Below are 59,672 nucleotides of genomic sequence, written 5' to 3' on the forward strand. Positions count from 1 at the left end.
TCAATTTGCACTTTTTCCAACAAGAGAAGTTTGGATAATTTAGCAGCTGTTATTGCTACATGATTATCTATTCCCAGGAACATTAATGTCAAGGAACAGAGGTTCATATCGCAACAACTAGAGTTGTCCGTGCCTTCTGAGGGTGGGACAGCCTCAGTGGAGACTGCGGCGTGGCGCGGGGCACTCTCCGCTGCCCGATGAGGTTTTAGCAGTTGTAAGGCAGCTAGGGTGGAGAGAGCGGGGATTAAGCTTTTTCCTACCCCAAATCACAGAAATCTGAGACAGTTCTAGTTGACACCAAAGGGTCTGCGTCTGCCGAGCTCAGTGTTTCGGGCCATCTTATGCCCACTTCTCAACCACACACCTGGAAGGGAGCCCAGCTTATACCAGGACCCCTGCGTGGGCTGCCTCCTCCCCTCAGAATATTCTCCCGCATTCTACGCGTACTGCTGTTTCTCATCCCAGCTAAGTGTTTTAATTTAAACGCATTCTCCCCACGACGCTGTACTGTCACCGTGTCTCACTTCGTTCCCTGTGTTTATTACACTCTGAGATTATATATTTTTAATTGGACTCATCCTATCACAAGCCAATCCATCCTTGGTACATCATTCGCTGACGAACAATGAAATGTCTCCTCCTTCTGGAGACGTCGCACCCAAAGTCCAACTGTGTCACACAGCTGAGCCATCGGAACTGTCATCTTGAGCGGTTCCACGTTCCCCACTTCCCATCTCTTAGTGGGTTCAGCGACTTAAGCCCCTGCCTTACCCAGTGCTGCCTGCAGGGGGCGGTGTGGCTGGAGGCCGCCCTCGGCGCACGCCGGCGCGTGGAGGGAAGCGAGACCCTGCGCTGGAAGAAGGGGTGGGAAGAGGCGGAACCGACCGGAAGGGGCGGGCTCGCGCGTGGCTCCGCCCCCTGGCCGGCTCTCCTCCCTCGCCCCGCCCCGCCCCCCGCCCGGGCGGCCATGGCCATTCCCGGCATCCCCTATGAGCGACGGCTTCTCATCATGGCGGACCCTAGAGATAAGGCGCTTCAGGACTACCGCAAGAAGCTGCTGGAGCACAAGGAGATCGACGGCCGTCTGAAGGAGTGTGAGTGCTCCTTTATTTCCGCGTCCTCTCGTGCAGGGACTCTGGCTTCTGTGGCGGACGGAGCGGGTGGCTTGGCGCGAGCTGGGCGAGCCGAGCCCCGGGGATGTGGGAGGAAGGCCTTGGTCCGGGGACAAGGCGCTTTGTCATCCCGCCCTGAGCCCGGGGGGCAGCACCCGGTCGGGCGTGGACGCGGTGGCCGGGGCCCGACCTGCTGGAGCGAAGGACGACCGCGGTTGGGCGATGGAGTGGGGAACGGCCGGAGCACGAGTCTGGAGGCGGTGGGCCGAGGCCGGTTCCCGGGACACGGGTTGCTGTCCCGGGACCGGGGGAGTGGACGGCCGCCGGCGCCCTAGGGGACTCGGAGATGACCGCCGGGTCCGCAGCTGCAGGGAGCAGGGGCCCGCTGGCCCCGAGAGCCCCTCTAGGCTTTGCTCGCGCCAGGCATCCAAGTTTCCCTTACTTCTGAGCAGTTCAGAGTTCTTCACGGTGCGCTCGCTTGGAACAAGCCCAAGGGACTGCATTCAGCGCTGGAGGTCCCTGGCCCTGTGGGTGTGTGTGGCGTGCGCGTGTGGGGGACCTGCACTTGTTGACTTGTCGGAGTCAGCCTCAGTGGTCCAGGGGGCTAGGTGAAGGAAGAGCGGGGTCTCTAACTCACTCCTTGGGATTTGGAGCATCCCGGAAGCATGTTACCCGAAAGGGGCAGCAGCCAACAAAGACTCCCCATCAAGAAGAAAAACAAATACGATGTTTTCTCTTCCAACTTGCAGTCTGTCACCTCCTGCATTCCAGTTGGCGTTACCCCTTTGGTGGTTTGATATGAAGCTTGTTAAAGTAAAATAGAGGTGAAGGAAGCTTCCATAGAGTCAGACTGGGTGACATGTTAAGTTTATTATTTCATCTTAAAATGTCCAAATTATGTGATTTCAGTAAGGGAACAATTAAAAGAACTTACCAAGCAATATGAGAAGTCTGAAAATGATCTGAAGGCCTTACAGAGTGTTGGGCAGGTAGGTGATGGAGTTGGGAGTGATGGTAATTTACTTAGTTTTTAGCTGCAAGCAAAAAAAAAAAATAATAATTTTTCTTTTTTTTAGATTGTGGGTGAAGTGCTTAAGCAATTAACCGAAGAAAAATGTGAGTGGATTAACTTATTAGTAAAGAAAACCGCTCTTCCCCAGCTTCTAAATGCCTGCTATTTTAACGTCAGCAGTGCAAGTGGAGTTGGATATTTTTACTGCTGTCTTCCTTGAAGGACAGAAATAAAAGTTGATGTTGATGTGGCTCTATTTCTGTTTTTATTCTCTGTTCTTCATTTTGTCCTTGTGTTTTCTTTTTTTGCAGTCATTGTTAAAGCTACAAATGGACCGAGATACGTTGTGGGTTGTCGTAGGCAGGTAATGCTTTACCCTTCAGCAGTGCTGTGTAAGTGACAAACGTGCATTCCTGTAGGTTACTGTGTTTAATTTATGAGGTAAGCAGGTCAGGCCTTATGCCCACAATGCCAAGGCTCATTTGTTTGGATGTAGCGAATTATTATGAAAGCCGGGATTCAAACCATGAACTGTGACTTCTGCTTTCCCTGCGTTCTGATGTGTCGTGTCACCTTGGTCAGATCCACACACTTAGAAATCCAAGTATGTTGGACCTGGAAAGATCTTCCATCTGCCGGTTTCCTGCCCAAGGGGCTGCAACAGCTGGAGCTGAACGGATGCCAAGCCAGAAGCCAGGAGCTTCTTGCTGGTCTCCCACATGGGTGCAGGGTCATCCTCTGCTGCTTTCCCAGCCCAATCAGGGAGCTGGATCAGAAGTGGAGCAGCTGGGACAAGAACCAGTACCCTTATGGGATTCTGGCACTTGGAAGTGGAGGATTAGCCGGTTGAGCCAAAGTGCCAGCTCCTTATTTCTTGTTTAGACATTTATAAATGTTATGTAAAGTCTGTATGATAGCCTTAATTAATTTTTAATTTTATTTAATTTATTATTTTTTTAAAGATTTATTCATTTTTATTACAGCCAGATATACACAGAGGAGGAGAGACAGAGAGGAAGATCTTCTGTCCGATGATTCACTCCCCAAGTGAGCCGCAACGGCCGGTGCGTGCTAATCCGATGCTGGGAACCTGGAACCTCTTCCAGGTCTCCCACACGGGTGCAGTGTCCCAATGCATTGGGCCGTCCTCGACTGCTTTCCCAGGCCACAAGCAGGGAGCTGGATGGGAAGTGGAGCTTCTGGGATTAGAACCGGCGCCCATATGGGATCCCGGGGCTTTCAAGGCGAAGACTTTAGCCACTAGGCCATGATGCCGGGCCCCTTAGTTAATTTTTTATAAAGTAACTTAGGTTAGGCTAATTGAAATAACTCTAAATTTCTTTTTACAGCCATCAAAAAACAAGTGGGAGAAAGTCATTTAGTATCACCTGAAACCAATTTATATACTATTCTATTGTCTAGAGAGTATTCTTAGGTAAAACATTCTTAACTTTTTCTGAATATTTGTTAGGTTCAGGATTTTTTTTAAAACATGTATTTATTTATTTAAAAGGCAGAATTACACACAGAGAGAGAGAAAGGCAGGCAGAGATCTTCCACCTGCTGGTTTATTCCTTAAATACCTGCCTTGGCCAGGGCTGTGCCAGGCTGCAGCCAGGAGAGCGGAATTGCATTCTGGTCGTCCTTGCGGGTGTAGGGACTAAGCATCTGGACTCCCCAGCACCATCACAGGGAGCCAGTCAGAAAACGGAGCAGCTGGGATTTGAATCTGCACTGGTAAGATTCTGGCATTGCAGGTGGTGACCTAAACCCGCTGCACCACGGGGCTGGCCCCAAGAGAATATTCGAAAATTAGAAAATAATAGAAATGCCTGGATATTTCCTATAGATATAAACAATATACTTTATTGACACCAGTAACTCACTTATTGGCAGTTTTTAAAGACTTACTCTATTATAGTAGGGCTAGTTTGTCTTTATTTCATGTTAGTTGATATTGAATCCTAAATGTATAGCTTTTTCTCAAGCTCTGTGGTCAGTAATTTATGATTCTGAAACGATGTTGGTGTGCAGTTTTTTAAACTGTAGAAACTATTTTGAAAAGTAGCATTCTTCATTTTCTAGGTGCATCTGCTGAGTAGTGTCTTTCCAGTGCTCCCCAAATAGGACACTGTGCTTGAACATGTTTCAGTCTGATATGTAATGTGCTTAGCATAGTGTCTGCTGGGGAACAGGTGTAAGTGATGGCTCCTAGTTTGGGAATTTGGGGATTTTTGTTTCGTTTTACATCTTCCTGAGGCAAAACAGTTTCCCCTCAGTTCCTCTAGATCATAGGTTCTTCCCAAAAACTATTTTCTGGAAAGTAAGCCTACTGAATAAATGTTTAAAGTTTTCCCTACACTTTCCCTAAATTGTTTGCAAAGGGATTTTCTATAATGCTTCTATTTCTGTCTCTGTGCTAAATCAAAATAATGAACGTAGTTGCATAAAAGGGTAAATATTTGAAAGTAAAATTCCAAAGTCTGCTGCCTCTTCAAGATTGTTGCACCACAAACTTTTTTTTTTTAATCATTTGTTGAGTGCAGAAATGCACAAACAATCATTCTGTTAAGGGGTAGATAGAAAAAAAAAAGTTTGTGTGAAATTGATACTTTGGTATTTATGTCCTTTCTGAAGGATAAAAATGAGTATTTGGCTTCTCAACCTTAAGCTTTTGTGAGTTACATTTTTGTTCTAGTATTTAGATAATAATACTTTTGTTTTGCAAAACCAGCTCGACAAAAGTAAGCTGAAGCCAGGAACAAGAGTTGCTTTGGATATGACCACACTAACTATCATGAGGTGGGTTTCTTCTTCTTATTTAAGATGTATTTTTTAAAAAGATTTATTTATTTTTATTGCAAAGTCAGATATACAAGAGAAGAGGAGAGACAGAGAGGAAGATCTTCCGTCCCATGATTCACTCCCCAAGTGACCACAACGGTCGGTACTGCATGCCGATCCGATGCCAGGAACCTGGAACTTCTTCCATGTCTCCCATATGGGTGCAGGGTCCCAAGGCTTTGGGCCGTCCTTGACTGCTTTCCCAGGCCACAAGCAGGGAGCTGGATGGGAAGTGGAGCTGCCGGGATTAGAACCGGCGCCCATATGGGATCCTGGGTGTGTTCAAGGCAAGGACTTTAATCACTAGGGCACGGCGCCGGGCCCTTAAGATGTATTTTTAAGATTTATTTGAAAGGCAGAGTGCAGAAAGAGAGAAATCTCTCATTCACTGATTCATTGCCCAATTGGTGGCAACATAAAGCGTTAGAGCAGGTTGAATCCAGGAACCGGAAGCTGCGTGCTGGTCTCACATGAGTCTGACAAGGACCCAGGAGCTTGCTCTATCTTCCTCTGCCTTCCAGGAAGTGGACTTGGAGTCGAGCAGCAGCCGGGTGCAGAAGGCTGGTGTCCCGAGCAGCCACTGCACCCGCTGAACCACAGCATCAATCTCCGTGATTCCATCTTCTTCACCTTTTGATTTCCCAGAGAGATTTCATTCCAAATACGTGCTTCTGGAAATTGTGGAATATGTTGACATTTCATCCTTGACACATCTTTGCTTAATTTAATTGGGTGCTTGAGTGAACAAGTCATTTGTACTATGTATGCTGAGGAAAAAAATGCACCGCTTGAAAGAAAAACACATACCTTTTCGTTGTAGGTATTTGCCCAGAGAGGTGGACCCGCTGGTTTACAACATGTCTCATGAGGACCCTGGGAATGTGTCTTACTCCGAGATTGGAGGCCTGTCAGAACAGATCCGGGAATTAAGGGAGGTGGGTGCCCTGTGCTTTGTTCTCTGAAGTTGGTGACGAACAGTGTGGATTATTAATATATTTAGTACCCTTGCTGAGGGAAGAATAATACTGAATTTCTAACTGAAAGTTATTGGAGATAATTTGATTTTTAAAACGTCTTGTTTTTTAGCATCAATGCAAGGGGATAAAAAGCTAAGAATATTTGGTGTAATCTGCTACCATCTGTGGTTTGATGATCATAAAAGGTTAGTTAGGTTGTAGCACATTTGTGTCAAGTGAGATAAGATTATTACTTTTAACTACTCTTTTTTTTTTCTGAAAGACTTATACATTTATTTGTAAGAGTTATAGAGAGAGGGAGAGGTGGTAGTCAACTAGTTCACTCCTCATGTGATGTCAAGAGCCAGGGCTGGGCCAGGCTGAGGCCAGGAGCCAGGAGCTTCCTCTGCGTCTGTCGCATGCGTGGTGGGGTCCCAGTGTTTGAGGCCATCTTGGGCTGCTTTTTCTAGGCCATCAGCAGGGAGCTGGGTTGGAAATGAGATGCTGGCGTTGGAGACAGTGGCTTTTCCAGCTATGCCACAATGCTGGCCTTTAACTACTTACTCTCAAAGTAAAGTTACCTGTGCCTTAAGTATTTTATTTTCTTAAAGTTGTTGGCTGCCATTGAGAAGTACTGGCTATGGAAGTGTCCTAAAGTTGTTAGATAAGGTTTGCTTTGTATTGTAGTACATACACATGACTTAATAGTTACCTGTAAGACAGTTCACAGTGTCGTGTTCATTTTATACTAAGGTAAGCTGGAAATATTTGGGAATAAGTGAGTGGTTGGAACATTGTATATCATGTGATTTGAGCCCTAAGTCAATGTTTTTTATTTTTTTAGTCAGTAATTCTTTTTTTTTTTTTTTTTTTTTTTTTTTTTTTTTTTTATTTTTTTTTTAAAGATTTATTTTATTTTTATTACAAAGTCAGATATACTGAGAGGAGGAGAGACAGAGAGGAAGTGGAGCTGCCGGGACTAGAACCAGCAGCCATATGGGATCAAGGCGAGGACCTTAGCCACTAGGCCACACTGCCGAGCCCTAGTCAGTAATTCTTAAACTTCAGCACATTGATTTTTCTCTGACACTAAAAATGCTGAATCCTAGGCTCTTTCATGGTTTGGCTAAAATCGCTCGGGGGAGGGGCGCAGGAATGAGCATTCTGGTGGTTACGCAATGAAGTTGGATTTGGCCTGACTCGGAGGAGTGCTGCCCTAGGTGTAGACGAAAGTCTGACCTGTGTTTATTGATGGGCAGCAGAGTGGAGAGCGAGCGTTCTGTGGAGCTATGGAAACTTCTTTTCTGTGATGGTCTGTAGAGGACCATCCTGTGCACGGCCTGCCAGGGTCACAGCTGCCCTGATACTGCTCGCACGTCACTGTTGACATCCGTGCTGATGGTGCCAAGCACAGCCCCACCACACACACGTGCACGTACCTGCACACACGCACACAGGCATGCACATATACGTGTGTACACATTCACACATACACATGCACACACAGTACACTCTGGGTCTGCAAACACTTTCGAATATGAATTTCTCATATTCTTGCCTCCTGCTCGTCACACTTCATGGACACAGCTATTCAGCAGTGGTTTCCAGGTTACCGGTAGTGTGTATTTGTCTGTTCTTTTTTATTCCTTGAACCAGTCTTGTTTCTATTCTGCTGTGACTGTTATGGCAAAATGTAAACAGATGAAGATAAACAGACTATAACTTATTTCTTGGTTTTATAATTATTTTGTTTTGTATTCCGAACTGCAAACTAGTACAGATCTTTGGAACTTTTTTTCCTTAAATGTGTAACTCTTCACTGAGGTGTAAAACACATCCAACTCATGCACAGATTTGCGGTGTATATTTCAAGTATGTTTTAAGAAGTTACATGCCTGTGTTTTACCCCAGTCATATGTGTGGTTTGTTAAGATAATCATTATTTAATTTTCTTAAAAATTGAGCAATTTTAAATCTACCTAAAGAAAAACTTCTAATATAAGTGGTTTTATATAGCATGGAAGCTTAACTTGGTTGTTGATTGTGATGTACACGCTTGGCTGTTGACACTGTGAAGTTTTTGAAAATGCGTTAAAATCTGCTAGCCTGAGAAACACATGCCTTCTTTTTCAGGTCATAGAATTACCTCTTACAAATCCAGAATTATTCCAGCGTGTAGGAATCATACCTCCCAAAGGTTGTTTGTTGTATGGACCACCAGGTTGGTATTATTTTTATTTCTCCAATACATGAATGAGGTGAGGAATTCAAAGGCGAGATGAAAACGTCAGGCAGTCAGTTCAGGGTCAGCGCGGGACAAGAGGTGTGTGCCTCGGAGCCTCACGGCGCAGGTGTCTTCTCAGGCCGTGTGACGAGGGCAGCTGTCCTGTGACCTTCAGGCATCTCAGACACGCTCTCATGGAATCCGCGAGGTCAAAGCCGCCTTGATGCTGCTCAGATGTCACTGTGTTGACATCGGTGCTGGTGGCGCCAAAGCGTAGCTTGAGTCAGTTCTTGGGGGCATCAAAGAGGACATGTAGTCACTATGTTCTTGACTGTCATGCTGGCATGTTTTGGCAAAGAAATGAGGCATGGACATTTGACACCGCCATGAAGAGCCCTGCTGTTGCAGTGTAAGGCTCAAGCCCTGGCTCCACTCCGTGAGTTTCCTACTGCTGACTCGGGGGACTGTGTCTCTGCCAATTAGAAAGGAGGCCCATGTTAAGTTCCTGGCTCCTGGCATCAGGCTGGTCCAGCCCTGGCTATTGTTGGTGTTTGGGGAACAAAACAATCTTTGTGCTTTACAAAGAAATAATAACAATGAATATTTATTTAGACTTAAACAATGGATTTCATTTTAAAATGTGATTAGTGGAGCAGTAAAAATGATAATCTTGTTAAATCTGAGTAATCGTTTATGTCCTGTGTAATGCAATTGAAACTATGTACTGAGTACTTCTCATTGGAAGGATGGTGGTCTTTAAGTAGAAGCATTGTGAAGTCAGTTGTATTGCCACTGGGTTAGGCTGCCTTGGAGAGCATATCAGTGTTAGTTAACAGGACAGTTTGCAGTCTGGTTTTGGTTATTCAGATTGGTGATTGGCATACATTTTTCTAGATGCACAAAGTGAGCGTGTCCTATTGAAACAGCTGACAGCTGTGCCACCATGTGCAATGTTGGCATCACATTTAGGCATTGTTCAAGTCCCGGCTGCTCTATTCCTATCCAGCTGGCTGCTAGTGCAGCTCAGAAAGCAGCAAAGGGTGGCCTGAACGCTTGGGGCCCTGCACCCACCTGGCGGACTCGGAAGAAGCTCCAGGCTCCTGGCTTCAGCCTGGCTCAGCACTGGTGCTTGTGGCCATTTGGGTAGTGACCCAGCAGATGGAAGATCTCTCCTGTGACTCTGTAAACTCTTCTTTCAACATAAATAAATGTAAAAAAACAGAACTGACAATTTCTTTCATAAGAGGCAAAATTTGAGCTTTAAGCAAAAATTAGAATTTTTGAAAGCTTGTATTTGGAATTGTCAGCTTGACAGCTTTCTAATATATTAATAGCTAAAGACTTTTCTAGAGATTTAATTATTTGGAAAGAGTTAGAGAGGTCGAGAATGAGATCTTATCTGCTAGTTCGTGCCCCAGATGGCCAGTGCTGTCCCTGGCTGAAGCCAGAAATCAGGAGCTTCATCTGTGTCTCCCAACAGGTGACAAGGACCGAGATGCCTGGTCCATCCTCTGCTGTTTAACCAGGCCATTAGCAGGGAGCTGGATCAGTGGGGATGCGAGCTGGTGTCCCTAGGGGATACAGGCGAGGCTTTACCTGGTGCATCGCAGTGCTGTTCCCAGCGAGGTTTTTTTTTTTTTTTTTTTTCCCAAATGTTTGAGTGTAATGAAAGATGTCAATGTTTGGAAGGTGTATATAATTCACTAAAATATTAGTTACCAAATAACTAACTCTTGATGCTAAAGTATGTATAGGTAAACACCCATTGAGTGTTCAGGATAGATCATTAGGGTTTTTTGTTTGTTTTTAAGATGTATTTGAAATCACAGTTACAGAGGGAAGGGGCGATGCCGATCTTCAGCCTGCTGGTTGGCTGTAGCAGGCAGCGCTGTGCCAGAAGCTTCATCTTGGTCTCCCATGCGGGTGACAAGAGCCTTAGCCCTTTTCCCAAACTGATACCAAGGAGCTGCATTGGAACTGGGATAGCTGGGACACAAACTGGTGCCCATATGAGATGCTGGCATTGCAGCTGGCAGCTTTACCCACTGTGCCATAACACCAGCTCCTGCCCCCCGCCCATGCTTGCCTTCTCCTCCTCTGTCCCCCACACAGGACACCTAGATGGAGTTCCTGACTGCTGGTTTCTGCATGACCCAGCCCTAGTTGTTACAGATGTTATGGAAGTGAACTAATGGAGGAAGATGTCTCTTTCTTTCTGTGTGTGTGTTTGTGTGTGAGACCCCTTGTCTCTGTGTGTCATTCTGAACAAATAGATCTTTTTTAAAAAGTAAAATCAGTGTGTTGAAGAGGTATCTGTACTCCCATGTTCATTACAGCATCATTCACAATAGCCAGAATTTATGAAAGCAACCCAGGTGCTCATTAACAGATGAAGGGATAAAGAAAGTGTGTGTGTGTGTGTGTGTGTGTGTGAGATGTATATATATGGAACAGTAGTCTGACTTAGAGATTGCCTCCTGGGATAGCATGGGTGAATGTTATGCTGAGTAAACAGGCTAGCCATGAAAAGACAGACAGTCACGAGATGTTCATGAGGAATGTGAAAATGTTGAATGAGCAGAGGTGAGGCTAGTGAGCGGAAGATGGGAGATAGGACGGTTGAGTTAGGTTGCAGGATTAATTGAAGGGAATTGTTGCAGAGCATGTTGATTATGATTATTAATGTAATAAGTATTTTTTAATTGGGAAAAGTGGATTTGAGATGTTTCACTACAAAATAATGGTAAGGACAGGTATTAAGGTCATTCATGTTAATAACCAGGTGTAGTAATTTCATAATAAATGTTACTATAACACCACATTTGCCTTTAGATATACATGTATCTAATACCAAGTACTTAAATATGTGAATAGCAATTATTTGTTCATTAAAAATAACAATTACAAGGGATGTCTCGAGTGCAATTCAAAATTTTAATATCGAGAATAAATGCTTTGGATTTTATGTGGAAATTACGTTTAGCATTTAGCTTTAATTTGGGAATTTTTTTTCTCCAAAGGATTGCATTCTTTTTTTTTTTTTTTAAGATTTATTCATTTTATTACAGTCAGATATACAGAGAGGAGAGACAGAGAGGAAGATCTTCCGTCCGATGATTCACTCCCCAAGTGAGCCGCAACGGGCCGATGCGCGCCGATCCGATGCCGGGAACCAGGAACCTCTTCCAGGTCTCCCACGCGGGTGCAGTGTCCCAATGCATTGGGCCGTCCTCGACTGCTTTCCCAGGCCACAAGCAGGGAGCTGGATGGGAAGTGGAGCTGCCGGGATTAGAACCGGCGCCCATATGGGATCCCGGGGCTTTTAAGGCGAGGACTTAAGCCGCTAGGCCACGCTGCCGGGCCCAAAGGATTGCATTCTTATAAGACTTTTGAAAGCTTGTTTTACTTTGCATCTAAGGAGGACTTCTTTTGTCACTCCAGGCACAGGAAAGACACTCCTGGCAAGAGCTGTTGCCAGTCAGCTGGATTGTAACTTCTTAAAGGTAAAGGGAAGATTCTTTGTAGTTAGATTAACTTTTTCTTGAATTGCCTTATATTTACCTTAATGTCTTTCCTTTAAACAGGTTGTATCTAGTTCTATTGTAGACAAGTACATTGGTGAAAGTGCTCGTTTGATCAGAGAAATGTTTAATTATGCCAGAGACCATCAGCCGTGTATAATTTTTATGGATGAAATTGATGCTATTGGTAAGAATAACATGTTTCAAAATTTAAACTTTTTTGGGAAACTATTAGCAAAGTTTTTCATCTTGTTTCTTTTAATATTTATGTATTTATTTATTTGAAAGACAAAGTAATAGAGCGAAAGAGGGACAGACTAGAAGAGAGATCGTCCATGTCCTGGGTCACTCTCTAAATACCTGTCCCAGCCAGCCTGGACCGGGCTGACCAGGGAGCCTGGAGCTTGGTCTGGGCCTCCATGTGGTTGCAGGGCCATCTTCTACTGCTTCCCAGGCACGTCAGCAGGGAACTGTGTAGTAAGTGGAGTGGCTGGACTCAAATGGGCGCCCACAGTGGATGTTAGCATTGCAGGTGGGAGCCTGAGCGGCTGTGCTGCACCACCAGCATCCATCTGAATGTTTTTGAATTGACACTATTCCATTTGATTTTCTTAAATGATGTTTATTGTGGAAAAAACATAATGCAAATATGTGTCCAAATCTATTTTAGGTGGTCGTCGGTTTTCTGAGGGTACTTCAGCCGATAGAGAGATTCAGAGAACTTTAATGGAGGTAATGTGTGACTTATAAAGGGCCTTATTAATGCTTATTAAATGACCTGAACATTGCATATTGGAATGGAAAAATATGGACAGTAGTATCTACAGACTTGGCATACATTTGAACCATTTTATCTTGTTTTTTTGTTTGTTTGTTTTGTTTGTTTCTTGGTAAGGCAGGGTAGCTCTTTAGATATTTAGATTGTATATTATGACTGTGATCTTGTGCTGGCTCTGATAAGACATTTGATGTTGGCAGACGCATTAACAGATATCACTGACTGGCAGTGAGTTAGGATTATGTTTCTGCTCTGAGCGTCCTCCTCCTTGTCTTGCTTCATTACTGGGACCGTAAGGCAGCTAGCATGGTTTGGCTGCAGCCATTGAGGACTGTGTGGGGCCTGTCCCCGGTTCTGCATTTCCCGGGTCCACGTTCTTGGAAAGTGACGGCAAGATCCCACATGTTTTCCCACTTGTGCAGATACAAAGTAGTGGAGGTGATGCAGCTCCTTGCTATTGAGTGTATTTGAAAATCACTTCTCATAAATTATGCTGGTCTGCTCAAGAGAGGTACAATATCTTTAAATTAGTTTAAAGACTCCAAGAAACTTAAAATTGAGATATTTCAAAACAAGACAAATACTGGTTTTATGTTCTGTCACTGGTAATATCAACTAACATATTGTCAGGCTACCTAGATTTTTTTTTCAAGTTTGATTTATTTCTATATGAAAGAATAGAGTGATCTTTTATTCTGCTGGTTCATTCCTCAAATGCTTGAGGCAGCTAGAGTTGAGCCAGACTGAATCAAGGAGCTAGAACTCCACCTGGGCCCCCATGTGGGGTCATAGAAACCACATAGTTGGGCTGTCATCTGCTGCCTCCCAGGTGTAAGAGCAGAGGCAGGACTCGATCCCAGGGACTCCAGCAAGGACTGTTGGTGTCCTAAGCTGCTGCTTAAATCCCTGTACCACAGTGCCCACCTTGACTAGCTAGATTTTAAAGAATATGTTAACTGCAGTATGATTTTTCAGGATTCATTCAAGAAAATTTGGGGGGTCAAAGGAAATAATGTTGGGTATCTTTGTATTTCTACGTGAAAAAATGTGTTGCAAGTTTATTATCAGATCTGTGGAAAAATCTTTGTGCCTAATCAGCCTAACTTGGATATTACATTTGACATAAGCACCAATACATTTTTATCAGCAATAGTACTTGTTTTTTTAGTTCTTATTCTATAAAGTAATTTTATTAAAAATTATCATGAGTGATGGCTTCTAGGCCTTTGGCTAAGATCAAGTGTAAAAGCATCATGAGTGTTACAAATCTGATCCTCCTAGTTTTATTTCATTAGGTGGATATTTAAGATTTACTACAACTACCTGAGGCTTTGGAAAAGTTCATGGTCAGAACACAGCACATCCTTTGTCTTGGGACTTTGAGTCTGGAACATACACACATTTATATAAGAGAAAGAAAAAAAAATTCTATGAAATGATGATTCTGAAGATCATGTATCAATAGGAAACACGTTATGATATTCATATGTGGGGGTACCTCAAAAAGTTAATGAAAAATACATGTTATGAAAAAACTAAGCATAGATTTCAAAACCAAAATAAAAACATTTTTAAGTTCTATTTTTCCACAGATTTTTTTGAAATACCCTACTAAAGAATGTATTCTGTCTGTTATTTAGTGGTTAAAATGTTTTGTAAAATCTCTCCTTGATTTTTTGATGTTCTCAGTTGCTGAATCAAATGGATGGATTTGATACTCTGCATAGAGTTAAAATGATCATGGCCACAAACAGACCAGATACACTGGATCCTGCTTTGCTGCGTCCAGGAAGATTAGATAGGAAAATCCGTGAGTGAAGACTCTTGACTCATCCATTTCCCTTGGTGTCTGTTTCTCTTTTCCTTGATCTTGTCACGCCCACTTTATTCAAAACAAACAACACTCTGTGAAATAGTTTCTTATGATTTCTCATTTTCAGATATTGATTTACCTAATGAGCAAGCAAGATTAGATATATTGAAAATCCATGCAGGTCCCATTACAAAGCATGGAGAAATAGGTAAGGAAATGGTGTGTCGTATATGTTTATAACTGGTAAGTTAAGTAGCATGCTTCTGAGTATTGCCGATGGTCTACCAAATTTAGTTGTAAATTCAGCATATATTCATTACTATAAACAGTAAGAAAGTGTTATAGGTATTGGGGGCATAGTAATGACAAAAGAAATACCTACCTTTAGAGAACTTATATTTTTGTCAGGAAAAAATAAATAAATGGAATATAGTATATAAAATGGGGATAAGTGCTGTGGGGAAAGTAAAGGAGATGGGAAATTCTAAGAAGAAGCGTGCGTGTGTATGTGTGTGTGTATGTGTGTGTGTATGTGTGTGTATGTGTATATGTGTGTGTATGTGTGTATATGTGTGTATGTGTGTATATATATGTGTGCATGTGTGTATATGTGTGTATATGTGCGTGTGCATATGTGTGTGTGTATATGTGTGTGTATAGATATTTGAGCATGTGTATTTTTAGATGCATTTGGGAGAGGGGACAGGGGGACCTTTCCAAGATCATTTTTAGGCAATGCCTGGAAAAGGTGAAGGAGTTAGACGTGGATATTGGGTAGGCTTATTTTGTTCAGGAGGGAGCAAACAGGTGTGTGCCTGGCATATTCAAGGAGCAGCAAAGAGGCCCTGGTGTCTGGAAGAGGCAGGCGAAGACAGAGTAATGGTGGCCAGATGAATGTGTGCACCCTTGGAGGATTATGAGGAAAAACAGAATCTTACTTTTGGTTATTTTTCACTTTTTTTTTAAAGATTTATTTTTATTGGAAAGTCAGATATATAGAGAAGAGGAGAGACAGAGAGGAAGATCTTCCGTCCGATGATTCACTCCCCAAGTGAGCACAACGGCTGGTGCTGTGCCGATCTGAAGCCAAGAGCCAGGAGCCCTTCCGGTTCTCCCACGCCGATGCAGGGTCCCAAGGCTTTGGGCCGTCCTCAACTGCTTTCCCAGGCCACAAGCAGGGAACTGGATGGGAAGTGGAGCTGCCAGGAGTAGAACCGTCACCCATATGTGATCCTGGTGCATTCAAGGCGAGGACTTTAGCCACTAGGCTACGGCGCCAGGCCCTATTTTTCACTTTTTTAAAAAAAGATTTACTTATTTGCAAAGCAGAGTTACAGAGAGGGAGAGTCAGGACTTCTATCTTGTGATTTACTCTTAAAATGGCCACAGTGGCTGAGACTGAGACAGGCCTCAGCCAGGAACTTCTTCCAGGTCTCCCGCCTGGATGCAAGAGTGCAAAGGCTCTTGGGCCATGCAATGCTGGTTTCCCAGGCTTATCCGCAGGGAGCTGGCTTGGAAGAGGAGCAGTCGTGACTCAAACCAGCTCCCTTGTGGAATGCTCATACTGCAGGCAAGGTGGGTGGGTTAGTCACACCACCAATCATTTTTAACTTCTTTTTCTAGAAAATTAGTATTATGAATCTCTAATGCCCCATTTCTCTCTTCACTTGGCTTCACTAAATATTTTTCTTTTTAATTAAAGATTGTGTATATGTAATGCCATATTCAGAGAAGTTGCTTCTGTCAGTTTTTCTTTTTTGTGTGGTTATTAGCATATTAGTACCTCTCTGTTACTATGCCACAATACCTACAGTGCGCCGTTTGCTGTCCTGCGGCGATGGACTTGGTGCGTGGAGCCAGTAACCATACACATGGACTATTGACTGGTGGTCAGTAGCCAGAGTTGATTAGTGGCATCAGGCTTGTACAGACTGAGGGTCACAGAGGATAGGGAGGAGGTATTGAGGAGCTGACATAGTTCCTATTAACCTGTCTGTGGAACCCATCAATGGTTTCCATACCCTTGTCTGAAAGTATCTGTTTTTGTTTTGTATATTTGATCAAGTGTTCATTCAAATGATATCCAATCAGTTGTTCTCATACAAATGATACCCTATAAATTAGTCTGCTATAGTGTGCTACTTTTATAGAGTTGTTTTTTTTTTTTTTTTACTGTTTTTTTTTTTTATTATTGTATTGTTGTTGACAATCTTTACATAGTTAATTACAGTTAAAGGAAAAAGAAAAAAAAAAGAAAAAAGGAAAAAAAAGGTTCAGGGGGATAGGAAAGTGGGCAATGCCATTATGTCCATATTGTTTCCATCCTGCATCTGAGGTAAAGGGGGACATTGAGGGAGAAGCCCCACCCGGTTTCCCGCCCACCCCAAGTCCCGGATGTGGGGCATGCTCCGAGATATGTGCCCAAGTGGTGTTAATAGTTCTCTAGTTATGAATCGCTGCCCGTTTCGCTCGATGAGGTCGTCCACTGATTGATATGGTCCATCATAAAGTCTCCGTTTGCCCCATAATTTGCTGCCAACATATAGCTGAGATGAATGACTGTCCCGTTCTGTCTTCTGTCTTTTATAGAGTTGTTTTTTTCTTTGTTTTGTTTTTTGCTTAAGAGTCTGGAGGTAAAAAGTCCAAATAGAAATCTTGATCTGGACTCTTGACAGGGGGACCCCAGGCTGTAGAACATGGTGAGGGCGTGTGCCCTCTGAGATTCTGTCCTTTACAAAGCCACCAGGACTCCCTCCTGGCCAATCCACCTCTGATCTTACCCACTTCCTGAAGGCTCCACTTCTGTACCCCATAGTCAGGTTAAGTTTCTGTCTGTTTACTATCATTAACATAAAACTTTGGCTGTTACATGATTTGAAGAGAAACCAGAATATAAAATTTTGGCTATTAAACTTCTGTATGAGATAATGTAGCTTTATCATAAGTGGAAGCAAAGTCCCACCAGCTTTATTGAAGCATAATTGGGACAGTTTTAAAATGGTGAAAATCTGAATGTATTTTGAAAGTCGAGTTGGTAGAACTTGCTTATGAATTGGATGTGGGGCATGAAGTAAAGAGAAGAATCGGGCTGACTCATGGTGCCAGTTCAAGCTCCGACTACCCCAGTTCTGATCAGCTCCCTGCTTATGGCCTGGGAAAGCAGTGGAGTTTGGCTCAAGTCCTTGGGCCCTGCACTGCTTGGGAAGCCTGGAAGAAGCTCCTGGCTCCTACGTTTGAATCAGTTCAGCTCTGGCTTTTGTGGCCATTTGTGGGGTGAACCAGTGGATGGCAGACCTCTCCACTCCCCTCCTCCCTGTGGCTTTTCCCCCCCAGTAAAAATAGATGAGTAGTTTAAAAATATAATAATCTAAAACAGTAAAAAGAGAGAAGAATCAGGGAGAATGCAAATTTTTGCCTAGGCAGCTGGAAAGATGGAACTGTCATCAATAAAAAGTGAAAAAAACTGGAAGATTAGACTTTAAGAAAGGAGTAGGAATTTAGCTCTGGTTACTAGCTAATTACTAAAATATTGTTGATGAATATGGTATGTTCATTGGGCATGTTTGTGCTAGAGAAATAAAATGGGAAAAATACCAGTATAAAAATGGGTTTTAAAGTCCTTTGAAGAGATTTCCAACAGGATGTACAGACATGGAGAGGAAGTCAGAGTTGAGCTTAAATAATTCCAACATTACGAAGTTGAGATAAACACATTAATAGTCTGAAAACACAGTGACAGAGGAAGGAATAAAAGCAGTAGCTGATGGTACCCAGGAAGAAAAATATTTACACAATATTATTTAAAAGAGTAACAGAGAAATTTCCCATCCCCTGGTTCACTCCCAAAAAGTGTTCATAACAGTGAGGGCTGGGCTAGGCCAGAGTCAAGAGCCAGGAATTCTATCCAGGTCTCCCATGTGGGTGCAGGAACTCAGATACCTGAGCCAGCGTCCTTCTCTTCCCAGGTGCCTTAGCAAGGAGCCAGATTAGAAGCAGAGCAGCTAGGCCTGGAAACAGCATCCGTGTAGAGTGTGCCAGTGTCCCAAGCCTTGGCTTAACCTATTTCACCACCGTACTGGCCTTGAATGGGTGTTTCAGGAAGGAACGCTCCTCTGTGCCATGCCAACAGAAGGTCAGGTCGAGCTCTGAGAGTAGGCCTTTAAGTTAAACAACAAGTCAGAAGTCATGTGTTCATAGTTCCTTTGCAGTGGTGGAGTTTGGGAGAAGTTGAAAAGGAGAAACAGTAGAATTTAGATATGTCTTCTAATGACTTCTATGGAAGAGGACAGAGAAAAAAAATGGGGCTCTATATGGAAGGAAATAGACCAGAAGATTTGGCAGGTTTTTAATGCTCCTAGGAGTGATACGGGAGTAAGAAATTTGTAATGTGCTTGCCTTGAAGAGGAGTTGGCCTTGTCTGTGAGCATGCTTTTCACTGTGGATAGGGAGGAAAGGCAGACTATATGCAGGTTGATGGTGATAGTTGCATAGTTAAATGTGGGACTGGACTAGGATAGAGGCCAGCAGGGTGGTGGTTAGGACCTACATGCTGCTTGCCTTCTGTTTGTGTAAATAGTATTTTGTTGTAACAATCATGTTCATTCATTTATATCTTCTTTCTGGCTGACTTCCAGTACATCCGCAGAGTTGACTAGTTAACGGTAGAGACCATATGTCCTGAAAAGCATAGAGCATTTATTGTCTTACCCTTCACGGGAAAAATTTGGCGATCTATGAACTAGAAACAGCCTGTATAATTTTTTTTTTTTTTTAAAGCTTTGACTTGCTTGTTGGCGAGGGATTGAAAAGGATTGGACTGAAAGTTTCCTTTGGGTTAAGTAATTCTTTTTTTTTTTTTTTTAAAGATTTATTTATTTTTATTACAAAGTCAGATATACAGAGAGGAGAGACAGAGAGGAAGATCTTCCGTCCGATGATTCACTCCCCAAGTGACCACAATGGCTGGTGCTGCGCCAATCCGAAGCTGGGAACCAGGAACCTCCTCCGGGTCTCCCACACAGGTGCAGTGTCCCAAAGCATTGGGCCGTCCTTGACTGCTTTCCCAGGCCACAAGCAGGGAGCTGGATGGGAAGTGGAGCTGCCAGGATTAGAACCGGTGCCCATGTGGGATTGCGGGGTGCATTCAAGGCGAGGACTTAAGCCGCTAGGCCACGCCGCTGGGCCCGACGCCTGTATAATTTTGCAGCAGTTAGGAAAAGAATCCCTTTAGAAGTTAGTAGCTCAAAATAATTACATATTATTGCTTTTTGCCTCTCATTCCTTCATTGCATTTTTGAGAGTTCTCAATTGGAAAGCCTGAACACAGGACCTCACTTTCTAGGTTTCCTCCATACACTGCTGAGCTGTTACTAGTTGCTAGAGCCTGTGTCAGCCCAGGTATCCCTGACCTTGAACCAGACTAACTTCAGGTAGAGTTTGATACATCCTGGAAGGACAGACCCTTACAGCAAGTCCACATGTTCGTGTGATTTCTTATTTCTCTTTGTGTTCCCTATCAAATCAGTTGCTATCCCACACCTGTAGCTCTTCGGTTCACGTATGTCTCCTGGGTGAGTGGAGAGATTTTCATGAATCAACACTTGCTCACTTAAGCTTGCATAGAAGCCAGCTACCTGCTGCGTGGTTTCCATGTGATGAAATTTTTCCTGAAAACTGTTTTTGAGACCTTTAATATTTATTTTGTGTGACTGAAACAAATGCTTTTGTTATAGCTGGCTTTGGATGTTACAGGTGTACTTAAAAATTGGTTATTTTATTGAGTCATAGCTTGACACGTGTGTGAAGTTCACATGTGCCGAGCTGCTTGCAGTGTACAGACTGCCGAGGTGTTTATAGCTTCATTTGCTGGTTTAAGGTTTGAGAGATATGTGATATTTATGCCTAGAAATTATTTACCAGAATTTTACCTTTTGCTTGTTAATATTGTGGGATGAATTTCCAAGTTGTTTAGATCACAGAAAATGTCTGATTTTATTATTAATTTTTGGACGGGGGAGCTAATTTCCATCTGTTTTCTTCTTCTTTTCTAAACAGATTATGAAGCGATCGTGAAGCTTTCAGATGGCTTTAATGGAGCAGACCTGAGAAATGTTTGTACTGAAGCAGGTAGGAGTTCACAGGCTGCTTTGACTACTGACAGTGATTTTTTAAAATTGCTGAGACTGCTTTTTTTTTTTTTTAAGAAGATTTATTTATTTTATTACAAAGTTAGATATACAGAGAGGAGGAGAGATAGAGGAAGATCTTCTGTCCGATGATTCACTCCCCAAGTGACTGCAACGGCCGGTGCTGTGCCAATCCGAAGCCAGGAGCCAGGAACCTCTTCCAGGTCTCCCACACAGGTGCAGGGTCCCAAGACTTTGGGCTGTCCTCGACTGCTTTCACAAGCCACAAGCAGGGAGCTGGACGGGAAGTGGAGCTGCCGGGATTAGAACCAGCACCCATATGGGATCCTGGTGCATTCAAGGCGAGGACTTTAGCTGCTAGGCCACGCCGCCGGGCCCAACTTGAGACTGCTTATGTCCAAAGGCAGAACCTGGACCTTGCAAAGACTTGGGTGCCTCTTGTTTCTCAGAGTCTGGGATGGAGTGGGGCAGGGATGGATGTAAGGCAGAGAGCAGCAAAGGAGATGGGAAGAAGGGTGCGGCACTGGGTTGGCTGCTGCAGGCGAGGGGACTTGATGTTTAGAAGGTCTCAGGGAAATGTACAGAGTGCCTTCCAGGATTACCCAGCTCAAGAGAGGACACTGAAATATCTGTTCACCACTGCTCCCTGTCTTCCCTCCCCCATGGCATGAGATTTAACTTTTGACTGCCTAAGCTGGCTACGTGGTCAGGCGCTGTCCCCTGAGGTTGTGGGAAGAATTGTCTGTCACATCCTTGGCTGCCATAAAACAGCTGTAGGTCTGTGAGCAGTTAGTTTTGGAAGATTGATGAATTCCATGATCATGCAATTTCTTTTTTTTTTTTTTTTTTAAAGATTTATTTTATTTTTATTACAAAGTCAGATATACTGAGAGGAGGATAGATAGAGAGGAAGTGGAGCTGCTGGGATTAGAACCAGCGGCCATATGGGATCAAGGCGAGGACCTTAGCCACTAGGCCACGCTGCCGAGCCCAGATCATGCAATTTCTGTAAAATCTGATTGTGCATTTTTGTGGATTGTGTGATACTGTTTTTACTTGGTGGCTACAGATGACTTTAAAGCTTTCCCTGTAGTCATTTAATCGTTTGTCTTCTGTATAAAATCTTCAAATCTTAAAAAACGTTGTTTCTACAGTTGTTTTTTAGTTCGTGACTTTATAGCTTGTAGATGAATTGTTCTCTTAAGCACTAGGATCTGCTGATGACCTTGTATTTTCCCATCATGTTCAGCAGTGATTAAAGAGATTGCTTGGGTGTGGCTTTTCAGTAGGAGTTACCCCGGAGGTGTGCTGTAACTTACCAGTTGGATCAAAGATCTGCAGGTCTAGAAACTGTGAATTCAAATCAGAGTAAATCATGTTCACATAAACAAAAATATTAAGAGGTAAACTTTAGTACCTGGGGTAATTTATGACACACTCTTTCCAGAATCTCAACCAAGTTACATTTTTATTCTTATTTTTAATGTATATTAAGTAGACTTCATATTTTTTCACAATACTTATTTAGAAGCACAGGAGTTCCACCCTAACCTGCCCCTCTCCTCCTTCCCCCCTCCCTTCACTTTTCCCCCAGATTATTACAATGATATATTCATTCACTTCACAGTAACAAGCTTAACTTTCCAGCATTTAAAGATGCCATGACATACCAAGTGGAGGAAGGAGAAAAAAGAAATAAGATTATATATAATACCAGTGAGCTAAAATGAACATGAAGAGCCCACTATTACTTATGAGCATAAACTTGCTGTATAGAGCAGTTAATTCCCAGGACGCTCATCTCACGTAGAGATTGCACTTCCTGTGCTTTGTGCATTAGTTGTCACAGATCAGGAGGCACAGACGATGTTCGTCTTTGAAACTGGCTTATTTCTGTAAGGATAATGGTTTCCATCTGGGTATATTTTGTTGCAAATGGTAAAATTTCATTCTTTTTCATGGCTGAGCAGACCACAGTTAGTATCAGAGGATAGGTGAAAGTAGGATTCCAGCAAGAGCAATGGTATGATCTTACAGATTGATGCCATGAAATTGTGTTCTGCTTTTCTTTTCCCACATATTTTTGAAAGTTTAGCATGTTATTCTCAGTGAAGAGCTATGACTTCCTTGTAGACTAAAGTTTTAGCTTTTTAAGCCAGGTGAGTCATTCATACCTGGAGTCAAACTGAACTTCTAGTTTTGTTTCTATTAGACTTGAAGTCTTGAGTACATACCTTCTTGCAATTTAAAATACACTTGATTCTGTTACAGTTGCCTTTTCAAGTAGTCACATGAAAATTATCTTAAGGATATATCTCGTTTGCTAATACACCCAAAATAGTGCAGAAGATTTATAAATATCACTTATCTAATTTAGTTGTAGTCTTTTTTTTTTTTAGTTGTAGTCTTTTAAACAGGTTTTGAGATACCACTTTTTTTCAAAAGCCAACCATCTTACTCAACAGATTTCCAAGACTTCTTCAGTGAAAATTTAGAAAGGAAAGCTAAGGTGTGCCCGATTCACAGTGCAGTGGATTAACCCGCCACCTGTGATGCCAGCATTGCATGTGGTTGCTGATTCAAGTTCTGGCTGCTCCACTTCTGACCTAGAACCCTGCTAATGTACCTGGGAAAGTAGCAGATCACTCAGGCAGGTGCTTGTGCCCCTGACACACTCTTTAAAGCCCAGGTGGAGTTCCAGGCTCCTGGCTCCAGCCTGGCTTGCCCTGGCCCTACAGACCACCCGGAGTGAGCACAGGTGGATGATCTGTCGCCGTCTGCCCCGCCTCCGCTCTTCCTCCCGTTCTCCCTCTTCCCTCTTCTGTAACTCTGCCTTTCAAGTCAATGAAAAGAAAAGCTTTAAGAAGGGAAAGATAGGAAGCATCTTTGCAATTATTTCCATCCACTAATTTTCTATAAGTGAAAATTGAATATAAGAAGATCCTCAATGGAAATATTAGTAGGGTTCATTTAATTAATGGATGATGATACTTAACCGCTTTACTTGATCATGACATCAGAATTAATCTCTAGGAGCTGATGGAGCAGGCAGGGCTCGAAGCGGCGCCCACCTGTGTAGGAAGCTGGCTGTGCAGCAGCAGGCCTCCGCCCCACAGCTAGTGGTTTTTAAGTTGTTGGAAATACTGGCTCAGAAAAAAGGCTCCTTTGCATTTATAGAATCACTCTGTTGAGCTTTGACAGTGAGCAAAGTTCATGTGTGACATATATCAATCATGTTGTCGTCTTTCCCACAGGTATGTTTGCAATTCGTGCTGATCATGATTTTGTAGTACAGGAAGACTTCATGAAAGCGGTCAGAAAAGTGGCTGATTCGAAGAAGCTAGAGTCTAAACTGGACTACAAACCTGTGTAATTTACTGTAAGGTTTTTGATGGCTGCATGACAGGCATTGGCTTAATGTAAAAATAAAGTTAAGGAAAATAATGTGTGTTTTGGCAATGATCTCATTAAAATGTATGAATAAAATATGTATGAGTAACAAATTAGTATATAATTCTGTAATTCAACTTTTAAGATTGGTACAGAAGAAATTTGTATGTTGTTAATGTTGCATTAATTGCAGCAGAAGTTACAAAAGAATGTTGAAGCTTTTCATATTTGCTGTGTGAACATTTTGTAAAGCATTGCAGATGGTCTGGGAGTAGAACAAGGGAGCATTTCTTATGACTTATTTTATATCATTTGTTTTTCTTCATCCTAAAAGTTGAATAAAATGTTTGATTCAGTTCTCCTAAATATATTCTTATCTTTTCTAAGAGGACATTTGTTGTAGTCCTTTAAACTCTTTAGTAAGTAAGCTATTTATTTGATAAGCCTGATGAACTTGTATTTAGGTAGGTTTTTGGCTTTTCCTGTAAAATAGCCCCACACGTGGTATTCATAGACCCTGTTGTATAGAACACAGCTGTGGGAGTGAATGCTTCTCTTCTCAGAACACAGTGACATCCTCTTCTGCTGTAATGAGGCTGTGTGACAGCTGCTGGAAAGATTACCTGCACATACATAACTTTCTAAAAATTATGATTAAAAGTAATATTTGCTAATAATTGTGATCTGGCATTCTTGGTTTATGTGAAATAATAGTTTGCTTCTGAAAATGTTAAGGTTTGAACTGTATCCCCAGAAAAGTCCTCCTATAAATACACCTTTAAAATTTTGCATATATTGTAATTACAAGAGACTAATTATTACAAAAGCTAGTGTCTGGATTACACAGCAGGAGTGTCGGGTGGAGGGGGTGTTGTTGGCAGAAATGTTTTTGAATGATTTGTTTCTTTTAGTGACAGAAGGAAAGAGGATCTTTGATCCAGCGCTTCACTGCCAGCTTGCCCCGGCAGCCAGGAAAGGCCAGGCCAGCACCAGGAGCTTTATCTGGGTCTCAGGAGGGTGGTAGGGGCCCAAGGGGCCATTACCAGGGGAGCTGGACTGGGGGTAGAGTAGCTGGGACCTACATGGTGGCTTAACTGCCACGATGCCAGTCAGAACGTTTTAAAAGAGAAGTTTTGTTACAAATTCACAGCTGTTTCCCCTAATGTGGCAATACAAAGTACAAGTCACCATTGGGTGGTCCCTTGAGATTATGTAATTAAAGGTGCTATTATAAAAGCGTTCAACCCTTAGTGTCCAACACTAAAGAACCAACAATACATGACCTGGTTAATTATATAGTCACTCTTCAAATTAAAAAGTAGCATGGGATCTTACAGTTTTTAAAGGCGGAGGAAGACAGTTTGCACTCAAATAGACCAATTATGTTTATTAGTGTTGGCATACTCATGTCAAAATATAAAGAATGGGGGGAAATTTTAACCAAATACCCGTGTGGTCGTTTATCCATTGCAATTTTTTTTTTTTTTTGGCTCATTTTGCCTTTGTACTTCTTGTACTGGCAGCTGATTTCTAAAAGAATCAGTTTAGTGTATAAATCTTGAGATGTGGGTTCTTCAGTCAAAAGCCTGAGTTTCCACATCTGTTTCAAAACACTGTCGCACAGTGTCTCCCGAGGCCGAGAGCAGACGGAAACCTCGTAGGGACTCTGACTCCAGGCGGCTGTAAGCCACGTTGTTGATGAACGCTGAAATGTTGAGACTCCCTGTGACAGTAGGAACTGGGAGGGAGCAGTCAGCTCCGTTCCTCAGGGATTTTTCTATTTGCTATTCGTGTGTGTGTGTGTGTGTGTGTTTTCAAGATGATATAAGCTTTTGCAAGCATTCTTAGAGATTCACACTCTTGAGTTACCTGTTCCGGGATAAGGGGCGTTTCATTTCCTCTGTAGCACAACATGACTTTCAACTGATGTCTCTTGTGGTTGTCACCTCGGCCCTCCTGGATTCCCGTCCCAGCCCGCAGGGTGTTGAGGGTTCGGCCCCGACCGGGTCGGCCCCGCTGTCTTTCCCATGTCTTTCAGCATCCTCGCCTAGTCGCCGCGAGCCGGCCTCCTCCTGCCGGGGCCCGCCCTCTCTGCGCCTGCGCTCTCCCGGGGGGCGGGGCGAGGCGGCGGCGCGCTGACACCTGGCGGCAGCGGGGGGCGGGCCGCCGGCGAGCGTGTGTTGCCATTGGTCGGCGCGGCGTGGGCGGGGCGGGCGGAGCGAGGGCCGGCGGTTGTAGGGCTCGTGCCCGTGCCGGATCCGGGGCCGCCTGAGCGGTGCGGGAGGCTGAGGGGAGGGAGGCGGCAGCAGCATGGCGGCGGGGTGCGAGCCGCCCAGCCCTCTCCTCCGCTGTCGCCGCCGCCGTTGCCGCAGTCGCCGGGAGCCCCTGGTGTGCGCGTGTTCGTTGTAAGCTCGCCTGGCGCCGGTCGGCACTCACTTGGGCCGGCCCTCTTTCCTCCGGCCGCCCGTGCCAGCCCGAGGGTCGTGCCCGCCGGGGACTCGCCGTCCCGCCACACCCACCAGGCGGCGGCCCAGGACCATGGAGGGCGTGAAACTGGAGTTCCCCTCGCTTCCCGAGTGTAAAGAAGAAGCCGAGGTACGTGTGTGAGGTGACGGCCACGCACAGGCCTCCGCTGCCGGCTCCGGCCGCCGGGCGACCCCAGGCCCGAGACGCGGCGGTCGGAGACGGGATGCCACCTGAGGAGGGGCTGGGTCTGTGGGGTGAGGCGGCAGCGGTCCTCGGCCCCGGGGCTCGCGGAGCGGGACCGAGTCCCAAGCGCTGCCGCCGAGCACGCCGAGGGCGAGGTCGGTTTGGAGCGACAGCTGTGGCGTCAACGATTCGCTTTGGGGGGTGGGCGGCACCCGGGACCCCCCCAGGCAAGCCGCGGACGCAGGACCTGAACTTTGAGAGTGCGTCTTGGAAAAGTTCTCTGAGAAAGCTGCGACCGGCGGAATAAAATGTCGGGGGAACTGGGCTCATTTTCAAAAAGAGAACTTTTGATGAGAAGTCTTGCCCCGGGAGGAAAGTTTAATACTGAGAGTGAAATGTTTTATGGCCCCCGATTTCCTAGTTTGTGGTTCTCTTCTATCCCACCTGCTTCCCCAACGCTGGAACCCCGTTTCATGTGTTGCTAATTTAAGTAGTTTATGCTGTGGTGCACTGTTAGTTTTCTGGAGGCTCACAGGACGAGCAGCTCAGTTGTGCGTTAGTGCAATCAAGAAAGAAGTTAAAATTTTCTGAAGTTTTAAAGAGCTTAAAAATAATTGGAAAGCAAAGTTGTATTTTTATGAGGTCATTTGATTTGTTTTAAATACTCTTTTGAATAGCTCCTTTTCAGATGAACAGTTTTTGTGTGGATGACTCCCTTGCTTGGTATGGTGCCTGAGAATGACCTGTTTTAAGGGAAAAGTCTAAAATATTTAGGCTAATTGTTAGAAAAATGAATGTATACTTTTTTTTTTTTTTAGGATACACGTACAGCTCCAGTCTTTCCTGCCCTAATCTTAGGAACTCTAGTTAAAGGTGTTTTAAGAGTTCGCTTTTTCTCTTTCATTGTGTATATGGTATGGCTTATGCCTACACAACCTGTAGATGATTAATGGAGATAGAGATTTCTCCCTGTGCATGACTGGCGAAAACAGATTTTCTACAGAGTGTGTGGGGACTTCTGCCTCGCCGCAACTCTCCTGACACCAGCTGTGCCCAGGAATTTGGTTCAGTTCTGACACTGACCAGGACTCGATTAAGATCCTACACTTGAGATGCGGACTGCCTCCTGACTGTAAATCTGGGCCCGCTGCTTCCCCTTGAGAAGGCCCAGGTGACTTACTAGGAGGGCCCTGGGAGCCCCGGAAGCACATTGACACTTCCATTGAAGGATGCAGAAAGATGGAGTGGCTCCAGGGGAGGTGTAGCTGCAGCGCAGGGCAACCCAGAAGTTGCTGAGCTCCCTGCAGGAGTGTGAAGGCCTTTCTGACAGCCACTCTCTCAGCTCCTACCCTTCTCTGGATTGTGGGTCAGGCTGCAGTTGGATTTGATCTTTGTGGGGTCAGCTCTGCCTTACCTGTGTGTGGCATGATCTGTGCTGCAGGAGCTGTGCTTCATTTGGAATGAAGAGACATTGCTCTGGAAAAGCTTAGGCTTGTAAGAGGACTGTAACAGGAAGTGCGGACAAAAGACAAACGTGCTGCAGGGATAGAGGTGATGTTTGAAGTCTGGTGGCTAACAGTACAGATACTGTCTCCTGGCAGTCAGTTCATGCCGTATTTCATGGCATTGGGTGTTTAGGCTCCTGGTTGCTGGTAACAAAAAGCAACTCAGATACTTTAAGCAAGAGGGTATGGGAATGGGATAAATCCCAAAAGGTAGTGATCTAGCTCGTCTCAGAATTGAACTAGACTAGCTACTGGAACACGCCGGAACCATCTCTGCTCAAAGTTTCTCTTGCACATTTCTAAGGTGTGCAGTTTGGTCATCAGCTGCTCTGTGGCCTTGTTTTATTTTTTAATGATTTATGTATATTAAAGGCAGAGTCAGGGGGAGAGATAAGGAGGAATATTTTTAAGATTTTATTATTGGAAAGGCAGAGAGAAGGATCTTTCATCCATCCAGGGCACTTACCAAATGGTCACAATGATAGCTGAGCCTGTCTGAGCCAGGAACCGGGAGCTTTTCCTGTTGAGGGAGGGATGCCTTTCCACAGGCTCGCTCCCTAAGTGGCTGCAAACAGCTGGGGATGGTGAGGCCAAAGCCGGGTGCCCAGAGCTTCCTCTGCGTCCTCCACAAGGCCCAGGGACTGGAGCGTCTTCCGCCTCTCTCTCAGGCACATTGGCTGAGAGCTGGGTTGGAAGTGGAGCAGTATGGGCTTGAATTGGCACCATGTGGCATGCCAGTTTTGTGTTCAGCAGTTTAATTTGTTATACCACAACAGCAGCCCCATGGGGTCACATTTAGTGATGATCTTGCTTATACATCTCTCTTCTGGCTTCAGTGTTTGGGCCGTTTTAGATCCTGTGCCTGCCCTTGTGGTTAGCCATGTTATCTAGGAAGGGGTGGCTGTGGCGAAGTGCCAGCCTGATTAAAGAAGTGAAGTTCATCATTGATCACTCTCCTACCATGATAATAGGAGCATTTCCATAGATGGAGGGCACTTTCTGGGACAGGAACAAAGCAAAAACAACTAAATCACTAAATGGGTGGAATAGAGTTACTCAATAAGCTAATAAAAACAGTGTTTTCTAATTTCCAACAAGATCTTAAAAGTGCCAATGTGGTAGGTAATTGTTAGGGTGACTAGCTAACACTGTTAGCTCACAGTTGAAAGCTAAGTTATAATCCAAATCTTGGTTTAGTAAAAATGGAATTAGAGGATTTAGGAACTAAATGCATTCAAGCTGTGGTACCTGGATAATTCAGTCGCTTTCAAAAGTATTACTTTCAAATATCTTTAAAAAACATTTATTTTTACTTGAAAGGGAGATTTGCAGAGATGGGGGCAGAAAGATCTGTCCTCCCAATAAGGAAAGCTTAGAACAGACAGGAAACAGTCAGCTTGGACTCCCATATACCTTACTAGGTAGGACACAAAGACTAGTTACTCACTAAGATATTGAAGATTTCTCTGCACACCCCTTCCAAAACTGTTCTGCTCCTCAATTGTTAACATATGGCTTGTTTGAGGTATGAGTCTGTTTGGCCTATCCTAAAATTCGCGTAGTTCAGTAGAAATCACGCTTGAGTACTATAAGCTGCTAAATATAATAATGAAAATAGACACGAGACAGCTGAGTAGTACCCTATAACTATTATAAGGTGTATGGCAGCCGGTTGTGTATAAACTAAAATTGAGATCTCAATGAAATAGTCATAGGATGTGGTTAAGAACTTGCATTTTCTAACATATTGGTCACTCAATACCGTGTCAATTAACTTCATGATGTTGTAAATTGTTGTTGAAGTTGTGTTGTGGCTTTTCATTGAAGGGGATGATATTCTGCCAGCTCTGCCTTCAGACCAGGGATGGTCTCCCCAAGAAACTGTTGAATTTATCTGGACAGTAAAATGCTGGACTCTCTGCATGGTCCATGCCTGCAATGAAGGAATCATGACTGGTTAGGATGTGTACTACTGTAACAATATGGAGGAATTCAATATGGGAGGATGGTTTGGGGACGGATTGGAAATCCCAGAGCCAATGAAACTGTCATAAAATCAAAAACTGTCCTCTGATTCACTGTTCAAGTGGCCGCACTGGTCCCAGCTGAACTGATCAAAAGCAAAGAGAACCTTTCCTAGGTCTCCCATGTGGCTGCAGAGGGTCACGGACCTGGTCTGTCGTCTGCTACTTTCTCAGACCACAAGGAAGTGGAGCAACCAGGACATGAATTGGTGCCCATATGGGATGCTGGCACTTGCAGGTGGAGGCTTAGCCTTTTGAACATCCGCTCACATTACTTTCAAATTCCTTTTTTTAAAAAAAGATTTTTAAAATTTTTATTGGAAAGTCAGATATACAGAGAGGAGGAGAGACAGAAAGATCTTCCGTCTGATGGTTCACTCCCCAAGTGACCGCAATGGCCAGTGCTGTGCTGATCCGAAGCCAGAGGCCAGGAGCTCTTCTGGGTCTCCCAGGCGGGTGCAGGATTCCAAGGCTTTGGGCTGTCTTTGACTGTTCTCCCAAGCCACAAGCAGGGAGCTGGATGGGAAGCAGGTCGCTGGGATTAGAACTGGTGCCCATATGGGATCCCAGGTGCGTGCAAGGCGAGGAATTTAACTACTATGCTGTCACACTGGGACCTTGAATTCCTTGAAGTACTGGTAAGAGTGTTTTTTCCTCCCAAAGATTGTATTTATTCAAAAGGCAGAATTGTGGCGGGGGATAGAGAGATCTTCTGTATCTGCTGGTTCACTCCTGGGTAGCTGCGATGGTCAGGATTGAGCCAGGCAGGAGCCTCCCACGTGTGAGGCAGGGGCACAAGCAACTTGAGGCTTCATTCACTGCTTGCCCAAAAGTGTCAAGCAGTTGGATCAGAAATGGAGTCGGCAGAACTCCTGCCGGAGTCCAGCTCCAGCCTGGGTTTCGGAACTTGGGAAGGGTGCGTGGATGAGGCGCAGAAAGAAAGAGACGGACCACTAGGATTCCATGATGATAGTGGACACAGCAATAAAACCGTCCGCTTTATTTATGCAGAATCAGTTCAACTCTGGCTCAGACTTTTTATGTCATGATTAAATGGGTGTTTTTAAGAACAACCCTCCATCTGCTTTATCCAAAAACAATAGAAATTCCTGCGACCATTCTTACCCTACACCCTAATCTTGTGTCACAAAGAAAAGGGGAACCTAAAGATTAAGAAAAGAATGAAACCCTAATTACAGGTCCCTTGATTAGCATAAGGTCAATGGAGACAACCAAGACAGTAGGAATAATAGAAGGCCCTTTTGTAAGACATTATTGACATTAACCTGCAAGCTCACATTGTGTAAAAAGCCAGTCTCACAGTAGCAAAAATGCCTGGACAGATTAGAATTCTTCCGCTGAGCCGGCATAGTAGGTGCAGCGAATGTCCAAGCGAAAAGCACCGACACACGGAGACTATGGTGGTGGTAGAAGTGCTGGGAGCCGTCTGCTCCTAAGCCGCCTTGTTACATATTATCTCCTCTTCCCCCCAAGTCCATTAACAGGACAATAGGACGCCAATGAGTCTGCAAAGGCCAGGTGCTACTGCCTTAGGCCTGATTCCTGAGTGCTCAGCTAAAGCAATGTAAATCAGCTCCTCAGCCCACTACAAACTCCAACCAGTGTTCGTAGCATTCCAGCATCTCGGGCGCCGGCTCAACATGCTGTGTGCAGTGCTGACTCGAGAGAGCATTTTTTTTTTGTTTTGTTTTCATAATTGAGAGAGATGCACACCCATGTGGGCCTCTGATTAGGGTGGGAGGGTCATGGGAGGAAGGAGAGGGGCTGCTCCTTGCTGTCAACTGTGTCAGCCCCTAGGGATGGGCACTGGTCCTCTGTGTACCTGAGAGACCCCCGATGTGGGGAAGAGTGTCCGAGGGTGTTACTGGAGCGATTTTGATAGTCCAAGAGAGCATGTCTGAAGTAGAAGATTTCTAGGAAAAACTTAGCTCTGTGACATGTCAGTTGTTTTGCAAAAAAGATTGTTACTGTTTAGAATTTTTGTATGACTTCCATGGTTTTGAAGATGAAGTTCAGACTCTTTTCCAAGGTCCCATGTCATTTGGCGTCCGTGTCTGTGTTGTGCCTCTCTAATCTCATTGTAAGCTATTCAACCCATGGTTATAGTCTGTATCCTTTAATTTGATGGTCTTTGAGCATTTTGATGACTTTTTATTCTCCAAATGCAGATTTACAAATCTTTTAAGTTTGCATTTGCTTATACTAAGAACTGAAGATTTTTGAATTATGCGTTGATTTTTATCATAAACATATATCTCATAATTAAGGGTATCTTGCTTGGGTTTGACTAATCAACAATGTTTTAGAAATTGATTCTACTGATTACTGCAGTAGTAATTTTGTGACAGATTATTGGCATTTATGAGAAGTGTGCCCTGTTAATACTGTAATTCCTCCCTAAGAGCTTTGGGGTCAGTAAGGTTAAGAATGTCTTTCAAATAAAAAAAAAATACTAATCAGCTGTTTTATATGTTGTGTGAAATAACCTGATTTTAGTTCTTGAAGTTCTAGCGTTTAAAGAATACTTTCATCCTTCGTTTTTGCCATGGAAGTTTTTGGTTGGATGTGAAACCAATGGAATCTTCTTCTGAAGTAGAATGTTCCTAAAGTCTAACATGTTTAAAAATTCATTTTGCGGTGTCATATTTTTAGCCTTTAATTGACTGACATTTTGCATAATACAACATGCTTTGATTATTGTATTTTCCTTTCTTTTTAAGGAGTGGACCTACCCTATGAGGCGGGAGATGCAGGTATGACAACCTTTTGTTCAAGCTAGACAGTATTATTATTACTATTAAATAACCTAAATTCACAAGGAACTTGAGAGCTGTTGGCTGATAATCTGTGGGCTCTTCATGAAGTTTTAAAAATATTAACTATATTTTATAAATATGTAAATTTAATCTTGTATCTCGAAAGGAATAGGAAGTGAGTTATTCCTTTTTTCCTCAGCTTAGGACCGAGAACACAGTAGCACATGTGTAATGAGTTACTTTCTTTTTTTTCATCAGAAGAATTGAACACTGTAATGGGTTTTTAATAAGTTCATGGAAATATTATGAACTACGCATTCTTCTGCCAAAATTGTTTATTTTTGCATAATTTGTTGCTGTTCCCTTGTATAATTTATTCCTTTGGAAACATTCTGCATTCTATTGGTCTAGTTTGCTCAGCAGAGTTGTGACTGAAACTAAATCAGGCTTTTGAATAGTTAATTTTTGTTTCATTTCCAGTTAGTGTACTTGGTGGTTCAGAAGTTGTTCAGAAGTTCCAGTTACATTCTTCCAGATTAAAATGAGTTAGAATGATAGCTGACCTTCATAGCAATTAATTTTCTTATGCATTTCTTATCGTTTGCCTGAAATTGGTAACCTCCAGTTCAAATAATGTCTATTCACTACTGGTAATTTTTTGACTCTTAAAAACTATTACCTATCTCTCAATGAAAATGTACTTTAAAAAGTAGGAATGCATTGTAGACGCATTACTTAAAGCATAAGGAATATAAAAGTGAAATTGTATCTGTTGGCAGGTCAACCTTTGATGTTGGACTTTTTACTTTGCGGTAAAAATTGTTTCTGTTCATCAGGCTTTTTTCCAGTTAGATTATTTATATGAAAGAGAAAGAAGAAGAGACAGAAATCTTGTGTGCACTAACTCCCTGAATGTGTATAGTAACTGTGGCTGTGTCAGGCTCAAACCAGGAGCTCCATCTTGGTATCAGATCCAAGTACTTAACTATCGTATATTGCCTCCCAGGTGCATTGGCAGGAAGCTGAGTCCAACGCTGATTTAGAATTCCATCTTTGGTACTCCCACACAGACGTGACACCTCTGAAGTTTCAAAACAGTGTCCCCAGTGGGTGTTTAATCCGTTGTGTCACAAGGCCCACCTCCAGAAAATAGTCCTCATCCTGCTGTTTTTGATTTGGCTAAATAAGGTCTTGTCTTGGGGCCCTACCTGTTGCATAGTACATTAAACTTCAGCCTGCAGTGCCGGCATTTGTGTGGGCACTGTTTCCAGTCCCACTTGTGCCACTTGTGATCCAGCTCCCTGAAAGATAGCCCAAATTCCTGGGACCCTGTACCCACATGGAAAACCAGAAGAAATTCCAAGCTCCTGGCTTCGGACCAGTCTGACTCTGGTCATTGTGGCCATTTTGGGGGAATAGCATCAGATGGAAGATCTTGCTCTTTGTCTCCTTCTCTAAGTCTGCCTTCCAAATAAACATAAATAAATATTTTTAATTGTCTTAATTCCAAGAAGAGGGTTTTATTTTTTCTCTTGTTCTGGAATAGAAGTAAAATTAGAGAAGTTTTGTTAACTTAAAAGCAATGTAATGTACTAATTGTGTTTTTTTTTTTTTTTTTTTTTTTAAAAGATTTTATTACAAAGTCAGATATACAGAGAGGAGGAGAGACAGAGAGGAAGATCTTCCGTCCGATGATTCACTCCCCAAGTGACCGCAATGGCTGGTGCTGCGCCAATCCAAAGCTGGGAACCAGGAACCGGGTCTCCCACACGGGTGCAGGGTCTCAAAGCTTGTCTCATTTGATAGAAAACGTGCCTGCATTTCTTTTCCCAATTGTTTGCTCACTGTGACTACGAAATGCTCCCCAAACAAACTTTTAATCCATTTATCATAAAAGCTATGAAAACGTTTCAAATTCTGCTCTGTGGTATATGTTTTAGGTAGGCTTAAGTTGGTCGCGGTAAATGCTGTTTTTTCCCCTCTTTTTCTAGGAAATTTTACCTGGATTGTTCTTAGGCCCATATTCTTCTGCTATGAAAAGCAAGGTACGAACTTCATTAGGCTCAATGACTAAAATTTTTTATAATCCTTATTTTTTCATGATATTCATGTTTAAAATAAGATTTACTAATCAACTTAACTTACCTTCTAAAATGTTAGGCATGTTTAATGGCTAGTTACAGTTTCAAGATAATAATAGATACAGTTAAGCCCCAGAATAAGAAAGTTTTAATTTTTTAATGTTTTTCAGAACAGGGACTATTTATTTGAAAGTGATTGACCTGGCACATGAGGGAAGGCCATTCAGTGGTGCCAGGACCCCGCTGGCCATGCCACTGCTTCATGGTGCCATGTTGTGTGTTGGACTAGGGACAGGCCAGACTGAGGGTTTGTTAGTGGTACATAAAATGTTTGCTCAGAGCTTCCACAGACCAGGTTACTGCACCCACAGGCAAGCGACAGAGCTGGGACAGGGGCCTGGAGGGTCTCCGCAGGCCAGGCCACTCCACCCTCCTATAGGCAAGAACCAGATTTGAGGGCTGACCTGGTGGGGGTTCCTGAGGAGCTTGCTCACCAAGCCATAGGACCCACCTGTGAATGGGAGAGGCTGGGCTGCAGGCTGGGCAGGCCTGCTGACTAATGAGGTAGTATACTGCTGTGTACTGAAGTGTATACAATGTATGTAACCTTGCTGCTTTCTAGGTATTTCGGTTGTATAAATTAGGACAATGCTACTGTCATCCCTTGAGTTCTAGTATAAAATGTATCATAGGTGTCTTACACAATACCTTGCTTATTTTGAAGTCAGTGTGTTTGGGTATCATCTCTGCATGACATAATTTGATTTGTTTTGCAGATCTTAGGAATCATTCTTCATCTCAACACTAAAAGGCTTTTTTGGTGGTGTTGAAACAGGATTAGGAAATCATTCGTCATTTTGTTGGCCTGCAGTTGGAAATATGGGGAGTTGGTAGAAAGAAGTAGTAAGGAAAGAATAGATTAGCTGTGACTTTGTAAACAGATTTTATTCATAAATATATGTTATCTTGTAGTTGCTCACATGAACAGAATGTTAAAAAAAATCCATCATAGATCATGAAATGTAAATGAATGGATTAATGCTGAATTCATTTTAGCGATTGGCATCAGTGTGAATGTAGAGCTGTGGTTGGTTATTAATCCAACTGAACTGTTTCCTTTTCCTAACTCAGTTTGTACTCAGGAAATAAAAAATAATTTAGCTCGAATCTGGTAGATGACATAAGAAAATTTGCTGCAGAAATTAAAACTTTTGAAGCCATGCTCTAACTTGACTTGCTCTAAAAGAATGCTGTAGGGCCCGGCAGCGTGGCCTAGCGGCTAAAGTCCTCGCCTTGAACACCCCGGGATCCCATATGGGCGCCGGTTCTAATCCTGGCAGCTCCACTTCCCATCCAGCTCCCTGCTTGTGGCCTGGGAAGGCAGTCGAGGACGGCCCAATGCATTGGGACCCTGCACCCCGCGTGGGAGACCTGGAGGAGGTTCCTGGTTCCCGGCATCGGATTGGCGCGCACCAGCCCTTTGCAGCTCACTTGGGGAGTGAATCATCGGACGGAAGATCTTCTCTCTGTCTCTCCTCCTCTGTGTATATCTGACTTTGTAATTAAAAAAAAAAATAAAATAAAATCTTAAAAAAAAAAACACAATAAAAAAAAGAATGCTGTAGACTGAACTGGGTAGTTTAAATAGCAGACTGTTTCCAGTTCTGTAGGCTATGAAGTCCAAGATCAAAGTGAATGCCTTGCAGACTCCTGCCTCCAGCTGTACTCTCACGTGACTGAGAAGGAGCTAATCCCATGATGGAGGTTCCACCGTTTAAGACCTAAACCTGGTTACTCAGTAAATGCCCAGCCGCCTCATATTACATTTTGGAGGGATAGACTTCAACATATGAATGTTGAGGTGATACCAACAGATATAGTTCATAACATGTAAAAATTATTTTTACTGTATTTATTTATTTGGAAATAAAATAAGAGAGAGGGAGGGAGACAGAGAGAGAGAGAGAGAGAGAGAAAAGAGAGCGAGATCGTCCATCCTCTGTTCACTCCAATTGAACTGCAAAGGCCAGGGTGGGGCCAGGCCAGTGCCGGAAACCAGGAGATGTTTTTTAGCTTTCCCAATGGGTGCTGGGGCCCAAGTAATTAGATCTTCCTCTGCTGCTTTCTCCAGCCACATTAGCAGGGAACTGGATCAGAAACAGAGCACCCAGGACTCGCACTGGCACTCATGGTGTACCAACAGCATGAGTAGTAACTTAACCAATTATATCATGGCGTTGATCTTTTGACTTTTTATAAATTATTCGCGCTATTGTTTTGGACTATTCCAGAAGTGAAAATTAAATATATAAAATTATAAATTGAAGGTATAGTAGAAGACTCAATAGTATTGATCTTGATTTCCTCTGATTTGCATGTTTTTGTCCATGCGTTTATTGATAATTACTGAACAACTTATACACATTATACACCTTCAGTTATGCACATTATACACAGTGAACAACATTCATTGCTCGCAGAACTCTAGCTGTTAAGAAAAGTTCCTTACACACTGAAACCTGTGATCACTTAAAGTATTTGTAATTTCTAGAATTACCGCCTTCAGTTGCTTTTATGTATAAAGTCAAAACAATACATAATGTAGGATGAGTTGCCATTTTTAAAAAGAGAATTTTTGAAAAGGTAAAATGTTATTTAGATTCTGAGAGTTACATAAATTCTGACTTGCAGTGGAAAAAATATACTGAGAAAGGCAAGGAGTTAGATATTTGGGCTCAGATATTGCTGTTAACCAAATCAGTGATACTGAAAAAGTAGGGGTTAACTATTTCTGTCTTACTAGATCACTGTAACTGTCGCTTATTAAACATTTGCCATGTGTCCCAGGTACTATGTCTGACCTCATACATATATTTATATTTTTATATATATATATATATTTTAAAGATTCATTTATTTATTTTAAGATTTATTCATTTTATTGCAGCAAATATACAGAGGGGAGGAGAGACAGAGAGGAAGATCTTCCGTCTAATGATTCACTCCCCAAGTGAGCCGCAACGGCCGGTGCTATGCCGATCCGAAGCTGGGAACCAGGAATCTCTTCCGGGTCTCCCACACGGGTGTAGGGTCCCAAAGCCTTGGGCCGTCCTTGCTTGCTTTCCCAGGCCACAAGCAGGGAGCTGGATGGGAAGTGGAGCTGCTGGGATTAGAACCGGCGCCCATATGGGATTGCGGGGTGCATTCAAGGCGAGGATTTTGGCCGCTAGGCCACGCCACCAGGCCCTATATTTATATTACTTTATAAAATTCTCAAATCACTCAATGAAACATGGAAGCGACTGAATTGCAGATGTCAGGTTAGCAGATCTAGGATTTGTAGCTTGGGTATATGATTCCAAGTGTGATGCTTTTAATTGTTATTTAGAGATAATTATTTACTGAGGAAAAATTTAACTTCATATACTTAAGTTGTAGATGCTAATCCTGTATATTTTTAACACTTAAAATTATCATGTAAGATGATTTATGTTTTAAATTGTTTTCTTTTTACAGCTACCTATACTACAGAAACATGGAATAACCCATATAATATGCATACGACAGAATATTGAAGCAAACTTTATTAAACCAAACTTTCAACAGTTATTTAGGTAAGACTTATTGTTTTTTTTTTTTTTAAAGATTTATTTTATTTTTATTACAAAGTCAGATATACTGAGAGGAGGAGGAGAGATAGAGAGGAAGTGGAGCTGCCAGGATTAGAACCAGCGGCCATATGGGATCAAGGCGAGGACCTTAGCCACTAGGCCACACTGCCGAGCCCTGGTAAGACTTATTATTAAGACTTAGAAAATTATTAAGGATGGCAAACCTGTAAAAATGGTGGTTTATTGTGAAATTTTCTTCTGCCTGTATTTTGTGAAAATGGTTTATATTTGATTTCAAATATTTAAATAAGTCATGCTTTGAATGCACAGTTGCAAAGGTTCAGAAGAAACCAGGTTTCTCTATTACTGTCTCCTACATGCTCAGCGCCTTCCTCTAGGCTGCTACCCCTCAAAGGATTAGTCTGCCAGAGTTATGTAACTATACAAGCACAATCCTATTTTAGGAATTGTGTGCTTTGCTGCTGTTTTTATTTTTCTTTGTTTACTTATTTACTTTGTATTTTTGGGGAATTGCTTTATATGAGTATCTGCAATGTATAGTATATACATTGTATGTACTATAAAGATTTATTTAATCAATTTCTTATTGTTGAATATTTAGATTTTTTTCTGTACTTTTACTAATAAACTTAGAGAACAAAGTGAGTGTGCCTGGACAGCCCATCTAGTTCATTTGTTGAGTATAATAATAAGCCACATTTGTAGAAGTAGAATTGTTGGACCTAAGAAGGTAAGCGTCTTAGGTTTTGTAAAATACTGCGGATTGCCCTCCAGGGGAATTCTGGCATTTCACATGCCTGCTGCCTAGTGCGTGAGTAGGACCCTTGCCTTGGTGCTTCTCCAGGACAAAATTCCATGTCTAAGCTACAAAGATTTCGACAGTCTATCCTGAAGTGACCTGCAGAGCCTCATTGTTATGGTTTTTCTGTTGGGATAAATATAATTTTAAAGCAAATTACTTTTAGAAACTAACTTCATAATTTAATTACCCTAGTTGTATTAAGCGGTAAATTAGCGTATAAACAGGCTATTTGTAGTGGGTATTAGTAGTACAGTGGTTAAGTTGGTGTCCTGTGGGAGTGCCCGATTCAAGCCACAACTACTCCAGTTTCCTGCTCTGATGGCATGTTCTCAGAGCAGCAGTAATGGCTTGCACATGGGAAACCCAATGGGAATTCACCTGAAACAGCCTTTGCCATAGTGGGCATTTGAGGAATAAGTAAGGAGAGCAAAGATCTCTGTTTCTGCCTTTCAAAGAAAAATGGAAATAAGTTTATAATTTTTTTTAAAGAATATGATTTTTAAAAGATTTATTGATTTTTTAAATTTATTTTATTACATAGTCATATATACAGAGAGGAGAGACAGAGAGGAAGATCTTCCGTCTGATGATTCACTCCCCAAGTGAGCACAACGGCCGGTGCTGTGCCAATCTGAAGCCGGGAACCAGGAACCTCTTCCGGGTCTCCCACATGGGTGCAGGGTCCCAAGGCATTGGGCCGTCCTCGACTGCTTTCCCAGGCCATAAGCAGGGAGCTGGACGGGAAGTGGAGCTGCTGGGATTAGAACTGGCGCCCATATGGGATTGCGGGGTGCATTCAAGGTGAGGACTTTAGCCGCTAGGCCATGATGCCGGGCCCAAGATTTATTGATTTTTACCTTAGAGTTAGAGAGGGAGAGACAGGCAGAGAGAACTTTTGTCCGCTGGTTCCCTCTCTAAATGTGTTCTGTGGCAGCACTGAACTGATCAGGAGACAGAAGCTTCTTCTGCATCTCTCAGCTGGATGCAGGGTCCCAAGGCCTTGGGCATTCCTCTATTGCTTTCTCAGGCAATAAGCAGGGAGCTGGGTGGGAAGTGGAGCAGCCAGGATAAGAACTGGTCCTATGGGATGCTAACGTTCACAGGTAGAGGATTAGCCAATTGAGCCATCACATTGTCCTTTGACTTTATTGTTAAAAATATTTAAATCTGGCACCCAGCACAGTAGCCTAATGGCTAAAGTCATTGGCTTGCATGTGCTGGGATCCAATAAGGTTGCCAGTTTCTATCCTGGCTGATCCACTTCCCTTTCAGCTCCCTGATTGTGGCCTGCTAAAGCAGTAGAGAATGGCCCAAAATCTTGGGACCATACACCCATTTGGGAGACCGAAAAGAAGCTCCTGGATCCTGGCTTCAGATCCGCTCAGCTGTGAATGTTGCAGCCACTTTGGGGGTGCACCAGCAGATGGAAGAGCTTTCTCTGTATCTCCTTCTCTCTGTAAATCTGACTTTCCAATAAAAATAAATAAATCTAAAAAAATTAAAATATTTTCACAAAGTTAAATACAAGTAGCATTTTTTTTTTTTAATTAAATCTCAGGGCCTGGCATGGTGGCCCACTGACTAAATTTTCGCCTTGCACATGCTGGGATCCCATATAGGCGCTGGTTCCTGTCCTTGCTGCTCCACTTCCCATCCAGCTCCCTGCCTGTGGCCTGGGAAAGCAGTCGAGGATGGCCCAAAGCCTTGGAACCCTGCAACCATGTGGGAGACCCGGAAGATGCTCCTGGCTTCAGATGAGCTCAGCTCTGGCCATTGCAGCCACTTGGGGAGTGAACCAGGGGACAGAAGATCTTTTTTTCTGTGCCTCTGCTTCTCTGTAAAATCTGCCTTTTGAATGAAAATAAATCTTAAAAAAAAAAACAAATTTATTAGAAATTTTTTGAGTATATAATTTCTGGACAGGACTTCTTTTTTTTCAAGTGATGATGATTTCAAACAATGAATGTTTGCCTCATAGTTCCTTTGTCAGATGTGTTTATTAGCTCCTTTTAAACAAAGTTTCCCATGAAATGTCTTTGTAAGGTTATGGGAGGGCTCTCAATGCTGTTCCTTTAGGGAAGCTGGTAGAAATGAAGACTAAGGAGTACAGGCACTTTTATTTTCATTTTCTAGAACCAATCTAGTTTAGGAGCAAGTTTCTTCCTGCTTGCTTCAGAATATCAGAAATTGGGCCTGGTGCATTGGCTGAATAGCTAAATCCTTTCCTTGCACATATGTGTGCTGGTTCATGTCTCAGCTGCTCCTCTTCCCATCCAGCTCCCTGATTATGGCCTGGGAAAGCAGTAGAGGATACCTAAGGCCTTGGTACTACGAATCTGTGTGGGAGACCCAGAAGAAGCTCCTGGGTTTGGATTAGCTTAGCTCTGGCAGTTACATCTGTTTGGGAAGTTAACTAGTGGTTGGAAGATCTTTCTGTCTCTCTCTCTCTTTTACATCATTCTTTCCAATAAAATAACTAAATAAATCTAAAATACAAGGAATGTTGCATGTTTAATAGGTCAAATGATATGCCCTCAAACAATATAAATTCTTTGATAGTTCTTGATAATGTGATATTCTGTTTTTACATTATTTTCCATGTTTATCATAAGAAATTTGCTGTTATTTTGTATATGAAGAGCTTTATCTGAAAGTATGCTAATTGCAAAATACTCTATTTAGGTATCTAGTGTTGGATATTGCAGATAATCCAGTTGAAAATATAATACGTTATTTCCCCATGGTAAGTATCATTGTTACATCATTTAAGATTTATGATTTAGTTTCCAAGTAGATGGCAGAATAGGGTAAGAACATGTTTAAACAGAAAGAAACATTAGCCAATGTGAAGCAGAGAGGGCACATTTCAGGAAATAGGAGAGGACAGAATGACAGCAAAGGGGCACCTTGAGACTGACAGACACAGGAAAGCAGCGGACAAAATGGTGTGGTGATACAGTGACTGATACCCCAGTGGCATTCAGCCAGTGGCAGTCTGAACTGCACCAGGAACAAAGAGGTAAGGGGCATTTCCCAAGAACTCACAAGGTGAATCCAGACACAGAACTGACTTTCCTGCTGATCTGTTTGATTTGACGAGGAGCAGAGACAGAGCAGCAGGTCCCAAACCGGAGGTGCAGGAACAGATAGATTTCATAGCCAAGTCTGCCCCCTAAAGCTGAATCGGGTGCCATTTTGTATAGGGAGGCAAAGGCTATAAGACAGGACTGAACATTCGCTGAGCTGGGAGTGAACCTATTTCTGGCTCAGTTAACTGCAATAAAATGGCATCCTGCAGGTTCCACCCAAGGTAGGTCTGAGTAGCCCTCAGACCTGACAACCAGCAGATCAGGAACTCTAGGAGTGGCACTTCAGGCAACATTTTGTACATTGTGGCAAAAACATTGAGACTGCAGGGACAACAGTGAGAAGTGCATGTACTGAGCTCTGCGACTTGTTGACCTCAGTGCATTGCAGGGGTCCCACAGGGAAAATACCGACTTTGGCCTCATACGGGTCAAAATAGGTTTGTGTGGCCTTCAGAACTAACTGCCAACAGGTTCTGGCAAGATCAGCACCAGCCTAGCTGTATAGGACACCTGGTGTCTCCCTAATCCTAGGAACTGCTCAAAGCGAAGGTGAGAGAAAGGTTGTATAGACAATGATGCAGCCTCAGCACGGTATCACGGGAGGTGGAGATGTTGAGCCAGGAGCTGGGACTACAGAGATAATGGTGGAAGTCTAACATAAGAACCCAGACATGGAACTTGCTGGAGGGAGTGGCACAAGTGACTGCAAACAAGGAGTTCTGTACAAACCACAACAAGTAAAACCTGTCCCAAGGAGAAGAATGTGCTAACCAGAGGTACAATCAATGACAAAGAGCAAAAGAGGAAACAAAGGCATAATAAATATTACTAAAGATTCCCTGCAAAGGAGCAAAACCCTTTACCAACCTCAGAGTTAATTGGGGAATATATCGAGAAAATTTGGAATACAGAATTCAAAACACTTATTTTTTTTTTTTTTTAAGATTCATTTCTTTTTATTGGGAAGTCAGATGTACAGAGAGGAGGAGAGACAGAGAGGAAGGTCTTCCATCCGATCATTCACTCCCCAACTGAGCACAACAGCCAGTGCTGCGCCAGGAGCCAGGAACCTGTTCCAGGTCTCCCACGTGGGTGCAGGGTCCCAAGGCTTTGGGCCATCCTCGACTGCTTTCCCAGGCCACAAGCAGGGAGTTGGATGGGAAGTGAAGCTGCTGGGATTAGAACCAGTGCCCATATGGGATCCCAGGCTCTTTCAAGGCGAGGACTTTAGCTGCTAGGCCACGCCTCTGGGCCAGAATTCAAAATAGTTATAAAACTTCTTAACAAGAAGCATGTAATACAGGAGTCAAGGAATTTAAGGAATATCACACAGGAAATGAATCAAATGAAAGCTGATATATCAGAAATTAAGAATACAGTGGAGCAAATGAAAAGTACAGTGGAGAATCTCCAAAATAGAAGAAGGAGGCAGAAGAAAGAATCTCAAAAGATATTTCCTGGGCACAGTGCCATGGCCTAGCAGTTACAGTCCTCGCCTTGAACGCCCTGGGATCCCATATGGGCGCTGGTTCTAATCCCAGCAGCTACACTTCCTGTCCAGCTCCCTGCTTATGGCCTGGGAAAGCAGTCGAGGATGGCTCAAAGTCTTGGGACCCTGCACCCGCATGGGAGCTCCTGGCTTTGGATCGGCGCAGCACCAGCCATTGTGCTCACTTGGGGGAGTGAATCATCGGATGGAAGACCTTCCTCTCTGTCTCTCCTCCTCTCTGTATATCTGACTTTGCAATAAAAATAAATAAATCTTAAAAATAAATGACTCTTCCAAACCTGCCCTACAAAGGATACTTGCAGATATCCTATTGACAAAGAAGAGGAATAACATCTACCAATATAAAAGGCAAATGTGAATAACATCCCAGTAAACCAAGAGAAGACTAAATCACTGAATAACCCATTGCTAAAATGACAGGACCAAATTACCACCCGTTCATATTAACCTTGAATGTAAATGGCTTAAACTTATCAGTCAAACATCCTAGATTAGTAGAATAGATTAAAAAACAAAACCCATCTATTTGTTGCCTGCAGGAGACGTATCTTGCCAACAAAGATAGCAGAAACCATATCTCATGGACTTTTTTTTAAGTTTCATCTCTTCAAAACTTTTTCTCAATACATTTTTCACTGACTCATAGAGCATACAGAAGCATCATTTTCTTCAAGAAGCTTCTTGATTTTAATTTCTTCAGTGACATTAGCCATTCAGCAGCATGTTATTTAAGTTCATGGCATTTTTAATTTCTGTTTTTCTTCCTGTTGATTTTGTATTGTGCCTTTTCATTTAAGGGGATGGATAGTAACTGTGTAATGGAGACTGTCATATTCAGATGTGAGCATACCATGCAGTATGCATCTCTACTTCCAGATTAGTGATAGACTCCCAATGACAATAGGATGCTGAACACGCTACTGTTGTCCATACCTGCAGTCATGCAGTTACAACTATTTATGAAGAACTATGCTATAGTAATATAGGGGAACTCGGTGAGCGGGGAGGGGATTTGAGGAGGAGGTAAGGGAAATCGCGGGGGCCTATGGACCTGTAGGATAAAATGATTATAATAATAATTTAAAGTAAAATCAAAAAAAGATTTGATTGGTCTTCTTTATTGTGGTTCTAAATTTGCTACTTTTACTTTGTTGTGACCAAAAATTCAGGTGGTATCTTGAAGCAAATAATGTACTTATGTTAAATTATAATAGCTGTAATTGCAGCAGTTTGAAAATTCTCGAATTATAAATAACCTGAAAGTGTTTTCAGTAGATTTCTTCGTTTTATTATGTGTGATTATGCTAACACATGTTTTGTAATAACATATTGACTTCTGCCTTCAGACTAAAGAATTTATTGATGGGAGCTTACAAAGTGGAGGTAAATATTGTTTCCTTTTCTTAGCTAATTATTATTTGTTATAGACGATTTGTTGTAGTTAGTTTTTTAGTTGTTTATCTTAAATGAGGAAATGATAGTTGAAGTATATATAATAGACTGCTCACAAGGTTTTTCCATCTCCTTTAATGTGGATTGGGATTTTTGAAATAGTCCCATGGAGTGCGCATTTACGAGTGAGTTACGATGCCGCTTGAGTCACCTGCATATGACTGCCTGGTATTCAGTCTCGGCTCGGCTTGTGATGCTGGCTGTTGGCTGATGTGCATTTGCTGTAGTTCACATATTGGTTCCTTCCAGTTACTTGGGAAGCCCAGGTGGAGGTCCATGGTCCTGGTGTGACTTGGTGTAGCCCCAGGTATTTGTGGAGTGAATCCGAAGATAGAAAATCAGTCTCTGTCTCTCTCTGGCTTTAACTAACAAACTAAATAACCTTACAGAAAGATTTTCAAATTCTGTGCTTTAAATTTCATTCACCTGAAAAGCTGTTTTATTTACTACACAGTTAAAATAAATTGTGAGTACTTGGAAATTAATAAATAGCCAAGTAGTATTTGATTTAAAGTTTTTAGGAAATAACTTGTTATGGTTTGCTACATGATCTTAAGATATTTCGACTTGGCAGTTTTAAAAAAATCAAAGTAATTATTTTTCAGGAAAAGTACTTGTGCATGGAAATGCAGGGATCTCCAGAAGGTAAGAAACTAGAGACACTCTTTTTTTTTTATGTTTAGCTAATGAGTTATATTTAATTTTTTTCTTTTTCCTAAAATATTTTTACCTCTTTTCAGTGCTGCGTTTGTTATTGCATACATTATGGAAACATTTGGAATGAAGTACAGGTAAGAAAATACTCTAAAATATAGCTATAATTTTAAATTTTCTTTAAAATAAAGTTGAATGGAGATGATTTTTTTTAGTTGTAATGTTTTCCTTTTTTGTTGCTATTGTTTTTTGTTTACATGATCTCATGTTTGGTTAGGCAAGCCTGTCTATCCCATCGTTACTCTCTTAACCTGACTTAACCCTCAAAATCTGCTTAGGCTAATATTTTTATGGCTATGTGGAGCTAGTACTAACTGTTATTTTAAGAAGCTAAGTTGACATAGAAGGAGTAATGCATATAAAACTATTTATGGCTAGAGATTTGGCAACCTGTGGTTAAAAAAACCTTATGCACAAAATGATGGCTTTCCTGGTTTTTTTTTTGTTTTTAATGATTGCATTGCATTATGTGACACAGATTTATAGGCACTGGGATTCCCCTCGCCCTTCTCTAAACCCTCCCCCCGCCATGGTGGATTCCTCCACCTTGTTGCATTACCACAGTTCAAATTCAGTTGAGATTCTTTCATTGCAAGCATTTACCAAGCATAAAGTCCAGCATCTTATTGTCCAGATAAGTTCAACGGTTTCTTGGGGAGACCGTCTCTGGTCTGAAGGTAGAGCCGACAGAGCATCATCCCGACCGATTAAAAGCTCCGACATAACATCAGTAACAATTTATAACGTTATGGCATTAGTTAACATGGCATTGAGTAACCAATATGTTAAAAAAAAAAAAAAAGCAAGTTCTGAAGCACATCCTGTGACTTCTTCATTGACATTTCAATTATTAGTTTATGTATTTTTTTTTTAAAAGATTTATTCATTTTATTACAGCCAGATATACACAGAGGAGGAGAGACAGGAAGATCTTCCGTCCGATGATTCACTCCCCAAGTGACCGTAATGGCCAGCGCCGCGCCAATCCAAAGCTGGGAACCAGGAACTTCATCCGGGTCTCCCACGCGGGTGCAGGGTCCCAAAGACTTGGGCCATCCTCAACTGCCTTCTCAGGCCACAAGCAGGGAGTTGGATGGGAAGTGGAGCTGCTGGGGTTAGAACCGGCGCCCATATGGGATCCCAGCGGGTTCAAAGCGAGGACTTTAGCCGCTAGGCCACGCTGCCGGGCCCTCAATTATTAGTTTATATACAACTGGGTTCTGTACACCTTAAAGTGGCTATAGATTACTATTCAGCTGTCTCGTGTCTATTTTAATTTTAGTATTTAGCAGATTATAGCATTGAAGCATGATTTTGCTGAACCTGGCTGTTTTTCGGGTAGTCTAACTATAACTAACAAGACATATGTCAACAGTTTAGGTGGACAGTTTTAGGAGGGGTGTGCAGAGAAATCTTCAGTACCCCAGTGAGGAGTAACTAATCTTTGTGTCCCACCCAGTGAGGTATAAGTGCATCCATGCTGACCGTTTCCTGTCTGATTCTAAGCTTTTCTTGTTGTTCTCTGTCTGTCTAGTCTAGATTTTTTGTTTGTTTGTTTGTTTGTTTGTTTTGAGGGGTTTTTGGAATGATCCTGATGGTCATTGCGAGATACGGTGGGGACCCAAAATTGGAATCAGGCAAGGACCAGAGAAAGCTCCCTTCCCTAGTCCCGAAGGAAGTTTACTGTTCTTCTGTTTCTGCGGACCACTCAGTGATCCTGGTTGTCTTTGCGATGACCTTGGATCCTGCAAGGCAGGAATTGGGGTTCTTCCATCCCATGTGGTAGATCCAAATGGGGGTGGGTGACCTCAGAGTTCTCAGCCTCCGAAGGCATTCCAATTCCCTGTGGTCTCCTTGGCAATTGGGATGTAGTCCTTGGTGCTCTTACTGATAGTACTTGGTGAGGATCTGGGAGTCTTCAGGGTTGGGATGCAAACCTCCTCCTGTCCCCCTGCTCCACTCTGGGGTCCCCCCCGGCTCCACACGCATGACCTCCTGTTAAGAGGTTGTCAGGATCGCTCCTGATTCCCCTCATGTGGCTTTGTAGTGTTACTATTGTCTAATGCTGATTCTAGTCTGTTGTCTGAGTTACCAGTTATGATCGTGACCGGTTATACTTCACGTCTTCCTCACACACTCTAGGGTGATAGAAGATATTTCTGCTCTCCCTCCTCATTACGGAATAGCATAGGGTAGTACCTATGAAACTGTGTCACATAACACAATGTAATTAATGAATTAAAAATAATAAATAAATTTTAAAAAAAAGTATATTAGGTTGGGCCCGGTGGTGTGGCCTAGCGGCTAAAGTCCTCGCTTTGAACCCGCTGGGATCCCATATGGGCGCCGGTTCTAATCCCGGCAGCTCCACTTCCCATCCAACTCCCTGCTTGTGGCCTGGGAAGGCAGTTGAGGATGGCCCAAGTCTTTGGGACCCTGCACCCGCGTGGGAGACCCGGATGAAGTTCCTGGTTCCCAGCTTTGGATTGGCGCGGCGCTGGCCATTACGGTCACTTGGGGAGTGAATCATCGGACGGAAGATCTTCCTCTCTGTCTCTCCTCCTCTCTGTACATCTGACTTTGTAATAAAAATAAATAGATCTTTAAAAAAAAAAGTATTTTAGGTTTTACAGTTCTTTGATGTAGATCATAAGCAGTTTGGCTCACATTGATTGTTGATTCACAGATTACATCACATTATCTTATTGCATTAGATACAGGTTGTTTGAGGTTGAAATAATGTTACAATATACAGATACTATTTTCCAGACTGACATTTCATCTTAAATTAAGGCAAACGTGGTATTTAACCTTTTGGGATTGGCTCATTTCCCTTAGGGTAATGATTTCCAGTTGGGCCCATTTGGCCACAAAAAACTTGCCTTGTTTAAAAGGCTAACTATTGTCACTCCCTCTCTGTAATGTTAATACACTATAATTATGATGTTTTATTTTTGGCAAATTTTTAGGTAAAAGTTTCTGCTTTAGGTAACTCTGGGTAATTTTATTCGTTCATAAAATAATACCTTCTCAATAATTTTCTGTTTTCAGAGATGCATTTACTTATGTTCAAGAAAGGAGGTTTTGTATTAATCCTAATGTTGGATTTGTGCATCAACTTCAGGTAATTTTTCTTCTCTTTCAGGTAGTCAAAAAACAGCACAGTTAAAAATCTTCAGTCCAGTGTGTTTAGTCAAGTAGTTAAGACGTCAGTGAAGGCGTACAGATGGGAACATTTTTCTTTACATATCTGAATGTGCCTCTCAAGACAAGTGGCCTAAGTGTAATTGATAGGTCAGAGCACATTTGAAGTTTGGTAGATGTTGCCTAAGTGCCTCTAAAAGGGATGAAATAATCTGAATCTTATCAGGAGACAATTAGTACTTGTTTCTTGGTGCCCTAATCTACGCTAGTTGTCAAGAGTATTTAATCGCAGACAGGTGGGCTCCTGTGTGTGAATGTGCATGTGACCTGGGCACATGGGCAAGATCCCAGGCCAGTGTGCCACACCGTTGAAAGACTGGTTTTTGGGGACCTCTGTGCTTGTGGTGAGGGAGCTGTAGATTGCTCAGGGAAGGAGGTATTGAGATATGTGGGAGGGAGGATAACTGAGGAAGAACATGACAGGTGAGGAATGACTTCCGGGGTCTTCCACCAGCCAGGCTACTGCACTTGCCAGGTAAAGGAAGGAGCTGAGACCAGGTGGTTTGGAACAGGGAAACAGGAGGACCTTACAGAGTCCTTCTACAGAACAGTGCACCTACCCATGGGAGGCCTGAGCTGGGCTATTTGATACCGACCACTACCAACCAGTACACATGATATTTAAGGCTAAGGGGCTGGCCTGGCAGGGTTAGAACATAGTATCCGCCCATGAATGTTGGAACAGAGGGTGTCATGTTATTCTGGGCCATGACACTAACCAGCATGTGAGAGAACCCTTTTGGGGGGCAGATTCTATGAGAGATGTGATCACCCCTGTGGGGACTGCAGTGCACACTGGTTTGTTCAAGAGCTGGGGATGGTGACAGGCCAAGCTAGGCATAAACATGGACCTCGCAGACACTTAAGAACTGGTGTTGGGAATAAGCCAGGCTGGTTCAGACTGTAACACCTGCAGGCACACCCAAGAATTGGGTGTGAGGCAGACCAGGCCACAACATCCACCAGCATACACTTAATGCCGAGAACGGAGGGCCAGCCTGCTGGGTAAGAGCCTAGCATGTGGCTGGCACACGAGAAATCTGGGTCTAGCAGTGGACCTGGTCAAGGAACGTGGGGAACTCCCTTGGTGGGCTGTAGCTGCTGCTGGTGAACCACCTGAGTCAGTGCTGGGTATTGGTCAGGCTGGGCGAGGCAGCAGCTCCACTTGTCAGCAGGTGTATGGGTTGGGTCTAGGGGTGAACAGCCAGGGCCAGGCCAAATCCTGGCACAATGGCAAACGCAGGAGCCAGATGGGGTGCTGGCTATGCAGGCTAGGCCATCACACCTGCTGGTTTATATGAAAGCCAGAGTTGGGGGCAGGCAGGTCAGAACTAGGAGACAGATCCCATCAGCAAAGTTGAGACCTGGTGGCTCTTTGGGCTAGGAAAGGCTACAGCACCCAATGGCAAAGGCCGGGATTGGGAATGGGCAATGCTAGCTGGGTCAGAGCAACCACTGGCATGCACAGTATCTGTAGCTTAGAGCAGGTCCAGTCGGGGAGCTAAGACGTCGCCTATGCTGGGCTGTGATGGGTGCGAGAGCTGGAATGGGAGTGGTGAACTGGGTTGGACATGACTGCAGCAATCCTTGGCATGGATGAGGACTTTGGAGATGTGTCAGAGTGGGCTAGCTCTTTGCACCCCCTGAACCATGTGAGAGCTGGGTCTGGGGATGAGTCAAGCAGGTCTGGGCCGTAGTACTCAACAGTGAGAGCTGGAATGTTTGTAGGCCGATTGGGCAAGGCCACTGTTGCTGTCTGAATGCCAGAACAGAAGGTGGGCCAAGTCAGGCTGGGATAAGCACCCGCTGGTGTGTGCAAGATCTGCCATAGGAGCTGCCCTGACAGAGGAGCTTGGGGAACTTGTCTATGCTGGTGAGTGCAAGAACCAAAGCTGGAGCAGCCCAGACCAGGCCAGGTTACAGTACCTGTCATCATACATGTAGTCAGGTCTGGGGGCAGGCCAGGCTGGACCAGTTCATAGTACCACTGGCAGATGTGAGAACCAGGACAGTGTGGGACAGGCTGGATTGGGCTGCAATACCAACCACTTCACATGGCGGCAAAGTTAGTAGCTTGCTGGGGCTGGGCTAGGCTACGCTGCACTACCCACCGGTGTGAGCTGGAACTAGGGGCAGGTTGGGCAGAACCAGGTAGCAGTACCTACTGGTGAATACTGAGGTAGGGCAGCCCATACCAGCAGACATAAGAACTGGGGTGGGGAGGGTGCAGCAAACCTGGTAGGGGGACTACTGGGGCTTAGGGAAGACAGGCTGGGTACAGCTACAAAGCTTATTGGCCTGCATGTGACTGGATTACAGGAAGAGCCAGGCTTCCCCTATATCCATTGATGCATGCATGAGCCAGAGTAAGCGCAGGCTGGTCAGGCTCTGCTGCAGCTTAGGCTGGCAAGTGTTGGGACTGGGGGCAAGTCATGTCAGGTTAGATTGCAGTATCACCTGGAAAGTGCAAGAAAGTGCTGAGAGTGGGCCTGTTAGGGAAACTGTGGGTACCTCTCTGATGGGCTGCAGCTCCCATTGGAGAGCATAAGAACCAGGCTTGGGGCAGGCCTGGTTATATAGGCAGTTGCACCCACCAGCAAAGTGTGGGCTGAATAGTGGGGATGGTAGGGCTGAGCTAGGCTGTAGCACCCATTGGTGTATACTGGAGCTGGATGGGATCTGGGCAGGACTGGTGGGGATTATTGGGAGTCACTGTGAGCAGGCTGCAGTTCCTGCTATGGTGTGTGAGGACTGAGTGTGTGTGTTGGGTAGAGTTAGACTCGGTCACAGTATCTGGAGACCTGGGTGGAATTGTGTTCACTGGCCTCCACCTATCCCAGCCCTGGCTTTTCCATACTTTTTAGGAGTGAACCACAAGATGGATGATCTCTATCTTTCTGTCTCGAGTATTGCTCTGCTTTCCAAGTAAATAAAAACAAACTTTAAATGTTTGTTAATTTGGGTATTTTACAGCAGTAGATTTTAGTTTTACTGGATTCTGTTTGAAAGAGCAACAGAAAGGGTGAGACAGGTTTTCTGTATGCTGGCTCACTGCCACAGCAGCCAGGTCTGGACCAGGTCTAAGTCAGCAGGCTAGAACTCCATTCTGTCGCTTCACACGGGTTGCTGGGGCCTAAGTAACTGCAAAAGATCAGAGAGTTGAATCAGAAGTTCTTGGATCAGGCCCGGCGGCGTGGCCTAGCGGCTAAAGTCCTCGCCTTGAACCCGCCGGGATCCCATATGGGCGCCGGTTCTAATCCTGGCAGCTCCACTTCCCGTTCAGCTCCCTGCTTGTGGCCTGGGAAACCAGTAGAGGACGGCCCAGGACTTTGGGACCCTGCACCCGCGTGGGAGACCTGGAAGAGGTTCCTAGTTCCCGGCTTCATGTATATCTGACTTTTCTCTCTCTCTCCTCCTCTCTGTATATCTGACTGTAATAAAAATAAATCTTTAAAAAAAAAAAAGTGCTTGGATCTAAGATGCAGACATACCAAGCAGTGGCTTAAGTGATGCACTTCAACGCCAACCGCTACGGAGTTTTATTTTTGTTTTAAGTTTTTTTTTTTTTTAAAGATTTTATTATTATTGGAAAGCCGGATATACAGAGAGGAGGAGAGACAGAGAGGAAGATCTTCCATCCGATGTTTCACTCCCCAAGTGAGCCGCAACGGGCTGGTGCGTGCCAATCCCATGCCGGGAACCAGGAACCTCTTCCAGGTCTCCCACATGGGTGCAGGGTCCCAAAGCTTTGGGCCGTCCTCGACCGCTTTCCCAGGCCGCAAGCAGGGAGCTGGATGGGAAGTGGAGCTGCCAGGATTAAAACCGGCGTCCATATGGGATTGCGGGGTGCATTCAAGGCGAGGACTTTAGCCGCTAGGCCACGCCGCTGGGCCCCAGGTTTTTTTTTTTTTTAAGATTTATTTATTTTATTACAAAGTCAGATATACACAGAGGAGGAGAGACAGAGAGGAAGGTCTTCCATCCGATGATTCACTCCCCAAGTGAGCCGCAACGGGCCGGTGCTGTGCCGATCTGAAGCCGGGAACCAGGAACCTCTTTCCAGGTCTCCCACGCGGGTGCAGGGTCCCAAAGCCTTGGGCCGTCCTCTACTGGTTTCCCAGGCCACAAGCAGGGAGCTGGATGGGAAGTGGAGCTGCTGGGATTAGAACCGGCGCCCATATGGGATCCCAGCGGGTTCAAGGCAAGGACTTTAGCCGCTAGGCCACGCCACCGGGCCCTTGTTTTAGTTTTTAAATCATTTTATGAAATTGCTGGTTAAGTTTTATTGTGTTAAGTAGGTGAAGTCAGGTAATTGTAGCTGATGGTTAGTAGCAAGGGGCACCAAAGACTGGCAGTACAGTGTGCAGTATCCTAGACCAAGCTACTTGCATGAATTGATTTGTGGTTGTAAGTAATTGTGAAATTATGAGACAGATTTTAAGCTTCTATTTTTCCTATAGCCTGATTATCCAGTGTAAATCAGGAGTATCAGTAATGTCCACATTAATCAGTGTTAGAGATCCAAGAATATAACTGTAGTATTATGTTAATTAAAATATTTTGTAGGAATATGAAGCCATCTACCTAGCAAAATTAACAATACAGATGATGTCACCGCTTCAGATAGAAAGATCATTATCTGTTCATTCTGGAACCACAGGTAAGGATTATTTACTTTGGGAGAAAATTAAGGAAATGAGAAAACACCATTGCTCAGTACATATTAACGCAATAAATTGTTTAGAAACTTTGATAGAACTATTAGATCAAAAGTACTAACTTTCAAAGTTAATAATCTAAGCATGTTCTCAAAACCTTTACCACATTTATGTCTTTTATTTTTGCTGTCCTGGAGCACACAGGTGTTTGTTCACTCAGCTATTCTATTATACTATTTAGTCTCTGAGCCAGAATTGGCCTCACAGGTAAGCAGAATAGGTTCTGCCCGTGAGTAATGTTCCCCTGGAGATGGAACATGACAGGCCCAGAAGTCTTTCCTTTTCATGGCAGCAGAAGTACATGAACTGAAAAAGTATATGTTCATTGCTTAAGTTCAGCTTGTTAGTATTGTGTCTTCTTTCCTTTGCCACCTGTTACTAATCATTTTCCAAACCTAGGGGTCTTTTATCCACAGTATCTCAAATTCGTTCCTCCTTTTTTTTTTTTAAAGATTTATTTTATTTTTATTACAAAGTCAGATATACTGAGAGGAGGAGAGACAGAGAGGAAGTGGAGCTGCCGGGATTAGAACCAGCGGCCAATGGGTCAAGGCGAGGACCTTAGCCACTAGGCCAGGCTGCCGAGCCCTCGTTCCTCCTTTTTTAATAGTGTGCATAATTTTAGTCTAGTTGAGATCTGTAGTGCCTACTATACAAATCCTCATGTATTTGGAATGTTCTGTATGTGTTGGCCAGACCTAGGTTCATAAAAAGGTATTAATAGTGATATTTCTCCTTTATCAAGGTGTTTGTTGGCTCCATTACCACAGAAGTCAAATGTTTGTGTTGCCTAAAAAGCATAAAGTCGGTAGCTAAACTTCCAAAAGTTTTCACACAATTCCAAAAATTCATGTTCATGACTTATACTTGAGGAGCAAAATATTATCATGCGGGTAAAAAACTTATTTGGGTAATTTGTAAGGAAAATTTGCTGTAAATTCAGTTATGAAATTTTCATATTCCATATTTGGAGTCACATCCCAAAGAACCCATTTTTACTGTCTGTAATGTGCCTTTTAGGCAGTTTGAAGAGAACACATGAAGAAGATGATGACTTTGGAAACATGCAAGTGGCGACTGCACAGAATGGCTGATGCAAGAGGAACAGAAGTGCGCTTGGAACAAAGGAAATAGTGACAATACTAACGTTAAACTGGTAAAAACAGAAGGAGTTTGGTTCTGTGTTGCTTCCAGGCAAAGTCCTGCACTCTGCGTTTTAAGATGTTGGACTTCTGCAGTAGACGGCACTGATGGCTTTACTCCTTAAAAAATTTACAGTTTTATTATAAACCAAGAATTTTTGACTTGTAAAGAGGTATTATTGCAATAATGCACTTTTTCATACTTGAAATTTGTTTGTATGATATAGTTATTACTTTAAACAAAATGCAAGTTAGGGGGGATTTGTTTATAAAATCTGGGTAATTTATAACAAGAATTTCCTAAAAATTTGCTAAAAATTCACTTTCTGTTCTATATATTACATTTTTAAGATAATCTTACAGTTTAGTTGTAGTGTGGAGCCTCTTACAGAAACATTAACAAAATGTAAGAATTTTCCATTTTCTTCTTCAGTCCCTGTTATTAATAATCTTTAAATCATGAAATTAGCCAACTATTGTTGCTTTAACATAATCCAGTTAACTAATGCTTCCTGTTACCTTCCTAATTTGTTCATTCTACAGGAAAAAAATGATGAAAGGAAGCTGTTTTGCTTTATAGTATCAGATACTTAAAGATTACAAGGATAGTGTTAGATTTTAAGTGACTTTTCCTTTATTTTCTTGTAAAAGCCAAATGTTATATTCCTTTCAGAGTTGCCTAGCCCTTTTTTCTTTGTCCAAAATGGTTCTAAAGAAAATAAACCAATGTAGCATTTTTTTCCTAAATGAAGCCCCCCAAAAAAAAGTGCCTTGTATCATTAAAAAAAAAAAATTAAATCCTCATGACCTCTAAATTAGTATGTAGAAAAGTAAAAAGTTCTTTTACATTTTTCTGTAATTTATTTTCTTTTAAGACCGTAAATTAGTTTAAATTGAAAGGGGGGGGCTTAAAGAAACCTTAGTAAGTTATTTGGAACGTGGAACCATTTAATTCTTTTTATTGTCTTAATGATTCTGTGAGATTGTTCCAGTTCAAACTTTTCCTGGAAGATGCACTTAATGGGAAAAGTGATTTGTGGGAGACCTCAGTGTAGTTTATTGTTGTAATCAGTTCTTAAAAATGAATTAATCCAAACTTCCCCCATAATTTGCATCAGCAGAGACACTTTGGATCTTTTGTTCTGTTTTTATTTATACGTATAAAAATTATTCTAAGAAAAACAATGTTTTTGCTATTTTATGTGTGAAGTGAGGAAATAGAGGAGAGTTTTTACCTTTTTCTAGTGTAGCACAATAGAACTCCTTCATGTATCATTTTTCTCAGTCCTCTCTTGAGGTGCTTCACTGATGGGAATGTTTTCCATACATTTCCTGGTTACAAAGAGGTACGATGCAAAGTAACCTGTTACACCCAGTTACTTGGTTTGCATTCCTCCTTATGTTGTAATAACATGATAAAAGCTTGGAGGGAGAATGGGAATTAATTAAGGTTGCTCTATTAAAAATTCTGATTAACCCAGGTTGCTCCCTCTTCTGATTTCCCTTCTGTTTCATCGCCCTGAAACATATTGTTGACCTCATTGTGGTCCAGTATCCAGTTGTATGAACAGGCCATTTGTGTGGTAGTTTTCGTGGAGTAGATGCGTTGGATATTCCAGTAACCCAGTTGGTAAAGTGCTAGGGAACACAACTTTCCTGTATATAATTACCTGTTGGATAGATCAGCAGACATTTCTCTCATGATCTAATAACTGATGATGCTTCATATTACTAAAGTTTTAGAAATTTTAAGTTTTGGAATTGAGGCAGTTAGCAGGGATTTGTTTTTATTAGTTTCATAGATATATGGCTTTTCTGGTAGTCTGGCCAAAAAACAAAGATTTCTGGTTTTTAAATTATAGCTGGTTATTTCCCATATTCTATAACCCTTCTAATTTTCCTATTGCCACGGAAGTGCCTGCCCAGCACTGTATATTAGTCTCTCACAGTGGAAGGTTTAGTTTTTCTTCATATACACTGCAAACTTTTCCTTTGATCTGTTTATTCACCTAAGCTCTTCCTGTACCATTTGTTGTTTTATTTAATTTCATTTCTGTAATTGCTGTACTTCCACTGATATTTTCCAAGTTAAATTTAACCCAGGCTTATCCAATCATGATATGTTTTCGAATAATGTGTGAGTGACCAACTGTTTAACATAAAACAATTTGGCCACATCAAAACTATATTACTGTTCATTTCCAACATGTAAAACTTAAATATTGTAAATATTCAAAACAGATTGGCAGTCTTACCATCAAATTTCAGCTAATTGGTTCATTAATTTCTTATTGGATGTTTAAGCAGCAGTTACCTTTGTTCTGTGATGGAAATGCTAAACCATGATGGCTTTTGCTATCAACTTTCAACCACTTAACTCTTAGAGCAAAACTTTGATTTTGAAGGAATTTTGGCTTCATCTGAATTTACAGGTCTCATCAGAAAATATTAAGCATGTCCTTGAGAATATATATATATAAAGTTTCTAATTTCTTATTACCATAGCAATTCAGGTCAGTTAGAAGTATTTAACTGCAATCTTGAATTATAAAGTTGAAATGTATATATCAGGCTCTCAACTTGATGTAAAGTAAATGAGCAGTTACCTGGCGGGTTTTCTTTTTCTTTCAGTTTCCATAGTCCCGTAACAGAACTTCACTTCAATATTTATCTTTCTCTATTCAAAAATGTTCCAATCAGGAAGGAAAAGATAGGAAACAGCTGAGGATTAATCTTTTTTTTTTTTAATTATTGGAAAAATAAGTTTTCTGGGGGTCTTTGAAGGCTGGATTTTTTTTTTGTCTTTCACATCTGTGGCAGCTAAAAAATAAATCACTCGAAATATTTCAGGTTTACATGTTAGCTCTCTCACAGGGAGCTGCCATACCTCACGGCTCAAAGTGTATTCTATAGAGCAGCAACATACTGACATGTAATTGCAAGTTACTATGCAGCAAAAATGATTCAAGAAGAAAATAACCTGCAGTGTCTGTCTATCTTTGTATAGGCAATTGCTTAAGTTACTCTGCTTTTAATATTTGTACTTGGGAAAAGATGCTTATGTATGTCTAGTAATGTCACAGTGCAGATGCTGCTAGCCTAGGCACAAAGTATTAAAAATTATTTTGTGAAGATTGGTGGTTGTATTAAAACTGTTGTGCCATTTTACCTCAAAAAAAAAAAACCTGCAAAACTCACTCAGACTGCTTATGCCTCAGTACTTCTTTTCTTAGATTGTCACCTGCTGGGTAAATATAGAATAAATGAACGCCGGGTATTTGAACCATTTTAAGAGTGTCCTCCAAATACAATGTGCTGAGAATATAGTCAGTAAACCATGCAAGCTCCAAATTCTAGCAGAGGGATACTTTTAAAGCAGAGTTGAGCAGGTCTGCAGTTGAGAGAGACTTTGTGGCTGAAGGACAGATCATCCAGACAGCTTCCAACTTGTTTAAAAAGGCAAAATATGGTTGACTGACAAGCTGTTGATCATACAATGCAACCAGATTTCAGAGAGATCACAACATATCTTACACATCTTATGTCAATGACGTAGATGAAACATACGGGACACAATAAAAGATGTCAGTTCATTGCACCTTAAGTAAACTAACAAAAGGGTAAAGTAGCTGGTATTTTCAGTGTTTGATGCAGCTTTTTTCATATTCAAGCTTACAGTATGGCTCTAAAAAGTCATAAACCTACTTTGGTTAACCAAAGCTAAATAAAAAATAGTATTTTTCCTCTAGGAAGACACAATTTTTATGTTACTTTATCTAGTACCTTTACAGAGGCAATCTAAGACCTTCAACCCTAACACCATTGAAAGGGATTTACTGAAATATCAGCACTGTAGATTTTTTAGTTTATGTGGTTCAATATAAGTAGTGTAATAAAGCACTGAATCTTGCCTTTTATTAGAATCCTTCTGTTTTGTTTGAGGCAGAGATGGAATTCCCATAAATCTGCTGGTTCACTCCCGAAATAACCACAGTAGCCAGGGCTGCTCTGGGGTCAAAGTCGGAAACAGTCCAGTGTTCCAGAGCATGGCAGGGGCCCAGGGACTCGGGCATCTTCCACTGCCTTCCAGGTGACATCAGCAGGAGGTCAGATTGGAAGTGAAATAAGTTAGAACTCAAAATCAGGCACTGCCCCTATGCAGCCACTTGACCACAATTCTAGCAACCTGGATTTGTTTTAAACAAGCTTTTGGTTACCAGGCTTTATTGTCATCTGAAAAGACAGGACAAGTTTGTTGCTTTCATTAGAGACATGTAAATAGCCTGTCCATTAGCAGATCAGTGCGCCCTCTATGGGTGAAGAAGCCAGCTTCTGAGACTGCATACAGGGAGCTGTAAAACCCAGTGGGGTTTCAGGAAGAAACAGACGGCTTTCACTTTCCAAGTTCATCTTAAAAGAAAGACACAAAACCAAAATTTTAAGGCTAGTACTTGAATATTGAAGAAGCAGACAGGATTCTCACAAAATACCATCGTATGAACAGATTTAATGGACACGGAATGCAGAAGATTAATAAAGTACAAAATTCTTCAACTTGGAAGAAATAATTTAAATAA

At 42.7% G+C, this 59,672-nt stretch overlaps 2 protein-coding genes across 2 annotated transcripts; both read left to right on the forward strand.

The window, feature by feature from the left end:
- The first annotated feature begins 932 nt into the window (after window positions 1-932).
- Window positions 933-24,162, forward strand: PSMC6 (proteasome 26S subunit, ATPase 6). Its single transcript, XM_004584825.4, has 14 exons — window positions 933-1,094; window positions 2,022-2,101; window positions 2,189-2,228; window positions 2,436-2,488; window positions 4,859-4,926; window positions 5,789-5,903; window positions 8,058-8,145; window positions 11,590-11,651; window positions 11,733-11,856; window positions 12,340-12,401; window positions 14,137-14,257; window positions 14,388-14,468; window positions 20,315-20,386; window positions 23,661-24,162. Exons 1-14 carry the CDS (start codon window positions 968-970, stop codon window positions 23,777-23,779), a joined length of 1,212 nt encoding a protein of 403 aa, XP_004584882.1. The 5' UTR covers window positions 933-967; the 3' UTR covers window positions 23,780-24,162.
- Window positions 24,163-26,027: 1,865 nt separating this feature from the next.
- STYX (serine/threonine/tyrosine interacting protein) lies at window positions 26,028-56,576 on the forward strand. Its single transcript, XM_058666443.1, has 11 exons — window positions 26,028-26,391; window positions 32,716-32,748; window positions 34,743-34,796; window positions 38,349-38,446; window positions 41,949-42,009; window positions 45,212-45,248; window positions 45,923-45,962; window positions 46,058-46,108; window positions 49,083-49,155; window positions 53,802-53,895; window positions 54,974-56,576. The coding sequence occupies exons 1-11, from the start codon at window positions 26,335-26,337 to the stop codon at window positions 55,045-55,047; spliced, it is 672 nt and encodes a 223-aa protein (XP_058522426.1). The 5' UTR covers window positions 26,028-26,334; the 3' UTR covers window positions 55,048-56,576.
- The last annotated feature ends 3,096 nt before the right edge of the window (window positions 56,577-59,672 follow it).

The sequence above is a fragment of the Ochotona princeps genome, chromosome 6 (genome assembly GCF_030435755.1).
Source record: "Ochotona princeps isolate mOchPri1 chromosome 6, mOchPri1.hap1, whole genome shotgun sequence".
NCBI classification, from domain to species: domain Eukaryota; kingdom Metazoa; phylum Chordata; class Mammalia; order Lagomorpha; family Ochotonidae; genus Ochotona; species Ochotona princeps.

Bases quoted from the DNA above. Each gene is read 5' to 3' on its own strand.
- PSMC6 (XM_004584825.4), top strand. From the start codon at position 968: ATGGCCATTCCCGGCATCCCCTATGAGCGACGGCTTCTCATCATGGCG. The intron at 2,489-4,858 runs GTAATGCTTTAC...TTGCAAAACCAG, and splicing joins TTGTGGGTTGTCGTAGGCAG to CTCGACAAAAGTAAGCTGAA. The intron at 14,469-20,314 runs GTAAGGAAATGG...TTTTCTAAACAG, and splicing joins TACAAAGCATGGAGAAATAG to ATTATGAAGCGATCGTGAAG.
- STYX (XM_058666443.1), top strand. From the start codon at position 26,335: ATGGAGGGCGTGAAACTGGAGTTCCCCTCGCTTCCCGAGTGTAAAGAA. The intron at 38,447-41,948 runs GTAAGACTTATT...TACTCTATTTAG, and splicing joins AACTTTCAACAGTTATTTAG to GTATCTAGTGTTGGATATTG. The intron at 42,010-45,211 runs GTAAGTATCATT...TTCTGCCTTCAG, and splicing joins TAATACGTTATTTCCCCATG to ACTAAAGAATTTATTGATGG.